The 71,896-nt window shown below is 41.2% G+C and overlaps 1 protein-coding gene across 5 annotated transcripts; it reads left to right on the top strand.

Moving 5' to 3' along the window:
- The first annotated feature begins 12,432 nt into the window (after window positions 1-12,432).
- On the top strand, window positions 12,433-58,432 carry AXIN2 (axin 2). 5 transcript variants are annotated; one of them, XM_044003045.1, is made up of 12 exons: window positions 13,481-14,058; window positions 14,812-15,136; window positions 16,742-17,677; window positions 25,589-25,729; window positions 38,607-38,709; window positions 41,320-41,460; window positions 41,854-42,344; window positions 42,641-42,829; window positions 43,141-43,374; window positions 45,312-45,407; window positions 47,104-47,271; window positions 56,505-58,432. In XM_044003045.1, exons 3-12 carry the CDS (start codon window positions 16,851-16,853, stop codon window positions 56,629-56,631), a joined length of 2,517 nt encoding a protein of 838 aa, XP_043858980.1. In that variant the 5' UTR covers window positions 13,481-14,058; window positions 14,812-15,136; window positions 16,742-16,850; the 3' UTR covers window positions 56,632-58,432. The 5 variants fall into 5 exon arrangements, with proteins under 5 accessions (XP_043858982.1, XP_043858980.1, XP_043858981.1 ...); XM_044003049.1 differs by having other exon boundaries at window positions 13,483-14,058; window positions 42,644-42,829; XM_044003047.1 differs by lacking the exons at window positions 13,481-14,058; window positions 14,812-15,136 and adding an exon at window positions 12,433-12,525.
- Window positions 58,433-71,896: the final 13,464 nt, after the last annotated feature.

The raw sequence follows: 71,896 nt of genomic DNA, 5'->3' as shown, positions 1-71,896 counted from the left end.
TGCCATTTTTATTATATTATCACAGCTGTACAATTAATATCTCAAATATTTTCCCATTATTACTTTAAATATAATTTTCTAGTATTAATATGATTTCTATATGTCCTAGGAGGTCAGTTCCTACATATTTATTAATTATTTAATTTATTTTGGATGGAATTACTTTTATCACTTTTTGATGGATTTTAGTTGCCAATATAGAGAAAACTAACGATTTTTGTGGGTATACTTGAAGTTACTTAAACCAATTTTAGTTAAATTTTTAAAATTCTCTAAGTCATCATATCATCTGCAGAAAGAAATAATTTGGTTTATTCTTTGCTTATTCAGATTCCCTCAATTGTTTTATCCTTTCATATTAAAATAGCTAGTATTTCTAGGACTATATCAAATAATAGTTGTTACAATGACCTTCCTTGCTTTACCCTGATCATATTGGAAAAGTCTCTAGCATTTGTCTGTTATAGATAGTGCTAGCCTTTGGTATTAGGTAGATATTGTTCATCATATCAAAGATAGGTCTATTGATTCCTATACTTTATAATGCTTTATGATGTATGTTTTTGTTTTGTTTGTTTCTGTTTGTTGTTGTTTTTTGGTGAGGCAATTGGGGTTAAGTGACTTGCCCAGGGTCACACAGCTAGTAAGTGTTAAATGTCTGAGACCGGATTTGAACTCAGGTCCTCCTGAATCCAGGGCCAGTGCTCTATCCACTGTGCCACTTAGCTGCCCCATATATTATGTTTTATCAAAAGTATTTTCTGCCACTAGTGATGCAATCATGTCATTTTTATTATTTTTCTATTAAAATGGTCCATTTTGTTTATCGTTTTTCTAATATTGAAGCAACACTGAATTCCTGATATAAATCCAACTCTGTAAGAATGTCATCTTTTTAAATATATTGTTTTAACCTCTGGAGCAGCTAGGAGGTATAGTGGATAAAGCATTGGGCTTAGAGTCAGGAAGACCTGAATTCAAATTTAGTCTCAGACACTTAGTAGCTGTGTGACCCTGGGCAAGTTACTTAACCTCTGTTTGCTTCAATTTGCTCATCTGTAAAATGGTAATAATAATAGCACTTACCTCCCAGGGTTGTTGTGAGGATCAAATGAAATAATAATTGTAAAACTCTTAGCATAGTGCCTGTAGAAAGTGCTATATAAATGTTAGCTATTATTAACAGTTGGGCAGCTAGGCGATGTAGTGGATAGAGTTCCAGACCTGGAATCAGGGAGACTCATCTTCCTCAGTTCAAATATGGCCTCAGACACTAGCTGTGTAACCCCAGCCAAGTCAGTTTCCTCATCGTTAAAATGAGCTGGAGAAGGAAATAACAACAAATTATTAATAGTATTATTGTTACCTAATATTTTTTCAATATCCACTAGAGATCGTGTTCTATAATTTTCTTCTGTTGCTTTACTTCTGCCCAGTTTGAGTATAAGGATATGTCAAGGGCATCCTTGTTGAAAGAAAAGGAAGCATGCATGCTTTTGCCAATAACATTCAACAGCAAACTATATTAGTATAGTCATGCAATAGACTGAAATATACAAGTAATATAATATCCCACTGTGATTATTGTTGGCTGACTCTTTAAAAAAATCATTTGATTTGGTAAAGAAAAGTACCACCTTAAAGGTTAAAACTTCACTTTAATAAGATGTCTCCTGTACATAAGTTAAAAGTCACATAAGGAGGCAGCTAGGTGGCACAGTGGATAAAGCACTGGCCCTGAATTCAGGAGGACCTGAGTTCAAATCCAGCCTCAGACACTTGACACTTACTAGCTGTGTGACCCTGGGCAAGTCACTTAACCCTCATTATCCCACCAAAAAAAACAAAAGTCACATAAGACTGACTTTAAAATGTGGTGGTGGTGGTGTTGATGATGATAACTAGCATTTATATCATTTCTTTAAGGTTTACAAGGCAATTTACAATTATTATCTCATTTTTTCCTCACAACTACCCTGCAAGAAGGTAATATTATTATTCACCTTTTAAAGGTAAGGAAACTGAGGCAGACATTGGTTAAGTGAGTTGTCCAGGGTCACGCAGCTAGTAAATGTCTGAGCTGAATTTGAATTCAGGTTTTCCTGACTCCAGGCCCAATGCTGTACTACCTAGTTTTATAGCAATCGAGATCAGTTTGTTCAACTACGAACATTGTTAATACCAAGCAAGCTATAAACCATAGGACTACATGTTTAACAAATACATATCCCTTGTCTTGAAGGCTGTATAGCACAAAGTCCAAATTAAAGAGAGTTTCCTTATAGATGGTAAGGTCCTCCAGATGTTCTTCTTGGTGAATTATGTGGTGTTGATTGCATCAAGCTCCTGAAACTCCTAAATGATTTGTGTAGCCACTTAGAAGAGTCTGGCCTAAAAATCTACACAGGAGAAACCAAGTTGATGAAGAATGCTTATTATCTGGCCTCTTACATACAGCTAGATGGAAACTGGTATATCAGTAAATACATCTTTATGTAGGCTCTATGCATGGATTGGGCCCAGAACTGAAGAGAAGGAAGAAGAAAATGGAGAGTGGGTTAGATTGCCTTTGGGAAGTTGCACAATGATATGACTCCAAATTTCTTCCTGCAAGAGAGGCTCCTATATTTCACATCAATATTTTATGGTGCTGATATATGACTATGAGTCATGGAAAACCATAATTTCTGAAGAATTAAAATTATGGGTCACTCAAAGGGCAATAGAGAGACATGGTAGGCTTCAATGTATTCCTATCACAGAGCTATGCAGGACTGACCATGTAGGTCAAGCAAGGGATAATACAGTAATAAGCTAATGTGTTCCACTGGTATCTCCTAAAGGTAAAGAGATTTAATAAAGGCTTTAGCATTTTGGGGAGACCCCCTGTGGGTTACTTACAGGGGGAAATGCCTAGGAGTTTTACCAGGATGAGATAGCAAAGAGAGATTATCCACATGAATGAGATCACATATCAGCGGAAATATCAAAGTATAACCTTTTACTGATGACTCAAGTCATCATTATGAACATCATTTGTCGCACTGTGACATATGCAATACCATATGTCTTCAAGGGCTACTGAGGAAGTTGTAGAACTGTTTTCCCCAACACTAAATGAGCCTAGACCACTATGTATCTTGCACTTTAGTCTTAACATTTAGTAATTGTTCTATAGTCATATCACCCATTATTTCTTACAGTTAGTATGTCAGTACTTCATACGCTATCTGCTGTCTTTCTCCTCTTTTTAATTTGTGCTTTTTAATCTGCTCTCAGTTTGGAAGCTAGTTGGACAAGTTTGTTAGAGTTGCATGCAAAATGGAAATAGTCTCTGAATAAGGCCTGGTTGGAGAGGGAGAAGGAGGAGAAGGGAATGGAAACCTCTTCTACGAGGAAAATATATGATCTTCTGAAATTTAGTGAAAGAACTTTACAATGTCTATTCTGCCTGCTCGGAGGTCTTTTTCATTTTCTCATTAGGTTTCAGCTGTCTTCCAGTTGGGTAGGGTTACTGGTAACTTAATCTTAGTTGTGAGAAGTGTTAAATGTAGAAATATTTTACTCATCTATAATTATGATGAAGTTCATGTTATTTAAAGATTCCTCATTTTTGTTGTATAGTTGTGTCTGACTCGTCACAACCCATAGATACCTGGGGTTTTCTTGGCAAAGCTACTGGAGTGGTTTGCCATTTCCTTCTCCAGTAGCAAAGAGAGGCTAAATGACCTGCCCAAGGTCACATAGCTAGGAAGTGTCTGATGCTGGATTTGAACCTGGATTTTCCTGATGACAAGCCTAGAACTCTATCTCCTGTGCCACTTCACTGCCAAAAGAATCCTCATATATTACAAAAATGGCTTTTTTTCTCACTACTTTAAGTAATCATGAAATTTTCCAGCAAAAATTTGCAATTATTTTCTTCTTCTTCTTCTTCTTCTTCTTCTTCTTCTTCTTCTTCTTCTTCTTCTTCTTCTTCTTCTTCTTCCTCCTCCTCCTCCTCCTCCTCCTCCTCCTCCTCCTCCTGCTCTTCCCTCTCTTCTTTTGGTTTCCTCTGTAATACTATATATTTTATTTTATTAATTTAAAGCATTATTTAAAGAAGGGGTCCATGGGCTTCACCAGAATGCAAAAGGGTCCATCACACACACACACACACACACACACACACACACACACACACACACACGCACGCACGCACAGATGCACAGACTCACAAAAATTATGAACCTTTGTCCTGGAACATTTCTTGAAAAATACTGAGGTTAAGTAACTTGCCCAGAGTCACGGAGCTAGTAAGCATCAAAGAAAGAATTTGAATTCAGGCCTTTTTATATCCAGACCAGGTCTTCTCAGGTCTTCTTGGTCAAATGCCAAGATAAATTCAACTTGTTTTTGAGGCTCTAAGTATATTTCCAGTTTTAAGATAGAAGATAACATTTTATTATGAAAAAAGAAAATTATTGCCATGTGGTATAGAACAAAGCTCCTTAAACTGTGGGTTACCCCTCTATGTGGGGTAGAGAACCAATGTGGGGATCTCAAAAAATTTGGCAACTATAAAAAGTTATGTATATCTATTTTTTATACCTATATGTCCAGGGTTAAGTAAAAATTTCTCAAGTGAAAAAGTTTAAGAAGCCCTGGTCTAGAAGGCTGCAAATGTCCTAGATACAAGATCAAAGGGTAGAATGGTGGCAAGGAAAGCATGTGGGTTCTGGGAAGAAAGAGGTGTGCCTTCTTAATCCTGATGAGATACTTCAGCAATTCATTTCCTTTTTCTAGACCTCAATTTCATTAACTATAAAATGGGGGATTTGGAGCAAAAGCTGTCTCCCGCCTTGGACATTCTGTGATTCTATGTGGAAGTGAATTTGAGTGCATTTGATCAGATTATAACATAGGCTGCAAAGGGTATCTTTATATGAGAGATAGGATGGCATGTATTCAAAAGAATGATGGCTTTCTTGTCATATGGATCTGAGATCAAATCCTTCCTCTGACATTTACTACTGTTGTGACCCAAGTGCAAGTCACTTAATCTCCCTAGGCTTTGTTTTTGTTTTCTTTTTAAAAGAGTTTTATTGACATGCTATTGTTTTTACATTACAAACATTTACAGATTATCCCCACTGCAGATCTTTCTGGTAACAAAATGAAACAATTAAGCAAAACTAACAAATGAGCTCATCTGAAAGTACATGCAACATTCTACATCTGTAGCACCTCCCCCTGTCTATTTTTAAAGTGTTTTTTAAAAATAAGAGAAATGTATTTTCTTTCCCTCCCAGACTCCTACTCCACTAGAGAGACAGAGACAGAGACAGAGACAGATACAGAGACAGAGAAAAGAAAAACAAGTCCTTTGTAACAAATATGCATAATCAAGCCAAAACAAATTCTCATTGACTGTGTATATTATATATATATACACACTTATATACATGTAAATACATGTGTAAATGCATACATATTTACATATATTTGCACCCATATATATGGGTGTGTATTTGCATGTGTACATGCATGCATATGTATGTGCGTGTATATATAATACTTGAAATCACTTGTTAGGAAGTGAATAGAATGTTTCATCCAGTCCTCTAGAATGATAGGGAATCAGTGTATTGATCATAGTTCTTATTGCTTTCAAAGTTGTTTGCTTTACAGTATTTTTGTTATAGCATACATTGTTCTCCTGGTCCTGATAATTTTGTTCTATATCAGTTTGTAAGAGTCTTTACATTTTTGTTTGATTTTATAATGTGATACAATTTAATATAATAGTGATGTTAAATTGTTCTGGTTCTGCATACTTTATTCTGCATCAGTTCAACCTTGATTTTCTCATATAAACAAAGAGAGTTGGACTAACTGGCCTTTGAATATCCTTCCATATCTAGATCAATGATCTTGGTTTTTAGAAGGTTATTTCAGATGGTGTAGAGCACATACCAGAAAGACAGTTTGGGATCCTGCTGAGGCACTTTCTCCTTTTATACAACATGCCCACTGACTTCTCGTGTGTCTTACTTGCTTTAAATTCCTTCACTTTCTGTCTTAAATGAAAGAAATCTATCTGAATTTATCAATACAGCAGAGTGAGAAATTAGTTAGCCAGTGGATGAACAGAAAAGCATATCTCAATTCCAGAAAGTCTTCAAATTTCTGAAACCCATTTAGATGATGAAATAAAGTACAAGAAGAATCAGAAAATTCTGAGTGACAGTTCAGAAAATGTATCAATTTATTCAACAAGCATTTATTGACACTCACTGTGAGCTAGTTACTGAGCACACGCGCACGTGCACACACACACACACACACACACAAACATACACATGGTCCCTGCACTGGAGGAGTTTGAAATCTAGAGGAGGGGATAAAATACTACTGGAAAAATAATGTGTGATAAGCACCACAATAGAGGAACAAAGTGGAGTCAGGTGAGGGAGGACTACTGAGGGTGAAAGACCATTCCATGGAGTTGGTCCTTGAAGAACAGATTTCAACTGGAAGAGATAGGAAGGAAGGGTGTTCTACTTGTAGGGAACACAAATACAGAAAAGCAGGGTGTGCAAAGAGGAGGAGAGGGAAATAAAGCTGAAAAGGTGGGTTAAAGTCTGATTTTAGAGAGCTTTATATGCCAGAACAAGGAATTCAGATTGAATTCAGTATGATATTGATGGATTTTGAACTGGGGAGTGACATAATTAGGAACACATTAGGAAAATGAAAGTAATAGACTAAGTTCCAAATGGCAAAAGATCTACTTAGGGTTTGGGAGGTACTCCCCCGCTTTTTTTCTCAGTCTTTTTTCTGAATATGAGTTCTTTCTGGATCTGTTTGATATAGAGAACATTGAATCCAAAAGACATAATAATTTTCTTTTTCCTATAATGATGATTTTGTTCTCAGGTTTTCATCTGCTTCTCGTAAACTGACAAAAACTAAAAGATGCCGATTCCTTGAACTCCAGCAGCCTGTATTTTCAATTGTAATAAAAGTTTAAAGTCCTAAAAAGTAAATTTAGTTAGTATATTTGTAATTATTGTTTTCACAAATGGTAATTTTAAATTTAATAAAACAAATGTAGTCATTTTATGAGCAAACCAAGTTACATGTAATGCAATTTTATGTCCCTAAAGAAGCTACTAGAAAAGGCATAGGAAAATTTAATATTACATATATTTCAATTTTATCCAACATTTCTGTTTTGCTTCTCCTTCAAACCCCCAAACCACCACCATTTTCCTTCAGGGTTTCAAAATTTCAGGGAAGTTTTGAACGCCCTACTTCCAACTATCATTTTGAAGGTGTAGGAAAAGAGAGGGGGGAAAACCCCCCAAGAATCTAATGAAAAAGGAGAGGAGGGAGATAGAGGAAAGGTAAGAGGAGAATTCTGGAGTAAGTAAACAGAAAAACTCCATTAACCATCTTTCCTCCAAAGTACCAATTAGACCCACCCATCTTTCAAATGAATGGAACCTATAGGGGGACATGCAGAAAGAAATGACATGAGGGATGAAGATCACCTGACAGCTACAAAATAAACTATGGATTAATAGATAATATAAAACATTGAGGGAGTAGTCAACTAAAAGGTTAAGGCACCTAATATTATATACTAAGCCCACCTTTTAGTTAGCAGTATTCCCTTAAATAGGCATTTACTTTAAAATATCTAATTTTTATTTCTAACTTTTGTTTTGACATTACTTCACTTAATAATATACCCCTTTCTCCTCTTCTTTACCCCTTGTAACAAAGAGGGGAAAAAAGGAATTAAGCAAAACTAACCAACCTATTGACTGTGTGTGTGTCATAGGCTACATCCAATCTTCTGCTTCTGCAATGAAGGGAATGGGACTTATATTTACAAAGTGGAGCAGCTAGGTGGTGCAGTGGATGGAGCATGGGCCCTGGAGTCAGGAGGACCTGAGTTCAGATCCAGCCTCAGACACTTGACACTTACTAGCTGTGTGACCCTGGGCAAGTCACTTAACCCCAATTGCCTCACCCCCCCAAAAAAAATTACAAGATGACTAAGATAGGCAATTGGCTAAAGGGGAAACATATTGGAGGTCTGGCATGGTGGTACTGGCTTGTAGTCCCTGATGCTGGGGAAGCTGAGGTTAGTGAATGGCTTGAGTTAAGGACTTCTGACCTTCAGCAGGGTGATTGGGTGATTGGCTGTCTGAACTAAGTGTGGCAATATTGTGGTGAATCCCTAGGAGAAAAGGACCAACGGGTAACCTGAGGAGGGTTGGACTGTTGCAGGTTGGAAAAAATGGAGCAGGTTAAAGTTTCTTTGTAAAAGTACTGGGATTGGGGCAGCTAGGTGGCACAGGGGATAGAGCACCGGCCCTGGAGTCAGGAGTACCTGAGTTCAAATCCGGCCTTAGACACCTAAATACTTACTAGCTGTGTGACCCTGGGCAAGTCACTTAACCCCGATTGCCTCACTAAAAAAAAAAAAAAGTACTGGGATTGAGCCACTGAGTGGCCATTGTACCACCAGTCTGGAAGAGATAGGGAGGACTTGCATCATAAAAACAAAACAAGAAAAACATTGGACTGAGGATTGGACAAAAAATGGGTTCTAGTTTCTGTCCTACCTCTTTTGAGTGATGTGACCTTGAGCAAGTTCTTTCTTTTCTCTGGGTCTCAGTTTCTTAATTTGTAATAACAATAATTGACCTTTAATTCTTTATGATTTACAAAGAGTTTCAGATACATTATCTAATCTTTTCCTAGCAACTGCCTTGTGAGGTAGGTACTACAGATATATATCTATAAAAAGAGGGATTTAGTCAAGATGATTTCCAAGATCCTTTTCATCTCTAAATCCTCTGAGCTGGCTTTGGATAGGGCTAAAGTAAGTTATCTTACCATCTTCTATTTTGCAGGGCCCTCCAGAGCTAGACTGGCTTGCCCAAATTATCTCTGGTGGGGAAATGGGAATGGCAAGAGAGTCGAAATGCCTTGGCCTCCCTCAGCCTCCCTTTCTGTGATGGCCTGGTTGTTCTTCTTCTTGACTGACATTTAAAAAGTCTTCAATTTCTTGTAAAAACTTCCTTCAAGGTAACTATTATCTTTTCTAATAGGGTTAGAATATGCCCTCTCTTCACCAGGAGGTACTGTCCATTTCCCCAATCCAAATAACACATATCTCCCAAACTTTATCCCCAAAGAGAGAGAAATCCTCTAGATTAAAAATAACAACAAAAATAATGGGCTTTTAAAAAAATGGAATTTACAACCCTAAAATTCTGAATATTTCTAAAGGATTCTTTCTCCCTTAGATTTCAATTTTGACTATGTACAGTTCTGGGGCAGGGGTGGGGGTGTGGAATGACCATTCTTTGTTTTACTGAACTTGTCTCTTGTTAGGTGGAGTGTGCTGTTCATTCTCTGTGGGGCTTTTTCCCCCCCTTTCTTTTTCTTTTTTAAAGAAAAAGAGAGAACAGTGAGCATGTGCAGTAATCCATCACCTTGCTTTTCAGTTTCCAGGCAACAGTACAGGATTACAATTGGTCACATGATATATCTGCTGCCAGGGAGAACAGTTGAAAAAATGGAAAACCATACTGTCTTTAAAAAAGAGGCTGGGTAACAGGTAGAGAGGGCTTTGGTTCTTCCTGTAGCAATCAATATGAGCAACAAGTGGTCAAATGACCCCATAAATCCAAGAGATTGTGTGAGTTTGGTACCAGCTTGTGGAGCTTGATGATAGAAGAGGCAATAAATAGTAAACATCATTGAACTACGTAGATCAGTAGCTGGACAAATATTTCCTGGAAACCCAATGCTCTGATGTGATATTACTAAGAGAGAAGACCAGGTATTCATTCCTTCTTTCTATTGCCACAAAATCATAAAGGGAATGAAAGGGAACCCTGTCTTTAGTGTCTAACAGTTTTCCAGAGGGGACCCAGGGGGTGGAATAAAAGACCTGTGGAAACTATGAGAAGAAAAGAGAGAAACCACCCTTTAAGACAAAGTGTCTGATTTCCATTTAAAAAACCTTCTCTTTGAACATGGCCTGTTTTGATTTTGATTGGATTTTTGTGTGTTGAAGCTCTTTATTTTGTGAGAAATGAAACAAATGGCAGTTACTTATATACCCTTTCATACCACACTCATTGTAAAAATATGAACAGGAAATAGCTCAATGACTTGAGACCTGAGAGATGACCACTTAAGTATATGTAGACACAAATGTCTTTTTCCCCAAATGAACTTTGATCTGTCTTTTGTTTTTATATCACATTCATTTCCAAATATATCCCTTTCTCCTCCTCTTCCCAGCAACCATCCCCTGTATCAAAGTTCTTGTGTTTTTTTTTAATATTTCGAGCAGAACCAACTGACACATTGACCACCTTTGACAGCCTATACAACATTCCACATTCATAATCATCCATCTCTCCAAGAAAATGGAGATACATTTTCCCATCTCCTTCTAGACCATCCAGCGGCTGGTCATTATAATTATACAGCATTTAGTTTGGTGTTAACTGTTTTTTTTTTTAATTTGCCTTGTTACAGATATTGTGTATATTGTTTACTAAATTTAGGTTACTTCACTGTCTTAGCTCATGTAAGTCTTCCCATGCTTCTCTGAATTCTTCATACTCATTCCTTATGGTGCAATAATATTTCATTTCATTCATGTACCACCATTTGTTTATCCATTCTCCAGTTGATGGGCATCTATTTTGTTCCCAGTTATTTACTACCATGTAAAAAAATGGTATCATTTTTTCCTTCACCACATAGTTCCAAAGTGTTTTTCAGAATGGTTGGACTAATTCACACTTCCATCAATGGTGCAACTGAAATCTATGCAAACATGTAGCTCTCTGTACTAATTCAGAATCTGGTCACAAACTAAGAGAGACAGACCCTTGTATTATTCTCCTGAATTTCTTAAGAGCTAGAGTGTTGAATTCTGACCTCACCCTACTGGGTTCCTCTTCCCATTTCCTCCTTTCCTCACAAATACATTTGTTGTCTTCTCCATCAGGGACCCTCCAGGGCAAAAATCACTCATAAATTCCTTCCTTTCTCTTCTAGATGAAGCCACAAAACAGATTTCATACACAAAATCCTATATCAAATTCATTTCAACAGACATTCATTAAAAACCTACTCTGTGCCAAGCACTGTATAGAGACAATGAAAATAGTCCTTCCCCTCAAGAAGCTTACATTCTGTGTGTGTGGTGTAGTAGTAGTGGTAGTGGTGGTGGTGGTAGTAGTAGTAGTAAAGATCTGCTTGTGGATAACTTGTAGTTCTATGTAGAGGGAAGTCAGTCTGCCAGTTTATCAAGGAGATCAAGGGTATTGGATGTGTTTTGGGGGTGGAGGTGACTTTGTGGTTTCTATTTTGACAACAGTGCTTCTGGGGGCCCTCAATCCCTTTTCTCCTAAAGACCAGTCAGCTTCTGGTTAGCCTCATCCTACTTTGGCTCGCTAAAATAACAAAAGAGCAGCCCAGCTCTATAGAGGCTAAGGGTACTACAGCATAGCCAGCTGGGCAGCATCAGACCTTGTTGTTTTCTTATACTTAGATGGGTAATGAGAGATCTATACTTCTTTTCTGTTCTTGGCAGGTCACTGAGAGACATTTTTTTTTTTTGCAGCTGAGAAAAAAATAGTTCTTCTGAAGGCCTAATAATAGGTTGCAGTAAGCACCTTTGCATTTAAAGGGATTCTCATAAATTAAGTTCAGCAAGAAAGGCGAGGTGAAAAAAGTGACTTGAAGAATTGGCGATTTCAAAGTGTTAAGCTGAAAGCAATTTTGATTATGTTGGGTAAAGCTGCCACACGGCAGGCTGGAGTTCTGGTGCACACTGTACTTTAATTAAAAAAGAAAGAAAACTTAATAATTAAGTCATCACGTTAAAAAAAAGAGTTTCATTGCACCAAAAGGGAAAATAGACACTTTTCCCATCTCTTAAAAATTTTTTTTTCCTTAATGTTTTTGGGTTTGTGGACTATTTTCTTCCCAGTGACAGGAGGTTATGACCATCGGTCTTTGGAGCTCTAGGACAGAGGGAGAACTTGAAGGGGGTGGGGCGGGAATTGAGAAGTTTTCAAGACATTAAAACCTCGTGTCTAGAGAAAAGATATTCCATGTCTTTAATATTTAACACATGGGAGGATGTGAACACCTTAGAACAGTTTGGTGGCTACCAGACAGACTGTGTGTGCACGTTTCGCTAATGAAAAGAGGCTTGGGACGAGAACAAGGGGTGAGGTTGCGGATTTTCATCTTAATTGGATTGGGAAATGCCTTCTAATTAGGTGTCAGGATTGCTTCCCCCTTCTCCCCTAGAGCACCTAGGCATCTACTCACACATCTTCTCCTTCAACACCCATAGAGCCAGCTCAATTGCATTACCAGGCTGCAGTCGTAGTTATGCATATAAAACTCATTCAAACTCACATGCATGCACACATCCACGCATGTGTGTGCTCAGGCTTAGGCTGGCTGAAATCTTACCAATACAACTCACAGGTATGAAACCACCTTCTCCAGTAAGCAGGCTAAAGCTCCCCAGGGAAACTTTAATTCAAAGAGAAGAGGAGAGGGAGGAGGTGGGGGGCGGAGGCGGGGGCAAGTGTTTGATGATAGGGGAAAAAATCGACTGCGGGGCTTGCAGTACTGGATACAGCCAGAATGCTACACATAAACTTGCATTCCAGTGCTGGGGGTGAGGGGGGGAGCTGCGGGGGGGCAGAACCCGTGGTTGGGGGTGGGGCGGAGGGCGGGAGGAACGGAGAAAAAAAAAGAAGCAGGGATTTGAAGAAGTCAAAAACTCAAGTTGTGAAAAGAGAGAGGTCAGCACAGGAAGGGTTAACGTGGGGAGTGGAACGTGCGGCGGCTGAGGGCAGCTACGGAGACCGGGGGTGGTGGACTCGGTGGGGGGGGGGGTTGGAGGTGGGGGGGGCCCTGTCCCTTTAAGGCTCCTCGGGCACTGTGGGGATTGCTGGGCTAATATGATTGGGGCGGCGGGATCACTTACTTCTGACGCTCCAAAGCCTGGGGGAGTTGGCTCGAGATTGCTTCTCTTTGATAAGGTCCTGGTAACTTAGTAACAACTCCGGGGATTAAAAAAAAATAATCCATAAAATGGATTTTAATATCTGTATTCTTAGTCTCCAAACTCCTTTGCAAGAAAGCCATGTTTGTTTATATTAACATGTATAGTAATGCATGTGTAATGTGTGATGGAAAACCCTCATCAAATAAATGTTTTGAGATGGGGGGGTAACCAAAAATTATAACACTCCCCCCCACCCGAGTTCTCTGCCTGGAATTCATGTCCTTGGCTGCAGTGAGGGGGCTGCGGCAGGAGGGGAGCAAAGGATTGGGGCAGCTCTTAGATCCCGAGGGGGTTAGAAGAGGGCTGAGGGTGGAGGGGGGGGTAGTCGGAAAGATTTATGTATGCATGCATGTATGTCTGTATGTATAAGTGTATGTATGTGTATGTATGTGTACATGGGGTTATGTTCCAGAGCTGTGGGTTAGTTGAAGGGGGGACAGGGGTGTTGCAGAAAGGCGCTTATCTCCCTTTCAGGACCGTGCTTCTCGGCTCCTGCCTTTGATGTGCACAGTTAAACCCACAGCTCAGTTTTTGTTGGAATAGCCCGGAGGACATTTGGTGCATGGAATGACTGCTGGAAACAAGACCTGTGTTGAAAGAAGGGGAGGGAGGGGGGTTCATGAGGGAGGGAAGGAAAGCTGGGATGGTGGTGGAAGAGGCATCGGATCTTTTGCATAAAAAGGGGTGGTGGAGCGATCCCATTCAACTCCCCCCCTCCCCGCCTTTTCGGTTAGATTAAAATTTTCATACATTACTGTTTAATTCCCATTCCCTTCCTTACCACCATCGCCGCCGCCACCACCACCACCACCACCACCCCGGAAAAAAAAAGCTGCCCATGTTTTCTGATGCCTTTGCAAAGCTGGGCAGGACTGGGGTGGTTGGGTGCGGAACCCGGGTCCCGGCCAGGGGGCCCAGTGCTGGAGCAGACGAGTGGATCCACGGTAAGTTGCAAAGAATGCAGTGATCCCGGCGCTGGCCCCTTTCTGGAACCCTTTGATGTGCTCTTGGCTGAGGCTTTGAAGTTTTTCAGGAAAGCTATTTCGGTGCTCGCTCCCAGGCAAGCGAGGAAGGGAGCCGCGGACTGCGTAGGGGAGGGGAAGATTGAGGGGCGGTGGGAGTAGATTCTCTAGGAGTCCTCCCCAAAACCCCCCTCCAGATCCCCCCCCCCCATTCATGATCCTAAAGCCGAAAGATCTATGGCAAATACTTATCCAAGTGGGGAAGACTGTGTGTGTGTGTGTGTGTGTGTGTGTGTGTGTGTGTGTGTGTGTGTGTGTGTGTGTGTGTGTGTGCGCGCGCGCGCGCGGGCGGGGGAGGTAGGGAGAGAGATCTTTTTGTGGTCTGATTATTATCATTATTATTTATGTGTGCGCGCTCCACCCCCACCCCCACCCCCCCGCGTCTGCGTGTGTGTTTGGTAGGTGAGATGAAAGGATGGCAGTTCTCGTACCCCTCCACCCCTCTCTTACCCCCACCCCTTTCCCCTCCTCCCTCTTCCCCCTCCTCCAGCTACTCCCTGTGAAGTCCTAAGGGGCCCAGAGAGCTTAGTTAGGGGGTCAGTTGTTGCTTAGGACGCGAAGGAAGCAAGTGGCTTAGGAGTTTAGTGAGGTTTTCTTCCCCTCACTCTCCTTTTCCGCCTTAGATGTCTAGCCTTTTTTTGTTTTGTTTTGTTTTGTTTTGTTTTGTTTTTACAGAGAGGGAAAAAGAGACTACCAGCCCCGTCGCCATTTCTGGAGTTTTATTATTTTTTTTCCTTTAATTTAATGTGTGTGGGGTGGTGTTTAAGGATTGGTCCTTTTGAAGATTCTTCTTCTCTTCGCGGTCCCGGTACCCTGGCGCCGGTTGGATTGTAAAGATTGCTGCTGCCTCTCCTCCTCGTGTCTTTGGTTCCGAGGGGAAGGGGTCCACTTGCTTTTTTTTTTTTTTTTTCTCGTCTGGGGAAAGAGTGAGAAGACTCTACCCGGGGAAACGCTCTTGGAGGAGATGAGAACCCGGCTTCGTTATGCCTTCGCCTTTCAGGTAGATCTGCTAGCCAACACTTGGATTTAACCTCATTTTCTTTTCCACTGCCCTTCTGCCAGCTGCTCTCCCCCGCCCCAGCTTCTTTCGCCTCTTTATTCTCTCCTTCCAACCCTCCGGTTGTTCCCGGGACCGCAGACCTCCAGATCAGATGGCTCAGGTTGCGGGACTTCATCATCCCAGGACCCCCTCCCTCCCCCGTCCCCGCACCTACTCTTTGGTTCTAAAGACCGCAGACCTCCTCAATGTGGGACTGAGGTCGTGGGGTTCCTAAGTGCCGGACCCCCTCCGCCCCCCCCATTACCCCCGCCCCCACGGTTCCCCGCCGTGCTTTGGTTCCCAGCACCGCAAATCTCCTTAGGAAGGCTGAGGCCGTGGGGCTCCAACATCCCAGACTCCACCCCCCACTCCACTCCCCCCCCCCAGTCGGGCTCTAGCGCCCGCGTCTGAGCGTCCTCCCCCTTGGAGGCTCTCATGTGTACTTGGTTGCTCTGTTGGAGGATTTTCATTATTTGATTTTCTGGCGGGGGAGGCAAACCGGGCTGATGCGGAGCTTTTGATTCTTTCTGCAAGGCTATAAAGAATGTCTCCACCTCCCCTCCCCTTCTTTGCCTCTGAATTCTTCATTCTTCTGTTCTGAGGGGGAAAGGTGTGTGTTTGGGGTGGGATAGTGGAAAGGGAGCTGAGCCACCGTGGCCCCAGAAAAAGTTTGGGGATTGGGAGATAGTGAGTTGGTCGGCTCTCTGGTGTGTGCTGGGGTGGGGGGAAGTGGGCGGGAGCGGAGTGCTCTGCAGGTAACTATCCCTTGAGGGCTTTAGGTATCAGAGGACCAGGGCAGGCGGGGGGGGGGGAGGCGGTTTTTTTTTTGGGGGGGGGGGTGATTTTAAAATCAAGGTTTCGAAGCAGCTAGAAAAAATGCATCTTTCTAGTTGGGGGGGGGGGGGTCCGCGGGCAGCATCCAGGATGTATGGTCTGCGCACGGCAGCTTCTGCACTGGACTGGGAGTGCTCCTTTCTGGGGATCATAATCTGAATTTTTAAGGAGTGAGAGAAGAGTGGAGAGGAAAGGAAAGGAAAGGGGGTGTGGTGGTGAGGGATGGGAACCATATGCCGGAGGAAGAGCACGTTTCGAATTCTGTGTAGCCAAAGCCAAGTTGGGATAATTGAGCGAAATTGGTTTCACCTGCTAGCGACCTGCGACTTCAACTTTGGGTCTCTCTGATGTTATCAGGACTGGGGAGGGGAGGAAGAGGAGAAGGAAGGAAGGACACCAGTGGTGGTGAAGGCTCGCTTTGGCGACCCGGCTCTTTGCTGCATGGGGCTCGCTGGATGGCGTGGGTTTATTGAAGGTTATTTCTTCAACCCTTTCTGTCTTTTTTTAACCTCCTAACTGGAAAAGTGTGCAGGGAGTTCAGGTTTCTCTTTTGAAACGGTGTATCTGATACTTTTGATTAGCACATTGGAGATAGCTGGGTTGCCTGATTTGAATGTAAGGAGTTGAAAAGCCTGTTTACTTTCTCGCTTTGATGTTGGGTGGATCTGGTTTTGATTAGATCAATACTCTTTTCTCTCTCTTCCACCATCCCTCCCCCTTTTCCTCTTGCAGAGAGAAGGTTCAGAGGAGCCTTTGCTGACTTGAGTGAGAAAGAGAGACCACGCTGATTGCTGAGGGGAACTGGCAGAAGAGAAGAAACTGTGAGAAACACTCCATCGCCATGAGTACTGCTGTGTTGGTGACTCATATCTCAGACCCCAGCAGTAGCTTCAGAGAGGACGCCCCTCGCCCCCCAGTGCCAGGAGAAGAAGGAGAGACGCCACCATGCCAGCAGTCTGTCCACCTCGGTCAGGGCAAGAGCCCAGTCATCAAGGCTATGCCTATCTCTTCCAACACTAGGAGGAATGAAGATGGCTTGGGGGAGCCTGAAGGCAGGGCATCCCCAGACTCCCCTCTGGCCAGGTGGACCAAGTCTTTACATTCCTTGTTGGGTGATCAGGATGGCGCCTATCTTTTTCGGACTTTCCTGGAGAGGGAGCAGTGTGTGGATACCTTAGACTTTTGGTTTGCCTGCAATGGATTCAGGCAGATGAACCTTAAGGATACCAAAACTTTAAGAGTAGCCAAAGCAATTTACAAAAGGTACATCGAAAATAACTGTATCGTCTCCAAGCAGCTGAAACCAGCCACCAAGACCTACATAAGAGATAGCATTAAGAAACAGCAGATAGATTCCATCATGTTTGATCAAGCTCAAACTGAGATCCAGACAGTGATGGAGGAAAATGCCTACCAGATGTTTTTGACTTCTGATATATACCTCGAATATGTAAGGAGTGGGGGAGAAAATCCAGCTTATATAAACAACAGTGGGCTTGGGAGTTTAAAGGTGGTCTGTGGGTATCTCCCCACCTTAAATGAAGAAGAGGAGTGGAGCTGTGAGGACTTTAAGGGCAAGGTTTTGCCTACAGTGGTTGGCTTGTCCAGCAAAACACTAAGGGCTACAGCAAATGTGAGGTCCACAGAAGCTGTTGAAAATGGATACAGGTAAGAACTTTGGGGGAAGAGTGGCTTTGTAAACATCTTATTTTTTAAAAGAGATTTACTGAAAACCCTTTCTGAAGTAGGATACATATTCTGGGTCTTAAACAACTTGTCACCAGCACCTGTAGAACCATAATGAAAAAACACTGTCACAAGGATTTGTTGATTCAGCAACCTGTTCTCTGATCTTGTTCTTCTTTGATTAAAAGAGGGTGATGAAGTTAGAAGCATGAAACCTACCAGCCTCAAAAACTCTTGAGGAATTGTCATGAATGTGGGTTAGCTCTTTCGCTGTGCTGGAATTTGGGAAGGACTTGAGTGAGAGTAAAATGTTTTTTTTTAAAGGCCTCTGAATCACCAAATCTACTAAACCACTATTTATGGAAGAGGTCATTCCACTGTTCATCTATATGGAGTTTAATTATGCAAAAAGGGAAGCAGCTGGTGATGGAGCAGGAAGTAACATGTACACTTAGATTACTTTGGTTAAGCCATATAATTTGGACTTTCATGTTAGGTTTAGAGCCAACAGACTGGCTTAATGTTAATAGATAACTGAGATTGTGGCTCACTTAGATCGAATTAGGTATTGGCTCACAATAAAATTCTGAATATAGAGATTCTTCTTACTGTTTTCCAGTGGGCCTTTGCTTTTGTTTTCTGATGGTACACAAGCTCAAGCTTTTGTGGGTTTTTAAAAAGTACTTGTGAATTTGAATATTATGGTTTAGTTCATGAAGACCTTAACCCAAATTGTGGGGGCCTCTGGAGTACTACTCATCATTGATTCTAAAGATAAATAGTCATTTAGAAAATTACCAGATCTTTTAATATACTTTATCTTTGGAACAGCTCCCATCCTACCTGTTCAAATGACAGTTCCCTCTGTGGTTTTTTCCCCCCTCTTATTCATCACCTTCGAAGTTGTCTTTGTGAAAGTTAATCTTATAATTTTAAAGTATTGTCTCCAGACTCAAAAGGGGAAAGGAAAAAGTTAATTTCTTTAGTAGTCCCTTATGTAGTCAACAAAATTGTGGACTTTTTTGACCTGCCAAGTCTGTGTTCTGAGCTACTGTTTCCTTTCTAGGTATTTAATTTTATACATTGTTGTGCTTTTAGTGGGATGTACTTGGGCCTTTGGGAACAAATATGAATGTAAACTAAATAATGGATGGAAAGATAAGGAAGATAGAGAGTGGAGCATTGTCTTAGTTGCTGTTCCTACAAACATCAGACAGTTACTTTGAGGGACTTCTTGTCTGTTACTTAGGTAGACTTGGGAGGGGGCGTGTCTCAAGAGGTGTTGTATATCAAAAATGGAAAATAAGGGATCCTCTTCAGGATCTTGCTTCAGGATCTTGCAAAATATTTTTCTGGATGGTTGACATTGCACAGGTGATTTAAGACCTCTGGGATACTGCCCATATGCTGGTTAAATCTGTCATTCTATGATTCCATATTCAATTAGGTAATCTTGTACTGTCTTTTAAGGGTTTGGTTTTCTGCCTCTGTCTCCCAGCCCACTTACCTTAAAGCGACCTTAACCGGTTTGAGGTTTTGGGTGTTATATCTTTGTAAATTAATTCCTAGGTGGTCTTGTCAGGTCCATTTGAGAGTAATTGTATACCTATGTATAGTCTTAGTATTTAAGCTCATTGAAGGCAGGTTGTAGCCAGGTAGAGCTAAGCCCATTGTGGGGATGCAATATGGCTGACTCCAGTTGGGTTGTTAGCAGGTTTGGTTGGAATTAATGCTGTGAAGTGTTGAGGGAACAGGAAGATCCTGGTCTGTTTATAATGCATCTAGGGTAGTTAGATATGGGAGTTAATGCATTCTCTTATCAAGTTTTTCCATGATACTGTTGATTTTTTTCTTGTCTACATTTATACCCCATTACAATCTTCCCCTTCTTGAGGAATGGTATTTGGAGAATTGAGGTATTTTATATATATTCATGCTACATTAGGCCACTTTTATTCACCCCTCAAATCCTTGTCATTGTCAGATTCTGATGACACAAACTTGAACTGTTCTTTCTTGTCTGAGGATCGTTTTTTGTTTTTGTTGTTTAGTTTTGTTTTTTGATGGAGACCAACACAAGAAGCTTCTCTCTCACTACAGATGAGTACCATCAATGCAGAGTTTAAGTGAAATTCCTAGGGCACATTGAGGTTAAGTGACTTGCTCAGTATGTGTCAGGCAGGACTTAACTCCCAGGCCAGCCCCTCTATTCCCTACACCACACTGACCTTCTGAAACATTAAATTATCTTGACATGTTTTCTTATGCCTGGGTTGTTGGGTGACAAACACATGTAGAATTTCCCTTTCTTTTGACTTAGGTAAATCTTTGGTTCATAGTAGAGTGATGGAGAGTCCTCTCCCCACCCCACCCCCATGTTTATAAAAGGTAATAACTGTTCCATGGCCTAGTCGAATGCTCATACGCAATATAGTCCACCTTACTACATATGCTTGGTTGTATAGCCCGTTAGATCTTTCCTTATGGACTTTCATAACTACTGGAATTGTAATTGGCATTTATGTTGGGTTTTAAGGTTAGAAAAAAGTGCTTTACATAAATCATCTCTTGAGTCTCACAGCCCTCCTTGTAAAGGTTAAGTGCTACAGGTAATATCTGTTTTTAATAAGAGCATAAACACTTGTGCATAAGTGAGAAACTGAGGCTGAAAAGCTAAATCTAGTAAATGTTTGAGATGGAATTTGAACCTGGGCCCTTTTAAACTGTTAATAACTCTCCTAGTTCCATTTACTTTAGTAATGGTTAGATGAACAAAAATGGTCCTCTTGGAAAAGAGTGTAGCGATAAATATGGTTGGATACTCTGTCTTTCTGGAGAATATACATAGTAAATAAGTTACAATGACTTTTGGTAGGACTGTTCTTTAAAAAAAAATAAAACAAATGGCCTTTTCTACTACCATATGTGCTAATGGAAGTTATATGGAATTAGGAGCTTAGGGTAATGCATTTATTTTGGGAAAGAGCATCCAGAGAGAGTTTAGTTTTGGGTACAGATTTTTATCTCTACCAAAGAGCACTCCATTGTATTCTTTCTTTAGAGTGCTGCTTTGGCAGTGTTTGTGTATTCCTCTCCAAGGTAGACTCATCTGCCTCCCATTAAATCCTCTGTTCTAACATCAGTGAGCTTGGCCTTCCTTTGAAATAAGTTGGGCCAAGCAGATGGCCCTCTACTGGCTCAAAGTGCTTCCTGTCCTTTGAAAGAACTCACTTGATGAGGCCCAACTTGTGTGAAGCTATTGGAACTAAGTTTGGCTTCAATTATCCTAGATGCCACAGTAAAGCTATGCTAGGACCAGCATTCCATGATTAAGTTAGAGAAGAGGTCCTCTGACGGCCTGGTAGCCTCTAAAATTTACTTGTTTGTGTATTTCTCAATAACCCTAATTGTCCCCTGATGTGTGAATTCAAGAATATATTGAATGCAAGTTAGTGTGGCCTCAAGAAAAGAGGGAGTGTGCCTGCTTTTATGCAGCAGTCTTGTTCCATTGTCAGAGTGGCTACTTGAGAGCCCTGAACTGACTGGGAAAGACTTATAAACAAATACTTTAAATTGCATTGGTTGTGATAGGGGATCCAGAAAGGCCAACTCTATTGTACTGTCTTTGTAAGGGGGCCTTTGCCATGCCCAGTGTATGGAAAGCAACATGCTGTGTGTCATCTTGTCAAGATAAGAGATAAGAATAGTCTGAAAAAACAATCAGACCTTCTTGAATCTCCGAAGCAACTGCCACCTGACAGCTGAAACCACTTTGCATATTAAGATTGGAGATTGAGTTGAGTATGCAATATGAAATTTGCATCTTGGGCTACCATTTTCCATTGGAATTTAAAATCCTTGCAGGCAACTTGATGCAAAACAGCACTGGAGAGAAACAATCAAGCCATCTGGGTACAATTACTGTAGCATGGTCAAGTTTTTTTTTTTCTTAAAGTAATTACAAGAAAACAGCCCTAATCAGTTTTCTTAAAGTATGCGGAGATTTCTGCAAAGTTCTGCGTTCTTAAAAACTGAGCTCACTTTTCTCTCCCCCCCCCACCATCTTGTTATGATTATAGAAAAATTCCAATACTTTTTTTTTATTCCAGTTAACTGAGTTAGGAGCAACATACTCCCATTTTTAATTCCTGCTCAAACAGTAGTCTAGTATTTTGGAAGTGAAAGGAGAAGGGGGTTTATTTTAAGAAGTCCATGTGTCATTTCTCAGTGCACAACTTTGAGTGATTTCAAACATAGATGAGTGAACATGTGATTTTAGTCAAATGGTCTTGTATGGAAAGGAGGGGGCGGAGTGTGGCTGCATCACAAAGAGGGATTTCTAGGGGAAGATCGATTAAAGGTAGTTTCTACCATTTGGTTTGAAGGTAACCAATCAAAAATGACTAATTGCTGATCTGTTAACATGAGAATGATAATAAAAGTATAGGGATATAAGAAGGTACTTAAGGGCCACTAAAGGTAGACTTTGGGTACCTGTTGTTCATCTTTTGACTTTTTAAAGGGAAGACCAAGTGCTAATGAGTTGAAACTCTAGTGTTTACAGGAGTATTCCCAAGGCCTCTCAGGATTATAGTACTATACTCAGAATAGAGATTCACTAAATTTTTATCACAAAGTACTAAAAAATGGAAAAAGAGATCATGGGGATTGTGTAGGACACCTGTGGAAACAGAGGCCAGACAAAGAGACTTCCTAGTTATCAACTGCTGAGACTATCAAACATCTGACATTTATTGTGATCTTAAGGTTTGCGAAGAAAATGCTGTGCATTGATTATCTCATTTGAGACAACATTGTGAAAGTAAATGCTAAGGGCATTTTTGTACCCATGTTTCAGGTCAGGAACACCGAAGCTAAAGTAATTTAAGAATTACTCAGGACATATGAAGCAGCTAGTAAACGTTTAGGGGTGGGATTGAACTTGGGTTTTCCTGAATCCAGGTCCAACACCCTTGTGATTGTTAGTCTAATGGAAGTTTGATTTTGATTTGAAGAAGAAAAAAAACCTAACAGATCTGGTTAGGATGGGTTTTAAAACATTTAACCCATCCCCCTGCTTCTGGGCAAGGATATGAAACCAACCTAGAGAATCGAATCTGTTTTAAAAGAATTGCAAGGAAGCTAAGTTTTCACCATTCTTCTCTCTCCTCTCCACCGGTCCCCCCCACCCCAACTTCCCCAGCTAGTCTGTTTTTCTACCCTAGCTTTTTTTGTAGAATTCCATCTCACCATTGCTCTTTTCCCTACCCCTCTTCATTTACACTTCTCTCTTGTTCTGCCCTCTCTAAAGATAGTAATGAATGATATAGTTCATGACTATCTTCAGTCCTCTGAGAGCTCCTCAGATACTTGAAAGTTTGCTCAAATCATCCCACTACCATCCTTTTTTTTTTCCAGGTTGAATCAGTACAGTTTCTTGAGTCTTGCCTACTGGATCTGGTTATCCAAGCCTGTAATAATTTCCAGTGTTTTCTACCAATCCCTCTTTCTCCATTTTCTGTGTCCTTTGATATTAGTGCAGCAATGGTGTAGTGGAAAACAATCCAGGATCTGGAGTCAGGAGAGACATGGGTCCAAACTACTACTGTAATGTTTACTGGTTGTTTGACCTTGGATAAGTCACATCTAGCATTTCCTTCTCTGTGAAATGAGGATGATAAATCTCACAATATCCACCCCACTAAGTTGATAAGAGGAAAGTGCTATGTGGACCTTCAAGCATTACATTACATTACATTAACAAGTAGTTGTTAGTGGAGCACAGAAATATAGGATATAGCTTTTTTGTGTAAAGGGGGTGAGGCTGGCTTTTATAATTTCTGTATGTTTACCATACATCTGTTTATGTTATAGTTTCAGTGTCCTCCTCTAGGCAATTGTGCACTCACTTAAAGATTCCAAGATCTCATTTTCAATTTCTCAGTCCTTTGGAGCATACGAAGAGCATGGAAAGCTAAATTTGGGATCATCTGGGAATTGGGAACCAACCTTAGATCTAGCCTCTGCTCTTTTGTTAGCCATGTGAACTTGGGCAAGTCACTTAAACCCGTTAAGTTTACAAATCCATAAAATGAGATTGGACTCAGATAATAGATTTAGAGTGGGTATATGGGGACTTCTCAACTCTCCAACCTTAGTGGAAGATCCTTGAAGGCAAGGATGCCTCTAATCTCATATCTTCATCATTTTTGTGTGTCCCATAGCATCCTATATGGTAGCACCATGCACAGAGATATTCAAATTATATTTGATTTGATTGTCTCTCTCAGTTGCCTTGTTTTCCAGCTGGAAACTACCAGGGGTTCTTAATCTTTTTTGTGTTATAGACCCCTTTGGCAATCTTGAAGACTTTGAACTCCTTGGAATGATCTTTTTTTTTAAATGTATAAAATAAAATTAATAGGATTACAAAGGAAACCAACTATATTGAATTTGTTATGAAAATATTTTTTAAAAATTCATGAATTCCAGGTTAAGAACCTCTGACATATACTGTAATTATTGCTGTCTGAGGTGGTATGTTCTTTACCAAGTAATAATACCACTTTTCATCCAAGGACCATGCTCTCTTTAGGATGCTTGCAGATTGATTTGAGCTCTCTTGGGCCTGTCATTAGTCTTCTACTTTTTCATTTCTGTCTATATTTATATCCTTTGTTCTCTCAGGAAAGCATGATAGGTCTAGCTGAGCTTAACTATCTCCTTTATTCTTTGTAAGCAGCCTCTCTCCTCTCCTTTACACCCTCCCCCAAAGGTCAAGCTTTAATGGGGGAGCTAACTTTAGTCATGCTGTCAGTGTTAGCACTGTCCTGCTGAAAGAGGTTCATCTCTACCTCCTTAAGCCCCTTACTGGTCACACCAGAGGAATGCAGCTCAGCAGGGGAGGAGCAGACACTTGTTATGTGAGGGAACTCTCTAAAGACTGAGCTCAAGAGGTTGAAAGTGGGGAGCCAGCCAATGGTCAGTGAAACAAAAGGCCTAGAGATGCAAGAAGGGCCAAGGACTTCTTTCCATTTAAACAGCTGTGCTGCTCACTTTAATCCAGCTGGCCCTAACCATTCTTGGCAGAAGCATGGTAGTTATTGTGTATAAATGTATGTGGGGTGGGGGGGGAAGGGGGTGTAAAGAGAGTGGAAGAGTGTTCAAAACACACCATTATAATTTTTCATGGATTGCCTTCCCAGCTAACTCATACCAATTCCTTTTTTTTTTTATACCAATTCTTAATGTTGAAACCAGACTCTCCAGTTTTCTAGACTTTACTCCCCAAGAAAGGGTCAGGATAGGGCCTGCAATTTGGACTGCTTGGGCTGTTTGGGGCACTGACCCCCAGCATTGAAATCCTACCCTATGCCATGAAAGTTGTGGGAGAAGTCAGTTTCTGCTAGTTGCACAGGGATGATTTGGTGATGGTTAACCTTTTCCCTCAGTGTCCCTCTCAGGTCATACACCTCCCTTCACTACTTGTGAAAAAAACTCTATTTCTCTCTTGAAAAATTAATTTAAAGTTTTCTTCCTAACATTCCTGGGAAACTACTCATTGATCAGCCTTACTTGAGGCAACTATGCAGGTCAATAGTAAGTGGGGCAGAGAGGGGTGAAGGGAGCTAGCCTCTTCTCTTAGTCTGGGAGCAATTCAGCTGCTATAGGGGTGGGGGGCATATCAGGTACTTTTGTGGGAAATTATTTTTGCCAAGATGAATTATTTAATGAGCATAAGAATTCAGGTATCCTGCGTAGGGGCTGGAGTGGTTATAGTGGGTTGGAACTGGGTAGATAACTACCCAATTCCCTCTATGTCCTTGGTCACTGATTTATCTGGTTCCTAGGGCAGATTACTGACTGTACTCCTATTGGACTTTTTCTTTTTAGATCCTTCAAGAGGAATGATCCAGTTAATCCATATCACGTAAGCTCTGGCCATGTCTTTGCTCCGGCAGCTAGCGCCAATGACAGTGAAATCTCAAGTGATGCGCTGACTGATGACTCCATGTCAATGACGGACAGTAGTGTGTAAGTATGTCATTGCCCTTGTGCTGCTGAGTGGGGTTGAGGATATGAATGCTGCTGAAGACATAAAGTTAGTCTACTTTTTGCTTTGAAGTTCCCATCTTGGGGTGATTTATTGTTTTGTTTTGGAGTGAAAGTCAGAGTACTTCCGAATTTAATGCTTTGAGAGGAGCTGGCAGTAAACAGGGTGGTGCCCCAGTAGTGAGAAACTAAAGTTGGATTACAGAATCCTCTGCCTGGAAGGGATAGATGCTGATCATGTCATTCTCCCCAGGCTTTGCATAAACTGTCTCTGAATGCTAGGGCTCCCACGTTATTCTTTTTATTCTCAACAGCTGGAAAGGGAATGGCATTAGTAGGATTCAGATTTAGGTCCTCTCTTGTTCAGTGTGGTGAAAAGAGTTTAGTACTGGGTTTTTGGTCAACCTGGGGTACTACAAGGTGTGTCTTTAAAATAGATTTTTAAAAAGAAATATCTCTACTCAAACATCCAGCTGGTGCCCCATTGTTTCAGACATACTCAGTGGTGATAGATCTTCCATTGAGGGTGGGTTTGATTTTTGGAAAAGCCAAAAATATTCCTGAGTCAATTCTGGGTAATAAAATGGGTAATTTGTTGTTGTTTAGTCATGTCTGACTCTTCATGACCCCATTTGGGGTTTTCTTGGCAAAGATACTGGAGTGGTTTGCCATTTCCTTCTGCAGCTCATTTGACAGTTGAGGAAACTGTGGCAAACTGGGTTAAGTGACTTGCCCAGGGTCACACAGCTAGTGAATGTCTGAGGCCAGATTTGAACTCAGGAAGAGGAGTCTTCCTATGACTGACACTCCAACCACTTTGACACTTAGCTGCCCAAGATGGGTAATAAAGCTGGTTAATACCATTTTGGATCCCCAGTGATTCATAGTCATCGGTCAATGCAATTTTTCTTGCATGTCTCAGTCAGTCTCTAGAGGCAGTTTTGAAAAATGTTTTGAGCAATGACTGCTCCATAGGGATACATTTGTACATTCCATAATTCTAACTTATCTGGCGAACCACATTCACTTGTTCAGTCACACCTCAGAGTTCATTTCACCCATCAGCTGATAGTATAATAGGAGGTGAATCATATCACTTCTGAGCCTGAGTTTCACTTTTCCGTAATAAGAGGGTATTTGGACCATGTTGATGTCCAAAGTTTTCTTCTAGTTCAATAATGGCTGTACCACTGACTCATTGCTTTTGTGTCTTCTCATTGCTATTGATAAAGGCCCCACAGACCTTTGGGAGGGTAAAAGGTGTCATGTAATGGGGAGGACGAATTATAAGTAATGTTAATAGAGGAAGATTATAAAGTAATAACTGTCATCAAGCACAACTGATTTCAACTTGTCTTCAGAGCATGAGGATCATTACTTTAAGAATGCTTGATGTCAAAAAATCTTTGCCTTTTTGAGGGCAAATGGGATTTCTGTTAGCAGCCAAGTATCATTCTGGGCAGATTATGGTGAAGAAAGGTGGATGATCAAAGGGGTTATGCAATTTGGGGCTAAAATTAGTGGCTTATTCATTCAGCACAATGCAGGGAGGAGATTGCAGTGTTAGATATGTGACTTTTCCAAATGACTGAAGCTTATCCATTAACATTAGTAAGATATTTCTGAAGTATTACATACTTCTCTGCCTTCTAAAACATAATTTAACATTTTCTTGATGGCTTAGGGAGGCCAAATGAGTTTATTCAGAGGTGTAGGATTGTTAACCCATATAATAAGTGACCCAAACTGGTATGCTTTGAGTTTTGGCTCTACTTAGAATTTTCCTGTCTCCTCCTCCTCAATTGCTTTCAGTAGTCAATTATCCCAGTATCACCAAATCTTAGAAGCTATTTAATTCAGGAATTTCCTCTGTGGTCATCCTGCTTTTGCTTGAAGAATTCAAGAGAGGGGAACTCCACTACCTTCCAAGTCAGCCCAGTTTATTAGGAAGTTTTTCCTCACATCAAGCTCAAATCTGCTTTTCTTCAACTTGTACCCATTACTCTTAGTACTGTCCCCTGGGGGCCTTACAGAAAGCCTAATCCTGCTTTCCTAAGATAGCTCTTAAAGACTGTGTCTTTATCCCTCTCCCTGCCCCGCCTCCCCAGTCTTTTCCAGGCCTAAACATAGTATCATAGATTTAGAGCTAGAAGAGACTTTAAAGCATAGCTAGTCCCCCTCACTTTATAAATTCCTAGTTCCTTCAACAGAGTGTAAGGTCATAAGGCCCTTAACCGTGTTGGTTCCCTTCTTCTGGACAGTCCAGTTAATCAGTGCCTTATTTATTTTTTTCCAAGCATTTATTACCTCACCTTCCCACAGTCTGCCACCTCTCATTGAACAATTAAAAACAGAACAAAAACAAAAACAAAGGCTTCACAATAAATATACATAATCATGCAAAACAAATTCTCATATTGGCCATGTCCAAAACTGCGTGTCTCATTCTGCATTTTAAGATCATCCCATCTCTGGCAGGAGTTGGGTGGCATGTTTTATCTGGCCTTGTGGTGTATCATTGCATTGATAAAAGTTCTAAAGTCTTTCAAAGCTGATTTTTCTCTATAACTTTGTTTTTTATTGTATAAATTATTCCCCCAGTTCTTCTCACAACAACTCTTCATTAGTTCATAGAGGTCTTCCCACTTTCCTTCAAAGCTGTTCATTTTGTCATTTCTTATGGCACAATAAATAATATTTCATGAAATAATGTACCATAATTTAATTAGCCATTCCCCAGTAGGTGGACACTCCCTGAGTTTCCCATTTTTTGCTACCACAAATGAGCAGATATAAGGTTTTTGGGTATACAAGACCTTTGTCAGCATAGTTCCTTGAGTGGTGGTATCTACAACTAACTGAGCATAATACTTCATAACTGGTTTGATCTCACTATATGGTGGGATTATTCCCTCCTTTCCCCCCATTTTTTAAAAAATTAAAAAGCATTTATTTTCTCCCATCCCAATCCCAATTTAAAAGAAAAAAAGAGAAAATGTTTGTAACAATTACGTATAGTCAAGCAAAACAAAAAATTCTCTTATTGTCCATGTCCGGAAATGCATAGCACTTAAGTGATGCGGTGATTATGATTAGTGGTCTGGAGTTAGGAAGACCTGAGTTCAAATTTGGCCTCAGATTTACTTTCTAGCTATATGACCTTGGGCAAGTCACTGACTCTGCCTCAGTTTCCTCAACTGGAAGATGGTGATAATTACAGCACCTACCTCACAGAGATGCTGTGAGGATCAAATGAAATAATATGAGATAATATTTGTAAAAAACACTTAGCAGAATGCCTGTTATGTAATAAGTACTACATAAATGGTATCTATTGGTGTGGTGGTGGTGGTGGTGGTAGTAGTAGTAGTAGTAGTAGTAAGAATAGTCTCATTGTGCATCTTGAATCCTGTATCTGACAGGATGTGGATAATACAGATCATTCATCATCAGTCCTATCAGAATCATGGTTGGTCCTTGCAATGATCAGAATTTGCGTCATTCCCTGTTGTCTTTACAATATTGTTATTGTAAAAATTGTTCTCCTGATTTCTGCTTCTTATATTCTCTGCCAGTATGTACAAAATTTCGTTAGCTTCTTGGAGGTCATCCCTTTCATCCTTTCTTATATCATAATAGTGTTCCATTACATTCATATACCATAATATGTTCAGCCATTCTCCAAATGATGGGCACCATCCCACTTAGTTTCAAGTTCTTTGCTGAATAAAGAGCTGATTTAGGGAGCGGCTCAGTGGCGAAGTGGATAAAGCACCAGCCCTGGATTCAGGAGTACCTGAGTTCAAATCCAGCCTCAGACACTTGACACTTACTAGCTGTGTGACCCTGGGAAAGTCACTTAACCCCCATTGCCCCGCAAAAAAAAAAAAAAAAAAAGAGCTGATTTAAATATTTTTTGTACACATGGGTCTTTTTTTTCTCTTTTGAATTCCCTTCATTTTGAAGCTATACTTTTCTTGAAGCAGAATTAGATGTTTTTGGTTGGGGAGAGGGCTGGTATATCTTACTGTAGGCTCATTGAGCTTGCAAACATATTGAGTTAGTATTTTTGTCAGTATCATACCTGTTCTCTCTTCTTCCTGTCTGCAGTTTGCTGCTTCTAATCTGCTTTGGGTTTAGAAATTTGATAAACATGTAAGAATTTTTTGTAAAGAGTAAGTAGTCATTGATGGTTCTCTTGTGGGTGAAAATAATGAACCTTAGTCCAGGGATTCTACGTATATTTAGGCGGCTTGGAGGCCTAATATTGTCACATTTCTCCCTTCTCTTGCCAGTCCATCTCTTTTCCCTCTAGTTTTCCTTTCCTTCATACTAAACTTTGACCCCATAAGCCTTACCATTGTAACTGAATCACTAAACCTCCAGTCCGCTACCATTCCAAACATGGGAATCCTCAAAGTTGGGTAACTTCCACCTTGCACATGCTCTGCTTTTGGATGGCAGTAGGAGAAATCAATTCATTAGCACCCAGAAATAAAGACACAATACGGACTTAGGCTGCTTTCATCACAATTGGGCCCTCATAGCTACTCACAAATCTTCCTTCTCTGTTGTTACTGACTCCTTACCTAATTTCCCCAGTTTCCAATCTTGTTCTCTCTCAAGCTTCCAACCTTATCCCACACCCACTCACATCCTTACAGAAGATTATTTAGATTGAGGCCATATGATGGGAATGATTTAATTTCCTCTTTTCCATTCCTTATCACTTGCCTTTATCTTATCACCTGCTCTCTTCTCCTTCCTTATGGTCAAAATCCAGGTCTTTGCTCCAGTAGTCATTGCCTTTTTCCTTATCCCTCCTATGGATCTTTAATCTCTATCTACTGATTTCATTTTGATTACAAACATGCTCAGGTTTGCTGATTAGAAGGGGGGAAAAAACTTTTCCCCTGTCCCTTCTATACCATTCAACTACCCTTCCATCTTTCTCTCTTCTTCATTAATAAACTTGTTTAAAAACTTTCTATGCAATTCTGTGGCTTTCTCATCCTTAACTCCTTATGCTGGGATGTATAGCCCCACCAACCTTCTCTAAGGTCACTGATGACCTTCTCTAAGGTCACTAATGACCTTCTAATCACCAAATCCCATGGCCTTTTTTTAGCCCTCACCCTACTTAACCTTCTGAATTATTTTGTACAGATCATGCCTTTCTTTTAGATTTCTTCCTTGACCTCAGAGACATCATATTCTCAAGGTTTTGTTCTCAACCCACTTTTTTTCTTTATCTTTTCCTTTGCCATTTCATTTATTCTCAAGACTTCAATAGCCTTTATCTGTAGCCATGGCCAAACCTCTTTCTCCTTCTGGAGAATACCTACAAGATCTCTTTACCTGCCTGTCCCAGGGATATTTCAAACTGGTCCAAAATTAAATTGATCTGTTCCTTAAGACAGGCTTCTCTGTTCCCTAGTCACTGACATTGACTATATTTGTATTTTCTTAGATTCTTATCAATCCTTCTCTTCTCATATCTAGGTGCTTGGCAAGTCCTGCTGATTCTACTTTCAAAATATCCCTTCTCTCCATCCCTTTCTTTTTCTTTCCTCTGCTGCTATACCAGTTACCCTTGTTACCATCTACTTGAGTGGAAAATAGACTTCCTAACTGATGAATCCTTCATACTCCTGTCACACCAATCCAATGCATGTATGACTCCTATTTGGTCTACCTTGGCTCTGTATTGCCTTTTGAGTAAAAGTTGGACTCCTTTGCATGGCATTCAAGGCTCTCTATAATCTGCTACCTTTCCTGTCATAATTCTCAGTCTGAAGACACCTTGTGCTGTTGGACTTTGGCACCTTTGCTCATAATGTTTCTTATGCTTGGAATTTCATCTTTACCCTTTCCTTTTTTACTTCCTACCTACCCTTTAACAAACAAATGCCACCATTTCTGTTAGTAAGGGATGTCCCAAGGGAGACAGTCTTTACTAACAGAAATGGTGGCATTTGGGTCATATAGCCCTTCTAGATAATAAAGTGCCATTAGGGCAGGGTCTTTATAATATCTCTATCTCTCTTGACATCTAAAAATGGGCTCTGTCAATGCTTATACTGTATTGTACTGGGTATAAGCCTAATGTATGTTGAATCATAATCACAAAATGTTAGAGCTGAAGGGAACCTTAGAAATTATCTCAATAACCCATCTCATTTTACAGATAAGGAATCTAAGGCTCAGAGAGGAGAAAGGGACTGAAGTCATATAGCTTGTTAGTAGCAAAGTCAAATATTAACCTGAATCTTCTGACCCCAGATCTGGTGTTCTTCCTACTTCTGCCTCTGTGAATTGAAATAAGTAAGATAGATTAGATCCCCTTTTTCCTTTGGAAAATGATTGGGGGTGGGGTTGAAGTAGCTTTGAGCTTTTATCCAGATTTAAAAATACACAATTGAGGGAAAAAACCCAAACTTTTTCAAAGCATCTTTTCTCTTAGGACCCCCACTGGTTATTTAGTGGTCAGGTCTCTTCCGTTTATTAATAGCTATTTAGGGAAAAAAAATGGACATAGTGTGTTTTCCTTTTACATCTCCCCTCCCCCTTTCCCAGAGGAAATGCTTGCCTGGCTTTATTTGGAGGTGGTTCTGCTTATGCTGTTTGATCTTAGGGCCTTCCCAGGGGAAAAAAACGTAACTTGCCCCTTTCCAGCTGTACCTCTCTAAGTCCTTTGTAGAATTGATACTCTGCATGTGGAAGCTGCTTGTGTGGGAATAGATGAAATCATCCTCGAGTATCCATTGTGCTTTGTGACTGGAGTTAAAATGTTGTTTCGTGTGTGCTATGTTGGTATAGTGGCATCTCTTAGTCTGAAGCAATGGCATGACCTAAATATGAGGAAAAACCCACCAGCCTGGTTAGTTGAGCCTCGCCTAAATGCAGAAACACCATTCAAAACTAAGGAAACGGTCAAAAAAAAAAAAAAAAGAAAGAAACATTTTTAAAGAGCCTATAGCAATATGAATAGATCACTTTTGACTTGTAATTCACAAACCATTGAACCCATTAGAAAGTCCTTGTGAGGTGGTCAGACTTTGGAACCATTGGGCAAGAGTTTGTGCTGATTAAATAACAAAACAGGTCCAAGGAAGCTTTTATTTCTGACTGGTTCTGTGTGTGTGTGTGTGTGTGTGTGTGTGTGTGTGTGTGTGTGTGTGTGTGTTCTCTTGCTGCAGAGAATTCAGGGGTCTAGTCCTTTCTATGCTAGTGTGTAGGGTGGGTCACTGGGGATTCCCAGGGCTGGGATTATACCCTCTCTTCATAGCCATTCGAATTATAGGCCTTATACAGATAAGAGCACCAAGTGAGAAATAAAATGTGTGGTGGATGAAAAGCTGAACTGAATTGCTTTCAGTCCATTGTTGGTCTAGGGGAGCTTAAAGGGGATAAGAGGGTAGCAGGCCTCTTTGAAATTTACTTGAACAAGTGAATGGGAGCTCCTAGTAAAGCAGTCATGAAAAGATCTCTGGCTGTTTTTTCCTGCTGTAACAATAGACAGTGCAGACTGTGAGGAGCTTGGGGAAGCTGGGTTGATTGGACTGCTGGGAGCCTCAAGCTTGGGGAAGAGAATTAGGGTAGGGCAAGGGGTGGGGGTGGGGTGGGCATCATATGTGGGCTTTAGTTGATTATAGAAGATTTGAGTTCATTAGACACATAGGAAAAGCTGTCTTCTCCATTCTTGGTAGAACTGATTCTGGGTTAATATCTTTTTGCAAGAGTCCCAGGTAGAGATGAGACTAGTTCTCTTTGCTCCAGATGCTGCATTTGTAGATTCTAGGGAGTGGCAAAGGGAGAGAAGCTGGAATTTATAGAGCCAGGATTTTAAAAAGAAATGTTTTCCTTCTCCCCCAAGGGCCATTGGAAGACCATTTTAATAGGAAATAAGCCGCCATCTTTAAAGTGGCTGGGAATGTGGGTCTCCATACTCTGTAGATCAGTGAACATGCTGTTTTATGAGCCTGTTACTAGGAGAGTTCCAGCCTCTGAAGAAATAGCTTTTTAAAAGGTTCACTGCCAGTAAGTAGAACTAGGAAAACAGTACATATAACAACTATGGCAATGTAAGTGGAAAGAAGAAGAACAAAAATCAAAACTGAATGCTTTGAAATTAGAATGACTGAGCTTGGCCCCCCAAAAGAAATAGGAGACTGCAGCTCCTCCCCCACCCCCTTCCTTGTAGAGGAGAGGGGGGACTATGGGTGTGGAGCCCCATATATAATGTTGAACTTGGTTGATATCTTAGTTTGATTTTTGTTGTTGTTGTTGTTGTTCTCTTTTATTCTTTGTTATAAGGATTAAAACTCTCTGGGAGGGGAAATGAGGAGGGAGACATTTGGAAATGAAGGTGATAGGAAAAAAAGATAATACAAATTTAAATTGAAAAAAAAAAGTTCACTGTCTAGAATCCCAGCAGGAGTCCTAAACTACAGTGCTAGGGCTTTGGGGCAGAAAGATTGTAGTGTCATTCCAGGGGGTCTGAGCTTAGCTGTGATAAAGTGTAAAGTCTGACAATATCAGAGGCAGCAGTCTCTTTTTCTTCCCAAGTATGGCATGGGCACTTAAAAGTTGGCAAAAGCCAAGGAAGCAAAGTAGACTGTGTTCAGCCTTCTCTCTTTCTCTTTCTTAGGTGATATTTGGATTTTATACTCTGGATCAGCTCACTTCTTTGAGGGGGTGGGATCTAGGTGTCAAATCATGAAAAAGCTGATTTCTATTCCTTGTAAGGGGGGTTGTCTTTTTATTATTATTTGCTTATATCTTATTTATGGATTGACTTTGGATACAAGGGAATGAAACTGAGCAAACTTCAAATATTACCTTATCTTACAAACCAGGCTTTTGATGTTGGCAAGATCACAAACTTGCTTCAGAATTGTTGCCAAATGAAGACGGGAGTGAAGGCGTGTGTGCAGGAGTCTGATATTTCAAAGCCACAGTCAAACCACATTCAGGTTTAGGTCAGGCACAGCTGAGTCAAAAGGCTAAGCTAATTGGCTCGACTTAAATGGCATCTGACCGAGTACACACTTCAAAACCAGTGTTCCATAGAAACAGATTGACCGGGCACGAGGCTAGTTAGTTAAAATGTTTATAATTAACTCTACTATTTAGTGCCTAAAATTTGGTTGTTCTTCAGCCCACAATCTTAACTGGCCAAGAAGACAGACCAGACATTTAGAACTGGAGAAAAAGCTGACAAGAATGTGGAGCTGTTTTGTAAGAAGATTCGCCTAGGGAATTTATAGTCACATCTCCTTGGAGACTATTCTAAAACCTATTTATTGAGTGCACAAGTTACAACCTCTATTTTCTCCCGTCACTGTCCAGCAGGAGTTACCTGAGGTTAAGCATCAAAACTGCAACAAATGCGATGATGTGGGGATTTTAAAAATCACTCATTCCCATTTCTCATAAATCTGGCAGTGACCTGATTTCTTCTCCTCCATCCTTCCCCCTTCACTGGCATTCCTTATTTCCTTGCCTTAATGTGGCCTAGAGAGAAGAAAATTACATCAGAGACCAGAATAACAAACCAGCATCACTAATTTGTGTGGTTCAGGGAGAAAGAGGGTTGGATTTGGGGTCAAAGGACATCCTGGCTCTGTCACTTCTCTGGACATAAGTTTACTCATCTATACAATGAGGTATTTGGTAATAATAGATAGCATTTATATGACACCTTAAGGTTTCTGCAGTGCCACACAAGAATTCTGAGTTAGGTTCTGTTATTATCTCCATTTACAGATGAAGAAACTGAGGCTGAGAAAGATGAAGTGACTTGCCCAGGGTCCCATATGTAGTATGTGTCAGGTTTAGGATTAGAACTAGGGTCTAGTGTCTGATGTAGGATTAGAATTCAAGTCATCCTTGGTTGAAATATAATATTCTATCCACTGTACAATCTAGCTGCCTCCATGATCCTGTGATTCTACAGTCCTTATTGAAAGTGGGGTGGAGGGCAGCTAGGTGGCGCAGTGGATAAAGCACCGGCCCTGGAGTCAGGAGGACCCGAGTTCAAATCTGGCCTCAGACACTTGACACTTACTAGCTGTGTGACCCTGGGCAAGTCACTTAACCCTCATTGCCCTGCAAAAAAAGAAAAAAAAAGAAAAAAGAAAAAGTGGGGCGGAGTGGAGGAATGGAGATTATAAGGCAAACAGAATTTGAGGATACTTGTCTTGCTCTTTAAAAGAGCTCCACCTAGCCAGACTTCAGAGTGATAGCTAGTATGGGGTTTTTCATGTAGAAAACACACATGCTCAGAAAGAAGCTTTTGAAACTAAAGACCAGTGAAGCGATCCATTTATCAAATGTTTTGGGTCTGCTTCATTATTTTTCATTATAGGGTCTATTTCCCGGCCCTCCTCTTTCTCCCAACAACTTCCAACTTGCAGGAGAGGATGTTGTACCACTGAGACAGGATTTCATGAGTGATATGTATACATTCCCTTTCTCCAGGAAGCTTGTTGCTCAGTTGTTGTTCAGTTCTATCACTCTCTGAGACCCCTTTTGGGGTTTTCTTGGCAAAGATCCTGGAGTGGTTTGTCATTTCCTTCTCCAGCTCATTTAACAGGTGAGGAAACTGGGGCAAAGAGGGTTAAGTGACTTGTCCAGGGTCACACAACTAGTAAGTGTCTGAGGCCAAATCTGAACTCAGGTCTTCCTGAACTCTATCCCCTGCACCACCTAGCTGCCCCAGGAAGCTCCTAGAACCATAGAATGTTACAGGAGTCTTTAGTTAACATCTAGTTCTACCCTCCTCATTTATAGATGAAGAATTTGAGAAGCAGAGAGAGGTTAAATGACTTGCGGGTAGGCATAGAAGTAGTAAATAGCAGAATCAGCATTTGAACCCAGGTTCTTTGACTTTAAATCTTTAAATTTGACTTTAAATACTATTATACTTGTGCGGGTCTCCTGATTTCACAGTGGGATAGAATGTTGGAACTGGTATCAGGAAGACATGAATTCAGATCTGGCCCTCAGACACTTACTAGCTGTGTGACCCTGGGCAAGTCACTTAACTCTCTTCGCCTCAGTTTGCTCACCTGTAAAATGATTTGGAGAAGAAAATGGCAAACTACTGCAGTATCTTTGCCAGAGAAACCCAAAAAGGGTTCAAAAAGAATAGGACACAACTGAAAGGACTGAATAACGAATGCTTCCCTCACCCAAAAGAGGAAAAGGGTATAATTAAGATGACACTACTAAACAGAAAAAATTCTTTCTAAAATAATAGTAATGAATTTTTCACAGGGAAGTCAAGCAAGGAAATCACTGGAAAAGTTGGTTCTAGAACTTTTCTTCTAAGATCAGGACAATGAATCCTGGCCAGTTCCCCTGCAGCAGTATGAATTATTTGGGGCATAGTGAGTACTTCTTAAAATGTTCTAAGTACAGAAGAGACATAGAACAAAGCTAGGAAGTCTCTGAGCTGATAGAGCAGCTTCTTGAATTGCATACTGGCAGCTGGGCCCATCATTTCTTCTACTTCCTGATCTCTCTTGGTAGTTTTAGTTACATGGTAAAGAGCAGGGAAGGTAGATCAGGGAATCCCTATATATTTTCTGGGTAATGCTCACCTCCACAGTGTTGTCTTTAAGAATTATTGTGGGGGGCAGCTAGGTGGCGCAGTGGATAAAGCACTGGCCCTGGATTCAGGAGGACCTGAGTTCAGATGCGGCCTCAGACACTTGACACTTACTAGCTGGGTGACCCTGGGCAAGTCACTTAACCCCCATTGCCCAACCAAAAAAAAAAAAAAAAGAGTAAGAATTATTGTGATTAGTAATGTGGTAGGTAGGTGGTCCAGTGCATAGAGTGCTAACTTGGTATCAGGAAAACATCAGCTTGAATCCTGCTTCTGACATTAGCAATGAGACCCTGGGCATATCATTTCACCCCTCTCAGTTTTCTCATCTCTGAAATGGAAATAATAACAACCCCTACCTCATAGGATTGTTGTGAGTATCAAATGAGACCACATATGTAAAGCGCTTTATTATTGAGCTATATGAGTGCTAGCTATTAATTTAAAAAAACAAACAAACAAAAAAAAAAAGGAAGTTAGGAGGCGAAGTGGATGGAGTACAGCTCCTGGAGTCAGGAAGATTCATCTTCCTGGATTCAAATACATCCTCAGACACTTCCTATCTGTGTGACCCTGGGCAAATCACTTAACCTTTTTGTTGCCTCAGTTTCCTCATCTGTCAAATGAGCTGAAGAAGGAAATGGCAAAGTACTCTAGTATCTTTGCCAAAAAAAACCCCCCAAAACAAATGAGGTCAGGAAGAGACACAACTGAACAACAAATTAAAAAAAAAAGGAACTGATTTACAAGAGGGGGGAATTCAGAAATGACAAGGAATTTTGATGATTAAACTCCTGATGTGTTCATTAAATTCAAAACGAGTCTGTTGGTACCATGGTATCTCCTTTCAAGAGAGTTTATCTCACAGTGCTATAGGAAAGAATTGGTGGTGATTGTTCACTATGGAATTGTGGGTAAAGGAAGTTATGAATCAATCCTATGAACTTTTTTTAAAAGTTAGGAAAAATTAATCATTTTCTGTCTGGGACATTTGACTGTAATCTGGGCCTAAAGTAGGGGTCAGATGAGTGAGTAGAGGTCAGGAAGTCTCTCCCTGTTTTAGGATTTAGTATCTCTCTGGTCAGTTCATTTTGGGGTTCTCCAAAGACGATGACTCTTAATTTTATTGTGGAATATGGCTCCATCAATTAGAAGCATTTTGGTGTGGTTGAGATAAGTGATTTTGGATACTGATTTGTTGAACTGCCTCAATTTAACCCTGAATGTTTGTGTTTAACTTTCCAGAGATGGAATCCCTCCTTACAGAATGGGGAGCAAGAAACAGCTACAGAGAGAAATGCATCGAAGTGTGAAGGCCAATGGCCAAGTTTCTCTACCTCATTTCCCGGTGAGTACTAGATTGGAGGAAAAAAACAAACAAACCCCAAAACAGCCATATCAGCCATGTGTTGGCCGAGCATTGTGTGAAAGGAGTGGGTGGAAAGGCATTCTCCTCTGAGATCTACCCATGCTGAGGATATGAGGAGTTAAATTGGTTACAGCCTGGGCCCCTTGTGTGTTTGTGTGTATGGTTTGGGGGGTGGGGTGGGGAGGGAAGATGGGAGAGGGAGAATGCATGTGGAAGGGTAGGGTTTTTTAAGTGGTAGTGAATGATGACCAGAGCTGTAGGGCCTGGGAAATGCTCCATCACCCAATGAACCATTAAGTGCCTGCAATGTGCCAGGCACTGTGCTAAACTCTGGAGATTAAAAAGACAAAAATCAGATAGTTCCAGGAGCTTACAGTGGGTGTTAGCTAAATCATACAGTCCTACCAGAACCTCCAGAATACCTTTTTACATGAGTCTCTCTCATTCTTTCACACAACCAGAGCAGGTTCTGCAAACAGAAACATTGGGAAGGTGATTGGTTGCAGGGTGAGGCTGGTGATGGACACGATCAGTACTCTCTTTAGTGTGTGGGTTTCCCAGCCTTTCAGTCCTGTATGCTCTTAGCTTTCAGTAAATCTTCCTGTATCCCTGGGCCAGTAAGAAAGGGAATAACTTCTGGACTTCTTGGTGCATATGCACATAAGGAATAAAATAGAGATTAATTTCAATAGCATAATAGAGTTACCAAATATTCTCCATATACCCTTGATAAACTTCTCATACCTTCTCCCCAGGAGGCATGAACTCCTGTTTTATAGTGAAGCTAGCTCATTTGTGGAATGAGGTCAGAAGACTCCTTATGTTTCCTGTGGAATAGATGCAGTGTTTGGGGAAACCTGACTTTGAATTCTTGGTGAGGACCCCCTGGCATCCCCAGGTGTGTCCTCATCAGAGCTCCTCACTTGGTTGGAGAGGGGGGTGGGGAAAAGTCATGGCTGCATAAAACTTCTGGGTTGTCTTCTTTATTTCCAAGGCTTATCTAGTCCCCCTTCTTACATTTTGCCTTTTGTTACCCTGAGACTTTAGGGTGGGCAAGGAAAGCATTTAATCAGAGAGGAAAGAAAGTTCTCAATTTATAGCCAATGTCTCTGTTTACAAATTCTTCCTGCTAGCTTCAGAGACTCCAGTTAGCTCAAGTTATGTTGCTTTTAGAAAATTAACACAGTGAATTGCTAATTCCACAGAGGCCTTGTGTGAGGTTGGACTGAACTGCTCTGTGAGAGCTGTTTACAAAGGCGCGTACAAACTTATCTTGTCTTAAAATGAACATACCAAGACTTTTTTTTTTAAGCCTAGTTGTGTACACCAGCATTTTCTCTTGATCTCCCCCTGCTTAAAAAAAAAAAGAAAAAAGAAAAAAAAGAAAACACCCTGAAAACTAAAGAAAGCCTTCCAGATGATATTCTAGCTTTGGAGGTGTGTGTGTGTGTGTGTGTGTGTGTATGTGTTTATATAAAGAAAAGTTCTATAGCCCAAGCTTGTAAATTAGATTATTTTGTCCTGGGGTGTGCAAATCGACTTTCTCCATAAGGCAGTGCTTTGATCAGGGGCTGAATAGAGGCAGCTTGTGTAAGAATGACAATTTCCAACAGAGTGGCCTTTTTCTCCCCTCACATCATTTCTCCAGCTAAGTGGTTGCCGTAGCGAGGCCTGTCTCATCTGGTGGGGAGAATGCTGGCCTTGGCAGCTTGGCTTTCCGCTTCAAAAGAGAGAGGGAGAAATTAGGGGGAGAGGGTAAAGGAGGGTGGGGGGCTAGGGGTGAGGGGGAGGAGAGATAATAGGAAGTGGCTAGAGAACTCTGTGGTAGTGGGTGTTCTCCGTGCTTGCTTCTTTTGGCAGGCATCCTCGTTGCCTTTTTATATTCTGTACTTGATTTGGAGATGTTCCCTTTTCCCTTGACAGACCAGCTTCAGGCAGCCAGACTCAGCAGTGTTCTGCTACCAGCCTGAAGCAGCTTTCTTCATTTTCTGTACAAAGAGATGGTAGGGGGGGTGGGGGGTAGAAAAAAAGAGAGAGATCTAGGACACTGTTGAGACAACACTACCTCAACACTACCGCCCAGTGTGCGGTCAGGAAATAAATTACCACTTCTTCTCTGATCTGGAGCAGTTTGACTCCTTTTTTCCCCCTTCCCAATCTTATTTTTTTTAATTTCCAACTCTTTCTGTTTAGACTCTACTTTTTATTCTTTGAGTTGGTTTCTCCCCTCCCCACCTCAGTGGTTTTTTTTTTTTTTTTGATGTTTGACAACAGTCTTTGAAGATTTTCTACTTCAGAGTGGCTACTGATGGGCTGGTTGTACTACAGAGAGAACAAGCAGGGCTTCTCAGAGTGCGACCAACTGCTCCTGCCGAAGGCAAACGCTGGTGGGGACGATGACTCTCCATGAGGCCACAGCACTGGCTCATAAAAATCCCAAGCAGCCTGTGCCTCATTGCGATCGTCTTTTCATCCAAACATGGAGATGCAACGAGCGTAGTGGGGCTGGGGTAGCTCTGGCGAAGCCGCTACCACCGTTTGCCCTGCCTGTTAAACATGGCTTGTCCCTTCCTTCCTGGTATTTTGTAGAGAACCCACCGCCTGCCTAAGGAGATGACACCCATAGAACCGGCCATTTTTGCCGCTGAGTTGATCTCTCGGCTGGAGAAGCTGAAGCAAGAGCAAGAAAGCTTGGACAATCTGGAGGAGAGGCTACAGCAGATCAAGGAGGTATGAGGCTTGGTTAGCTGGCTGGCTAGCTCTGCTGTGTGTGTGTGTGTGTGTGTGTGTGTGTGTGTCTCCAGGTGCTACCCAACTCCTTTTTTCTTTTCTCTCTTCCCTCCTACTCCTTGTCCCTCCCAAAGTCTTTCATGGGGCAAGGGGAATGATGGGAGATTGGGGATGGGAGATTGGGGATGGGAGGGTGGGTGTAGCCAAATCGGTTCTTCATAGGGCATGGGTTTTCTTTCCTAGGTGTGAAGGTCCTGTAGGGCTTATTCTCCTTGAGTTATATTAACTGCCCCAAGACTGTGGGTATTTAGAAAGGGTATTTAAATGGGTTTCTTTCATCTCCAATCTCCTTGGCTAAATGTATTCCTTTTTGCCTCTTATTGTAACTTCCAGGATGAAGACAAGGAGGGGTCAGAGTTACCTGTCGGCACTCGGGAGATCACTGCACAGCACCCACTTTCCCTCTTACCATCTGGCAGCTATGAAGAAGACCCTCAAGCTATCCTGGATGACCACCTATCAAGGGTGCTGAAGACGCCTGGCTGCCAGTCTCCAGGTGTGGGGCGGCACAGCCCCCGTTCTCATTCCCCTGACCATCATCACCACTATCACCCCCTGCTCCAGCCTGGCAGCAGGCTACCGCCCCCAGCAGTTGCCTCTAGTCTCTGTCCACTTGGCAAAGGCTTTGTTACAAAGCAGATGACTAAACATGTATACCACCACTACATCCACCACCACACCATCCCCAAAACCAAGGAGCAGATTGAAGTGGAGGCAGCCCAGAAGGTGCAATGTTTCTGCGTTGGGGGCACGGATTACTACTTGTGCTCGAAATGCAAGAGTCACTCCAAGGCACCAGAGCTGCTACCAGTGGAGCAGTTTAGGTAAGTGACAGTCATGCCTGGATTCTCCTTTTGGGAATGTCTTCGTGGCCAAAGCCCTAGTGAGATTCTGAAATTGACCAAAAATATCCCCTATGAGTTTTAGCTTCCCTTTTGTAATCTGACCTGTAGAGAAATTAGGCTGGGCCCAGATGCATGAGTATCAACCTCTTGACAATTCCCCCTACTCCACCTCTACCATCCCTATCTTCTTCTAGTTTCCTGTTGACAAATTCCAAGAGTCCCAGAAGTTAACTATCTCTCTGGGTGTGGGGTGTTTCTCCTTGCTTCTCTCCCAGCAGCCGAGGTAATACCCTCTCAAAGCGGAATGGGAAGGTGACAGAACCGTGTTTGGCCTTGTCAGCCAAGGAAGGAGTCCCTGTTGGGACTGGGCTACTGCAACTACCTGGGAATGAAGGAGACAGGTCACAGAATGTTTGGCAATGGATGTTGGAGAGCGAGAAACAGAACAAGCACAAGCCCCACAGGTAAACACCCAGCTGGGCATGATCCAGATAGTCATTACAGAGGAATGACAGGACTAGCTAATTTATACAGTAAGCTGAAAGCAAATGGAGTTGTTTCTTCCTGCCACTTACATTTTACAAATTGAACTGGACTGTGGCAGTTTCCCCATGCCACTCCCTTTTCCTTTCTCTCTTCCCCTTCCCTCCCCCTTCCCTTCTCTTCTCCATCCTTTCCCTCCCCCACAGGATAGAAATTTCTTTGAAAGTAATATTTTGTAGTATTTTTTAAAAGAATTCCTTTTTGCTTTTTTCTCTGCCTGTTTTCTTCTCAGTGCCCAGAACACAAAAAAAGCCTATCCTTTGGAGTCAACGCGGGGGGTTGTTGGTGATCGAGCCACCCGCTCCCATCTGTGGGGGGGGAGCATCGGGCACTCCCGCACCATGCCACATGCCCATCCCTTCACACAAGAATCTGGCATGGCCCCCCTGGGTCCCCCTAACACCCTTGCTCAGCTGGAGGAGGCTTGTCGGAGGTTAGCTGAAGTGTCTAAACCCCAAAAGCAACGGTAAGTGGAAAAAGACTCAATAGGTCGGCTTTGCTGCCAGATGGGATCCTTTGCCCAGTCAGTAATAGCAATTGCATTTGCACTTTAAGGTTTGCAGAACACTTTACCCACGTGATCTCAATTGATCTTCCCAACAACCCTGTTAGATAGTCTCTGTTATTCCCGTTTTACAGGTGAGGAAACTGAGGCTGGCAGATGTTAAGTGATTTGCCGGGCACAGAGCTAGTAAGTGCCCACAATGGGATTCAAACCCAGGTCGGCCCCCAGTCCAGGTCAAACTCTGTCTCCCAATCAAATGGTGTTCCATGACAGTCTAGAATTTATAGACTCATTTGATCCTCACAATCCTGTGAGGTGGTGAAACTAAGGCTGAGAAAAGTTAGGTGACTTGCCCAAGGTCACTTAGCTAGTAAAGGTCTGAGGCAGGATTTGAACTCATATCTTCCTGACTCCAAGACCCAAGTTCTAAACTGACCCTTTCCTATCCTCACTTTCTCCTCCACCACTCCATGACTGAATTTAGTTTCTGATTGTCAGGCATCTTTGTGGGCTCAGAGCCTTTTCCCAACCCCCAGGGAAAGAAAGCCATGGCTAATTGTCAACTCTAGCACTAACCAGTGTTTAGCCTGTTTCTTATAAGCACCTGGAAAACAGAATAGGTGAGTCGAAGCTTTCTTAAAGGTGGGAGATAAGGATCAGATGATTCCTAGGAAACTTCCCTACCCTAGGATTCTAAGGACAGGTTAAGTGAGATTGAGTGAATAGACATTCACCTGGCTAATAAGAGCGTTTTGTTCCTTGATAAAAATAGTTAGAATTTATTTGGCACTTTAAGGTTTGGAAGCATTTTATGAACATCTGATCCTCACAACAACAGTAGGGGGGAGGTAGTACTGTTTTCATAATCCTCATTTTATAGATGGGGAAACCAAAGATGAGTGAGGTTAAATAACTTGTCCAGGGTCATACAGCTAGCAGGTGTCTGAGGCAGGATTTGAACTTGCAACTTTCCTGACTCCAGATCCAGCACTCACTCATTTCACTGCGACATCTGCCTATCACACACTAACTGACTGGGAGGTCTGTCTTTTCTCCTCTTAGTGAAAGTGGTTTTTTTTCCCCCTCTCCCATAATTCCTAACACCAGGTAACACCAAGGCTTTAGGCTGGTTCCTAAAAGAATTTAGCTTCCTATCCTGGCATTTGTTTTTTGTTTTGTTTTGTTTTGTTTTTTTAAGTGAGGCAATTGGGGTTAAGTGACTTGCCCAGGGTCGCACAGCTAGTAAGTGTCAAGTGTCCGAGGCCGGATTTGAACTCAGGTACTCCTGACTCCAGGGCCGGTGCTCTATCCACTGCGCCATCTAGCTGCCCCCTATCCTGGCATTTGTGATCTCTGTGATCTTGAATAAATTTTTTAGCTTCTCTAGGCTTCTATTTCCCCATCTGTAAAAATGAAGGGGCAGGGGTTGGATTAGATGACCCTTTAAAAGTCTCTTTAGAGCTTTGGTCCCATAAGTAAGCTGGTTCTATTTGTGTCTGTGGTAGACAAAAGTACACCTGCAAACTCTTGTGCAATTTCTAATTTGGAGCGCATTTAGAGCAAGAAGGAAAGGGAAGGGAAACAAGCATTTATTAAGCATCTCCTATATTCCAGGACTTGTGCTAAGCATTCAATAAATACTGTCTTCTTTGATCCTGACAACAACCCTAGGAGGTAGGTCCTATGATTATGTCCATGTAATAGTTGAGGAAACTGAGGCATAGACTAAATGACTTGCTCAGGTAGTAAGCTAGTAAGTGTTTCAGGCTAAAATTGAACTCATATCTTCCTGACTCCAGGTTCATGGCTCTAGCTACTGTGCCACCTCGCTTACCCTACTTGTGATTCTGTGTGGCAAGAAAGGTAATGAAGTGTGCATCTCTGGTTGTATCTCCTAGGTGCTGTATATCAAATCAACAGAAGGATAGAAACCACACTACTATTGGCCACGTGGGAGGTTCCTCCTTCTGCAACCCCAGCCTAGCCCCAGAAGAGTGAGTGCATATAGCTAATGTTCTTCTCTCTCTCTCTCTCTCTCTCTCTCTCTCTCTCTCTCTCTCTCTCTCTCTCTCTCTCTCTCTCTCTCATTGATTTCTTGAAATGGTCATTCATACCTGAAGTTTAGCTTTTCACGTGCTTTTTTGGCCTACATTATATTGGAGGACATGCAAAACAGGCATAGTTAATCCCCAAGATGATCCAGAAATTCCGTCAGGCTTTATCTTCCTGATTGTTTGGCTTGTGCTTCCAAGATACAAATCAGTGTGTATGGCGGGGAGGGCAGGTAGGATTGGGTTGGAGCTAAGAGGTAGGTGGAAAGCAGGAGAGAATCATCCTTATGTAGAGAATTGCCCAAAAGATAAGTGTGTAAGGTAGATACTCAAGAAAGCTCTAAGAGTGCACATGTTGCCTCTTCTAGCACAAAAGGGTTAGCTAGTTAAGGGTGATGTGCATCCACCATACCTGGAAAAGGCAAGCTTACCTTTCCCCAAATCTCCCCTCTTCTTTTAAGTTTACTTTCTTCTAAAGTGGACAAAGAATATTGGATTAGTTTAATTAGAGGATTTTTTTAAAAAATAAGAACTCCTTAACAGTGATCTCAAGTCATCAAAATAATTAAAGTTTTCTTCCTTAACCTTTTCAGCAATGATAAATGTTTAAAGTCCTGACTAGGCCACCTGACTAGATCCTTTCATTTTTAATTGATTGACCTTAAGAGGAGCAGTTTTCTTAGCATTTTTTTTTCCCTTGAGGCCACTCCAAAAAACAGTCCATGGTAATATAGTCTTCCAAACTTGCTCTCATACTCTGATCTAACACTGAACGAGCATATATACCTCTTCAAATGTACCATTGGGCATGGCTGTGTGGCATACATTGTACTTACTGTGGTTTCTCAATTCTGTGGCCATATCTGCTCATCCTCGGAGAGAAGTCTCTGGCCATCTGGTTTATTTTAGCTCTCTCTCTCTCTCTCTCTCTCTCTCTCTCTCTCTCTCTCTCTCTCTCTCTCTCTCTCTCTCTCTCTCTCTCTCATCAGAGGAAATTGGAGGAGGAGTCATATGAAGTTTGAGGAATCCAAACCACCCCCCCCCAAAAAAAAACCAAAAGACCATTTCCTTTTGTATCCCAACCTTGCTTCCAAAAGATGATCCAACAGAAAACACTGACCATGTGCTATCTACCAAACAGATACAAAATGGCAGAAATATTAAATGCATGATGTAGTGACCCCAATAGAAGAAAAAATTCAAACTTAGAGAGTGACTAAATAATCCTAAAGCAGGGGTTCTTACCCTTATTTTTAAGAAAAAAATTTCATAACTGTATTCCAATATAATTGGTTTACTTTTAAATTTATCCTATACATTTACAAACATTCACCACACTATCAAAGGGGGCCCACAACACAAAAAAGGTCAAGAACCCCTCTCCCAAAGAAGATGGTAGATCAAAGAATGAATCACAGAAACAATAGCAATCATCGCTAAGGAAGTAACCCCTTGACCAGAGGGAGACATGGATTCAGTCCTGACCTGGGGCATTTCTGACACATCATGCTTCCAAGAGCCCCCTCAGAATCAGAAGCTCTAGCCTGTCCTGCTTCTGCCAAGGGTGCTTTCCCACCCTTCCCCTTTTCTTCTGCATTTGTTTATTTGCCCCAACCTGTTGCATCTCATTTTATTTCAGTCACAGAGAGCCAAAGAAACTGGCAAGTGTTCACTCCCTTCAGGCCAGTGAGCTGGTCGTCACTTATTTTTTCTGTGGAGAAGAAATTCCGTACAGGAGAATGTTGAAGGCACAGAGTCTGACACTTGGCCACTTTAAAGAGCAGCTCAGCAAAAAGGGAAATTATAGGTAAGAATCTTGTGGCTTCTTTCTTCTTCAGGGTTTGTTTGCTTAGAACTAAGAGCCAGTCGTGAGGAATCTTCCTCTGCTTGACTCTACCCACGAGAGGGGTGGGTAGGGGGAGGAAGGGAGGAGAGAAACTTTACAATGTTTTCTGACCATACTGGATTGCAAAATTTTGTGGAGGTGTTTAGGTTTTTCCTACTTTCTTCCTCTCCCTCTTTCCCCCCTACCTCTGGGAGGATTAACCCACTAGAAACAGGGAAGGGTGTTGGTAAGCTCTTGTGGTTAATGGGGCTATTTGAGCTTCATTTATTCTTTCTCCTATACAGGTAAGGATCCTAGGAGCTTATATTTAAGGCTGGGAAGGGTCTTAAGGATTATCTTGTCCAGTCTCCTCATTTTATTGATGAGAAAAACTGGGGCCTAGAAAAGTTAAGTGACTACTTACTCAAATTCAAGTAGGAAATGGCAGAGTCATAATTCAAACCTAGAATCCTTGACTCCAAATCTGGGGCTCTTTTTAGTTTATCATTCCCTTCTCAGGAAACTATAATATTCACTCCTGTTGTAAGACAATTGGGAGCTTGGGATGGGTCATTTCTAAGGAATTTGTACTCTTTGATAGAAGGAAAAATCTAGTAGGCTTGGGGGAAGAAGACTATTTATTGGTTACCCTTTCCAGAATGAAGAACGGAGGCCATTACTCAGGAAATGTATGGAATTATCATACCTTAGGCCAACCTTTTTTCCCTGATACTTCCAGCACTTTCATTTACTTGGAAGGTCAGGGTCACTTCAAGAAGGTGCTCTTGTGTATTTATAGGCAGGTGTGGGTTTTGGACCAGTCCACCTTTCCTGTTCCTATAGGCTCAAGCCCATGATTATTTTGACTTCATGCAGTAGACCTTGGTTGCCTTCTGTTAATGCAATGGAAGTGTTCACAGACCCCCACAAATGTGAATGAAAAATTTTCCCATAACTTCTAAAATAATACAAAGCCCATATAGGAATTCTGACTCTTCCTTCCCCCTTGACTGGTTTCCATTGTAAGGCATTCCTTTTAGTCTCAGTGTTGGCTCTTTCTTGACTAACAAGACCATTAGCTGGATCACAATTCATGTCTTGAAGAAGTCATCCTTGGCAAAGTGCTGGTTCTTTTCCAACTTCTAGCTTCATCAAGCATCTTGGCATAAGGGTTTTAGCTGTGCCTGCCCTGTGGTGAAAATGATATCTCCCCCAATCCCCTTATCCTCTGGGAGCAGGCTAGCTTTGGGTATAGGTCCCTTCTGGTCAAAGATGGACAGAGGCACTTAAACCATGGGAGGTTTCCAGACCAGGGCTTCCATTTTTATTAGCCATGTGCCAGACTTGAAGAGAAGCTATTGCTGTTTATTCTTTAAAATATTCCATAGAATAATTCCTAAGAGGGGGCAGCTAGGTGGCATAGTGGATAGAGCACCGGCCCTGGAGTCAGGAGTACCTGAGTTCAAGTCTGGCCTCAGACACTTAACACTTACTAGCTGTGTGACCCTGGGCAAGTCACTTAACCCCAATTGCCTCACTAAAAAAACCCCAAAAAACAAAAAAAGAATAATTCCTAAGAAACTCCAGAGAATTAAAAAAAATTGTTTCTTGTTGGAGGTAGGAGAAACTTGTAAGTTATTGTTAAGCAAGATGTTTCTAGGCTTAGATGTCTTCCCTTTTACATGTAGGTGGAGACAATACCAAACAGTTATAAAAGGGATTTTAAAATGTCTCCCCCCCCTTTTTTTTTTATCTTGAACAGACATGAGGTGAAACTAATTACACAAATGTGTGCACCTCCAGGGATTCATTTTGATCTTAAGCTTTGACTTTTGGCTGGACTTTGAGTGAAACTGCAGGTGAACTTCAGGGGGAAAGGGGCCATTGAGTTCCGAGGAGCAAGCAGGGACTGGAGGAAAGACTAACCCAGCAGCTTTGGTCACATCTGGCATTGATTTCTTTTTAAGGCACACTTAATAAGCATGTCTTTGAAGCCTTTGCCTTTCATTTAATGCACAAAGACTTGCACAAACGGTTGACTCTCAAATTCTTTATTGATTGGATCAGGCTGTAACCCAGGCCCTTCGAATCTGTCTTATCTCTGCTTTCCAGTTCCAAAGTCATTTATCCAGTTCCTTCTTTGGGTTGGGTCGTGGGAGTGGGGGTGGGTAGGGAATTGTGGACACCCCCCCCCTTCCAACACCTCACGCCAACCCTTTGAAAACACTATATTAAGTACTGAAAACCAGAAAACAACAAAATACCAAAAACTTACGAGGAGGAGGACTGAGGGGGGTGTGGAGTGAGGGGGAACCTGGGCCCTGTTGAGTAATCTCAACATGGCAGGAGTTCAAAAACGGAACAGTAACTCCAGACTTGCCAGATGATATTGGTGCCAGATGTCAGAAAAAAACAAAGTTTGCCACATAAAACATGTTTCGGTGGAAAAAGCCCGTTTCTGCAAGAAAATGAGGGCAGGCAACATGTTTGAAGTTGTTGGAGGGGGAGGATGTTGCTGCCTTTCTCTCCTCTCTAAGATGAGGTGGCAATTATGTAAAAGATCGTCGCATATTTTCTCAGAGATGCAGAGCTTCAGACCAGATTTGTAAACACTGAGATTTGGAGATGGGTGGAGGGCCACTGGTGAGAGAAGACTTACCCTTTTATTTAAAAGGGAGGAACAGGGACTTTATCACCCCCATTTGTATTATTATTTTTTTTTTTAAAAAAAAGCTTTATTTTGTTGTCTGTACTTGAGAAACATCAGACTTGAGCAGTTGCACATACACAGAAGTACAGAGGGGATTGTACATGAAACCACAAATCCCTATTACATACAGCTTGCCTTTTAAAAAAGAGACTATAATAAATTCAACACAGTTTCAAAGATGTCCTGTTTGTCACTGTTGTCTTCTGAACCTCCGTCTGTTCTCTGTACAGTTTTTAAAAATGGCACAGTGACCCTCTTTGCTTCATTTTTTGCATCCATATTGTTAGTCCTCCTCTTGCTCTCAAATCCAGCCCTTTTCCCCCAAATTGGAGGAAAAACCAACCCTATCTTTTAACAAATAAATACATTCAAACATAGCAAATCCACACATTGCCTATGTCTGAAACTATGTCTCTTAATCCATCCTTTGATGCCCCCACTTCTCAGTCAGGCACATCTTCCCCATTTGTTCACCATCTTTGGTCTTTTCTCTTGGGTTACCATTACCACAAGGACTCTTGAGTTCTCCCATGTGAAATGTTTTTATGGGGTAGTGCTCTGCTGATGTTCTAATTCAGCTGGAAATGCTAAAAACAAGTACCTTGACTAAATGCAGCTGTTTCTCTTTACTCAGCCTTATCTCCCTTGAAAGCATTTGGCTTGCCTTTATTAAAGGGGGGTGTGTGGAATCTTAACTGTAACTTGGGGAAAATTCATTCTTAAAAAAAAAAAAAACAAACCACAAACCCCAAGACAATGGATTATTGTGGGGGGAAACAGTTCTTTTCTCCCTCCCTCCCCTAGAGTATGGTGACCTTTAACCTGTCAGTGGTCTTTGTTGGTTGAAAATTACAGAGCACAAAGGGCAGCTTTTAATCTATATGAGGGTCTCCTTTGCCAGTGATCAGATGGCAAAGTGCACTCGCTTTTTGGTTTCCTTGGGAGAGTGGGGAGTGGGCAGCTGGAAGAAGAGTTGTTGCTGCAAATGTTAGCCCTTCTACCAGAGGCTAGTCATTTGCTCATATGCAGAATGGGATAAAAGGAGCCTTTAATCAAGGAGCTGAACAGCCTAATTCAGCATAATAGAAGGGTCCTTTCGAGTTTGATACTTGGGGAAGAGTGAGGCAGGGCTAGGGAAAAAGGAAGGTGGCTATATATGTAATGGCTCCATTGTCTGAGCTAACCTAAGTAAAGGGAATATGTTACTGCCTAACATCTGCTGTTTATCTGTGATTGGCGTACTTAGCAGATACCTTCATATGACCATTCGAGATGACATTCAAGGAGCGTAAATATAATTTTCCTACATGCAATCAGACTAATGATAGGAATCATATAATGTTCTTTCAGATATCTTAGAGATGATTCAGTCCAACCTTCTCATTTTATAGATGAGAAAATGGAAGTGGCCCTCGAGGAAGGATGTGCCAGAACCCCTTGTATTAGGTCTAGAGAGGTGATGTGGTACATTGGGAAGAGCACTGGATTGGAAGTTAGAGGATCTACGTTCAAATCCCAGCTCTGCTACATGGATGACATTGGACAAGTCACACATTGATTCAGAGGTTCCTCATCTGTAAAATAGGGGAGTGGAACTAGTTAATCTCTAAGGTCACTTCCAGTATAAAAGCAATGCTCCCATCATCTTGATTCAGACTTTTTATAGAATGGATAAAGATGCTTCTGATTATAGTCACTTTTAGAACATCCTCCTAGTTGGGGGGTTATTCCAAATGTAGTCCCCTTCAGGGTCTCCTCCTAGCTGGGGGAGAGTTATTGATCTTATCCTTTATAAAAAAATCTTTAAATTCTCTTTTAAAAAACTGTCGGGTAACTGGAATTATTTTTCCTGTAAAAAACCCCAAACAACTTTTTAAAGTAGATATTGCTGCTGTCCAACAATGAGTACATACATAGTTCTCAAGATGAGCTTTTTAAATACTGGAATTTCATTCCTTCTCTTGCTGTTTGTTCACGGTCTGCTTTGTAGGGCTATTGCTCTGTCTGTGGTTGCCATCATAAATTGGCTGTTGGTTTATACACAAGCACACACTAGCATATTCCCTTAAGACATCTTGTCTCAATGAGCCTAAATCTCATTATTCCTCTCCCCCCATCTCTGCTGTCAGTTTGATAGTTTAGTTGTTCATCAAACACCAAGTGCCTTCTATTTGTGCCAGCCTCTCTGCTACGTGCTGTTGTTGGTCACCCCTCAGTTTGTTCCTTGCCTTGTTATTATGTTCATTCTCATCATTCTTAGTTCTAGGATAATTCTAGGGCCATGTTTGAATATTTTATGATTTATCAGCTCAAGACTCCCATCCCAGTTTATTAGATATAATTTAATAAACCAAAGAAGTTGCTTTTATCTCTCTTTGGATCAACACCACATATCTCCCAGGATTAAGTTTGGCAGATGTGCAAAGGCTAGATTGGAGAGGTGAGAGACTTTGGCGGGGTGACCAGTCAGAAGGCTATTCCAATAGTCCAGCTGAGAGCAGATGAGGGCTTAGACTAGGGTGGTGGCTATGTAAGTGAAGAGAAGTTGTATGCTACATGCAGTGTGGGAAAAGAGATGGTAAGATTTCACAGGTTGTGGGGTCAGTAGAGTGAGGAGTTATATGTAACACCAAGGTTTCAAAAGTAATTAAAAGGATGGTGGTACAGTAGGGCAGCTAGATGGTGAAGTGGATAGAGTGTGGGTCCTGGAGTCAGGAAGACTCATCTTCCTGAATTCAGATCTAATCTCAGGCGCTCATTATCTGTGTGAGCCTGGACAAGTCACTTCACCCAGTCTGCCTCAGCAGTTTCCTTATCTGTAAAAATGAGCTAGAGAAGGAAATAGCTTATCACTCCAGTATCTTTGTCAGGAAAACCCAAAATGGGTTCACAAAGAGTTGGACACAACTGAAAAATGATTGAACAGTAATAGCCTAGGCAAAAATAGGAAAATTTAGAAGAGAGGTGGGTTTGGGGAGAAAGATTGTAAGTTTAGTTTTATGCACGCTGAGTTTGAGATGTCCATGGGCTATCTAGTTCCAAATGTCCAGTAGGCAGCTAGTGATATGGGACTGCAGCTCAGTCTCAGAAAGGGATCTAAGACTAGCAGTATAGATCTGGGAGTCATCAGCATAGAGATGATAATTAAACCCATGTGAAATGTTGAGGTCATTGAGAGAACTCTTTCATACCCTTCTCCACCCACTTCAACCCTACCCCTCCATTGGGAAACCCATTCAAGATCTTCCCATATCTTCCACATTGCCTTCTGGAATCTCCACCCTGCCCCGTAATTTAATTTCCTTTCAATTTTAGAACTTTCTGATTTCTTCCATCTTCTAGTACTTGCTGAGACCAGGCTTCTGGTTGCCGTTGTATCCTTGAGCATCCTTGTAACTTTTTTCATGCCCTCATATACTGCTTCCTTGTTTCCTCATCAAATTCCCCTCCAGTGGGAGTCAGGATACTCTATCTATCCCTCAGCATTGCTTTCCTACTTTAAGGTTCATTCTATCCAAATCTATCACTCAGCTTCCTCAGTGACTAACAGTCTCCCTCCTACCTCAGTAGCTGTCTTCACCATACATGTTAATCTCCCCTTAGACTGCAATCTTCCATTTTTTGAGTCTACTAAATGCTTTTGACCTATTCCATCACTTTGCTCACAAAGAGGGATGATTGTATCCTAGATCTTGCTCTTTCCATGATTAGGAACTCTTAAATTCCTTTACCTGATCATAATATCCTATCTTTCCTTATACCTTACTATTCCTGAAACCTATTCTTTGCCTTAACTGTGATCTCCATTTCCTCCAACTCTCACCTCTTTCCACACTATCATCCTTTTCTTCCCTTCCCAGTCCCCCTTTAGTGCAACAATTCAACTCTACCCTGCTCTCTCTTCTAATCCATTGCTTTTTTGTCCTATCACCATTGATAACCTGTCAAATGGGAACCCTGAATTACTCCTATAATCCTCCTCTTCTACTCATATTTCTGAATGGCTATGTTGGAAGTCATGTGAGTGTACTGGATCCACTACAAATTTAGTATCTAATCTGAACTAGACCTTCACTAAAGCAAGACAGGTCTTTTTACTCCTTTGTAATTGATTCTCACTACCCACAGTGTCTATTACTTATTATCTCTGCGCTCTCTCTCTCTCTCTCTCTCTCTCTCTCTCTCTCTCTCTCTCTCTCTCTCTCTCTCTCTCTCTCTCTGTCTGATTCTTTATCTCTGTCTCTCTCTCTGGTTCTTTGTCTCTGCCTTTCTGTCTCTGTTTCTTTCTCTGTCTCTCTCTCATAAAGATCATTTGCTATGAGCTTCCCTCTTTTACCCTTCTCATTTCATAACTTTTTGATACGCCATCTCTCATTTACCACAATCTGATAAAGAGGTGACTTTTCTCACCAAGCCTAGACATTGGGATCTATGTGGTGACAAGGAAGAGTCAGTGATGACACTGAGATGATACTAGAAGGATATGGTACTCTCAACGGTAAGAAGGAAGTATGGAAGTACTTTTTTTTGGAAGTATGGAAGTATTATGTGTACATGGAACCTATCACTTCCCTCTCCTTTCTAAAGTTTCCTGTCCTGCTGTCTACAAATATTTCCTATCCTTAAAAAAACCCTTAGCAGATCCTACCATCTCCACTAGCTATTGTCTTCTCTCCACCCTTTCTGAGCCAACCTCCTAAAAAAAGTCATCAGTGCTTGGTTGCAACTATGCCTTTGAAAATTACCGGTGATGTCTTAATTGTCAAATCTAATGGCCTTTTAAAAATCCCAATCCTTTGGGACCCCATGGCAGCATTTGACAATGCTGATCACTCTCTCCTACGACACACTCTTTCCTCTGGGTTTTTGTGACACAACTCTCTTCCTGTTTTTCTGCCTGTCTCTGACTGATCCTTCTCAATTTCCTTTGCTGGCTCTTTTATCTACAAAAGTACCCTGACTCTGGATATTTCCCAAGGCTCTATCCTCTCTGTGTTCTTACTTGGTGACATTATCAGTTCCCATGGGCTTAATTATCTATGCAAATAACTCCCAGATCTATAACACATATTCTTATTGTCTCATTTGAGTTCTTATTGGACCTACCTATTGGAAACTTTAAAGTGAACAGCCTGAAGGCATCTCAAACTCATCATATCCAAAGGAGACTTCATTATTTTTCCCTTCAAACCGTCCCTTCTTCCTGACTTCACCATTGAGGGCACTGCCATCCTTCCAATATAACCTTGGTGTCATCCTTAACCCTTCCCTGTCATTATGCCAACACATCCAATCAGTTACCAAATCTTGTCTTTGCTATCTCCATGACATTACTAGCCTATGGACCTATCTTTATGCTTATAAAGACCACCCTGTTTCAGCCTCTAACCTCTTGCCTGAACTGTTTGAAAAGTCTTCTAATTGGTCTCCCCAATTCTCTAGTTTTCCCCCACTCTATTCTATCCTTTACCCCAGCTGCCAAAATGATTGTCCTCAAAAGCAGATCTCACATGAAGCAAGCTACTCAGCCCATACTCAGTAAACTCTAGTGGCTCAATTACCTTTAGAATGCACTATAAATTCCCTTTCATTTAAAGTTCTTCACATTGTGCTCTCATCCTGCTTTTTGATTTATATGTTACTACTCTCATATACCCTATGGTCCAGTTCTTTCAGCCTTCTACCTGTCACTGCCTTTGTACTGATTGTCCCCCATGCCTGAAATGTATTCTTTTAGTATCTCAAGTTTCATTCAAAATTCAGCCCTCTGCATGAGGTCTTTCCAGGTCTACCCAGATGCTATTGTTTTCCTCCCCGGTGTTAGCAAGTAAGTTGTCTGTGCCTGTATATCTTCTTGTAATTTCTCCTATTAGAATGTAAGTTCCTTGAGGGCAAGGACTGTGACCTCTTTTTTTTTTCTTTTAATCTCCAGTACTTAGCATAGTTCATGCCACATTGTAAGTGATTAATAAATGCTTGCGTGCTTAAGGGATATTATAGAAAGAGCACCAGATTTGGAAGACCTGGGTTCAAATTTTGGCTCTGCCACTTTATTAGCTATGTAACCTTTGGTAAGTCACTTAAATCAAGGATTCTTAACCTGGCATTAAGATTTCAAGGTGTCTATGAAATTGGATGGGGAAAAATGACATCCTTATTTTCACTAACCTCTAACTGAAATTTAGCATTTCCTTCAGGTACGAATTTAAATAAAAGTAGTAGTCTTTAAATTTAAATATTTAAATAAAATATTTTAAATATTTAAAAATATTTAAATAGAAGCAGTAGTAGGGTTCACTATATTCTCAAAGGGGTCTATAAAGGTTGAAAATTCAAGTCCTGAAGTCTCTAGGACTTCAGTGTCCTCACAGATGAAATGAGGGAGTAGGTGGGGATTAGACATTCTCCAAAGATCTGTCCTGCTCTAAATCCTATAATGCCTTAAACCTCTGAAATGCCATTTCATTGAATGCTTTTGTTTTTGTTTTGTTTTTTTTCTTTTAAGGTATTATTTCAAAAAAGCAAGTGACGAGTTTGACTGTGGGGCTGTTTTTGAAGAGATTTGGGAAGATGACACAATACTCCCAATGTACGAAGGAAGGATTCTGGGGAAAGTAGAAAGAATTGATTGATTCTTATTTTGGCAGTGGTGGGTGGTAATGGAAACAACTTTTTGCATCTGTTTCTTAAGAACCGTTCAAACAAAACTAAAGATACCTGTCTTGGAAACAACGAACAACAACAAAAAGATATTTTGAAGGAAAATTGAATCAATGAAGAAGAAAGAAATCTAGGAAGATTTGGCAAATCAGCCCTCATTATTCACTGGGTACAGAAAGAAGAAAAAGCCCTGAACTATTTATTGAAAAGATGACCACTCTTGGCTGTTGAAGATGCAAACCATTGTTGAGAGACTTCCTTTCATATCGCTTCCTAGAGATCTGAAATCCATAAACTAAGAAAAACTGTACAGCTTCCCTGAACAGGACTCCTTACTGATATTTATTGATCCTGGTATTTCCTTTTACATCCAGTTAATGGATATGCTGCTTTTAACAGTGGAGAGGGGAAAAAGGAACTTTGTTCTTTAATTGTTCTATTCAAACTTAGGGGTTTAGCTAGGAGGGAGTTAACGATTTCTGTCACTTAAAAGGAATTATGCTTTGCCCAGTATTTCTCCAAGTGAAATTAAACTGTTTTAATGGTGCCCTGCTATGGTAGAATGGAGAGAGGGAGCTGGCCTCAAAGCCAGGAGTACCTGGGTTCAGGTCCTGACTATGACACATCCTGGCTGTGTGACCTCAGGCAAGTCACAACATCTCGGTGTCCCAGGCAACCCTCTAAGATTTTAAGCTGCAGAGAAGGTGTCGACCTGCTTTGGTATAGGAAGTTCCTCACCTGGAGTTTCCTATACTAATGAAACCCACAGGTTTAGCTCCTATTCCTTTCCCCCTACTATTAATACACATAACAATTGGTGAATTAAAAAAAATCTATGCTGCTTTAACTTGTGATAAAGATCTTAATGTTTAAATACAGTGCATTATCACTCTAACACAAGAACAGTATTTAATTGGAGAATTTGTGTAGCATGGGTCCTGGAAAGATCTTACAGCTGAGACCCCTAGTACGGTCAGTTCCTGACTGGCTAGTTGGAGGCTCTGAGTGATCTTCCCCATAAGATTCCATGCACTTCCTGCCACCCCACCCAGAGGATCCAATCATACGTAGGATAAAATAAACACATGCCATGTAGTTAGCTCATGTAGGAGGTGATTTTAGCATGCTCCTTATTAAAAGTGCAGTATCTTTGAGACCTTCGAGTTCAGGGGAAGATTCAGACTTTGTATCGAAGTCTTCACTCCTTCCTTTCCAGTCCCAGCCCTGAGCCTCACTCCTCCCAAATGGCCTGCCTCCCCTTCCCCCACTATCGGCCTCAGAGGAAACTGCGCCCAAATTTGGAAACAGTTCTTTCACACATCACACCCCTGCAGCCCCCAAATAAAAAGGGTGGATGCAAACCCAGAAGCAGCACCTCTTTCCCCAAGAGTCCTTCATTTTGATGTTTGTTTTTTTTTGTGTTAAGTTAATGTGTGCATTCTGTTTGTCATTACTACCTTGTACTGTAAGTCTGTATATATTGTATGGTGAAAGATTATTAATACACTATCTCTAGTGTTTGAAATGGAATCAGTACAGTACCTGTGCCTGCATGGTGGGTTATACCGTGTATCGCCCTATATTGAGGGCTCAACTTTCCCTTGTTTTTTGAAAGGGGTTTATGTATAAATATATTTTATGCCTTTTTATTACAAGTCTTATACTCATGACTTTTGCCATGGCGTTTTGTTCTACTTACACTGTAAATTATGCATTATAAAGAGTTTCATTTAAGGAAAATTACTTGGTACGATAATTATTGTAATTAAGAGATGTAGCCTTTATTAAAGTTTTATATTTTTCAAATTAGCCTTGTGTCTAAATTCTTGTGGGGGGGACACATCATAATTTTCAAAATGTTATTTTCCATATCGTGCTGTTTGACTACTATTATCTAGTGGTCTTATCAGGTTGAGTATATCTTATAGTTATACTAGATCTATGTGGCCAGCTTTACTCTGATGGATCTGTGATCTCATCAATGTGATACTTCCTCAAGCAATTCAGATTGTGCTCTCAAAAATTCTGACTGTTGTCCCATCTTAGAAGTCCTCTGTTGGTGGGGAGGTTGGGGTGCAACATTCTAAAGTCCTCCATGGCAAGAAGGGTGGGGTACAACATTGGGTGGCTTTCCTTTAGATAAAAATACCTAACATAGCACTATGGGCCAGGCATTGTGCTAAGCACTTTACAATTATTTCATTTCATCTACTATCCTGGGAGGTAGGTGCTAATATTTTCCCCATATTACAGATGAAACTGAGGGAAACAGGTTGTGACTTGCCTAAGGTCACACAGCTTATAAGTGTCTGAGGCTGGTTTTTAACTTGGCTCCTCCTGCCTCCAGGCCCAGTGCTTTATCCATTGAATGACCTCAGCTGCCTCATCTCTAACATTGCATAGATACCAGGTGAACACATAGGTTGACCCATTAATTAGCTCTCATCTTTGATGACATGACTGGCCTACTTTTTTTTTTCCAAGTCATACATTTTTCTGAAGGCGTATACAACTTTGTAGGTAATGTGGTGCAGGAATCTGGTTTTTGTTAAGACTCAACTCAGGTGCCTCCTTGAACCTTCCTATTACCATTTTGGTGACATCTAATTAAAATTTTTTGGACACAAGGTTATATGGCTACAAAGATAGGGTTTTGTTTCAGGCAGAGAAGTTCAGTCATTAAAAACAGTGGGCAATTTCCCAAGAGCAATCCATCCCACTTCCCTTATTGTTGACCTCTCTGCCACATTTGGCACCTGACTACCCTCTTCTCTCTGGGTTTTAATGATATGGTTGTCTTCTTGTTCTGTCTGATACTTCAGCCAACTTTGAAGGATCATCATCCTGGCCCTACGGCCTGTGCATGGGTGTTCTATTCCCTGCTTCTGTTTCCAAGTTTCTATTTCCTGCTTTGACTCTGTTGCTCTTCCGTCCATGTCTTCCCTATCCCTGTGGGCATCTCAAATTGGACACATCCAAAACAGAACCCATCTTTTCCTGCAAAGCCTCTCCTCTTTCTAAATTTCCTACCATTCTTCTAGTCACCCAATTTTGCAACCTCTGAATCATCCTTGACTTTTTCTCTCACCTTTTGCATCCAATCAGTCCCTTTTTCCACTGGCAATTATCCCAGTCCAGGCCTTGATTACATTTTGCCTGAACTATTGCAATGACTCTCTCTCTTTAATCCATCCTTACACGGGTACCGAATTGCTATTCCTAAAACACAAGTGTGAGTGCCATTCCTCTTCTCAAGAAACTTTAATGGCCCCCTCTTTTCTCTGACTTTTAAAGTCTTTGCAAGCTCAATCCACCTTTTCAGGCTTCTTTCACATGACTCCTCTTCCTGCACTCAACGTTCCAGCCAAACTGGCCTGCTTTCTTTTCACCATACATAGCATCACATTTTCCTTCACTCCATGTCTTTGCATAAGCTGATCCTCATGCCTGGTATGAACTATCTTACCGTGGTTCCATAAAATCCTTGACTTTTTTTCAAGCGGTCAGCTTCTGTGGCACCTTCAGGAAAGCTTGTAATGACATCTCTCTGTTGCCACTACCTTCTTGCCTCACTCCCAAATTACTCTGCCTATATTTTGCATTTAATTTTCTTTGTACATTTAGTTTTCTTCTCAATAAAATAGACCAGTAAAATAGAATAACCCTCTTAGGGACAGGTATAGGGTGAATGCTTAATAAATACTTATCCAATTCAATTTCCTCTTGATCAATTCTAGGCCCATTCAAATTGTCTAAAGTACCTGTATTGATCGACTAGCTCAGTGGTTTCTCCAACTACATATTAATCTCAGACTTTGTTGTTCAGTCATTTTACAGTTGTGTCTGACTCTTTTTGACTCCTTTTGGGGTTTTCTTGTGGTTTGCCATTTATTTCCTCAGCTTATTTTACAGATAAAGCAACTTAGGCAAAGAAGGGTAAGTGACTTGCCCAGGATCACACAGCTAGTGTCTGAGGCCATATCTGAACTCAGGTCTTCCTGACTCTAGACCCAGGGCTTTATCCTCTGCACTACCTAGCTACCCTAGTCTCTAAGTAGATAGCGTTTTTTCATTCATTTGACTTTTCCTGGGTAATTAGTCTGAAGTATGATTAATGTTCAATAGACTCTGCAATGTTCCTAGACTTAAATTACTCAGCATAATGTCAACCACAAGCATAAGTATCTTGAGAATTTTGCTGTGAGAAATCCCTCTTCCATTTGAACTGAATGCTGGATATTATGACAGCAGTAAGCACTTTCCCCCCCCCCCCAGGGCAATGAGGGTTAAGTGACTTGCCCAGGGTCATACAGCTAGTAAGTGTCAAGTGTCTGAGGCTGAATTTGAACTCAGATCCTCTTGAATCCAGGGCCCGTGCTTTATCCACTGTGCCACCTAGCTGCCTCCAGTAAGCACTTTAGAAAACATGTCTGTGTCTGTTTTATACATAGCTAGAAAACAGGATTGTTATAACAAAACAAAACACAGTTCTGTGGGATCATTATTTTGACATTTTCATAGGAGATATCTTGGATATTATTAGGTATTGTGCTCTACTAAATCAAATGCTCTTTATTATACTCAAATCATAAATAAAACAGAATCTTGCATCCTCTATATTTTTCAGTCGGTTGTAAGACTGCAATGACGTGGTCTTTCATAGGATATCTAGAAACCTACCTCTTCCCTTTTTTTATACTTTCATTAAGTCATTTTTTTCTCAGAGAAATCTTGTAGAGTTAGGGAAGTCATGCCAGTCAGTGGTTACTCTTGTTGCCTTTTTATTTAAAAAAAAAGGTACAAAATTTTTCCAAGCCTTTAGTATTGTGGAAATTTATTTTGATTTGGGAACCCTACCTTTAGGCTGAGATTAGAAAGCCTCAGGCCCTCAGGGTCTCTTCTGTGTGGGGGGTGCTGGTGCCTCTCCCCCTCTGCTTCAGCTGAGCCCAAAAGCCCCGTGGGCTGTACAAGATGCCAGGTCAGACAGTTGGGGAGAAAAAGCCCCCAGCTCCCTCCATCCTGAGTGGAGGTATCTGAGAGATCCTGAGTTTGTCCAGGCTGGGCTCTAGTGTAGCACATGAGGCTCAGTGCACACCCCCAGCCGCAGCCCTGACTGGCGGATTAGCTTGGTCTGTGGGGGCGTGGGAAGCCCTGAGATTTGAGTGGAGAAAAGATATATATATATATATAGATACATATAGATATAGATATAGATATATATAGAGAGAGAGACAGACAGAGAGAGAGACAGAGAGAGAGACAGAGAGAGACAGAGAGAGACAGAGACAGAGACAGAGAGAGAGACAGAGACAGAGAGAGAGAGACAGAGACAGAGACAGAGACAGAGATAGAGATATATACACACCTTGGGGTTAGACTCAGGGGGACGGACGAGAGAGGCTGAGAAGAGGTTTGGACAAGGAGGGGGGGTTGGAGACGAACAGTAATGCAGGACTAGGAGCAAGGAGGAAAGGCCTGCGGACAAGATTAGAGGGGTGGCAAAGGGCAGACTGACCAGGAGGCAGTGGAAAGCACAGAAGCAGTCAGCACAGGGTACAGGTTGGAGAAAGTGAAGATTAAGAGGAGTTAGAAGAAAGTAGCTGAACAGGGAAAGTGTAATGTGCCCTGAGGCAGGAGGTGGCTGAGGCCCTTATTGTATTAAAAAAAGTTCGAGGGGCAGCTAGATGGTGCAGTGGGTAAGGCACTGGCCCTGGATTCAGGAGTACCTGAGTTCAAATCCAGCCTCCGACACTTAACACTTACTAGCTGTGTGACCCTGGGCAGGTCACTTAACCCCAACTGCCTCACCAAAAACAAAAACAAAAACAAAAAGTTCGAGGCACAGAGGTGGGAAAGAGACGCAGTGGAAAGACGCACAGCAATGCAGTCAGGTTGTACATTTTATTTCCCTGTATTCTTTTTTAAATAGTATCTCATAAATGAACTCTGCTTTGATTATTTAGTTAAGAGGCTTCTTAATATTTTGCTTATCAATTTGGTAGTGGAGCAGTGTGGTGGAACTTGATAAACGGCCCACATTAAATTAATAGCAGTCAGATAGCAAGTTAGTCATTAGTCCCAGATTAAGTACCCCAGTCAGATTAGCCCCAAATTAGGTCTAGTAAATCAAAATATTTCTACAGTATCCTCCTCTTTTTCAGATTCCTTAAGACTCAATCTCAATACTCTTTCATTGTTCAATCATATCCAATTCTTTGTGACCCCATTTGGGGTTTTCTTGGCAAAGATACTGGAGTGGTTTGCAGTTTCCTCAGATGAGGGAACTGAGGCAAACTAGATTAAGTGATTTGCTCAGGGTCACACAGCTGGTAAGTGTCTGAGGCCAAATTTGAACTCAGGAATATGAGTCTTCCTGATTCCAGGAACAGTACCCTATCTGCTGTGCCACCTAGCTGTCTGCTCAATACCCTTCGGGTTGTGTTAGCTTCAATACAACCTTCCTTTTTATATACTTAACCTCATCCAGCTGTTCTTCCTTTCTTTTGAGTGGCATTTATACCTCACGCAGCACATCAGCAACTGTGATGTTAGATTCCAAATGGGCTTGTTCTTTCATTATTGATGCTTTATCATAGAGACCTTTACCAATCTTTTCTATTCCTCACCTGTTTGTCATTCTTCCAATTTCTTCCTTAGACTCCCTCAGGATTAGTTAGCTTAGTTGGGTCTTGCACGAAGCTCTTTTAAAAACTTTTTTCCCCCCACTGGCTCTCGTTTTATGAGGAGATTTTACTCATGATTATCCTCCATAAAATATCCCAAATGCATTTACATTTTAAACCTGTGTTGCCCTTGGCTACCATATTTCTGTGCTTGACAAGCTGGTCGAGTGTTTGCTGACAGAAGCAGTGTATAGATTCTTCTTGTCTCTTTTGTGTGGTGATTAGTTTCCATTGGTTAACTTCCTTAGGAAACGGTAATGATCTGTGGTAATAATGTCTTTTCATTTATCTATTTACCATTTTTTAGCAGCAGTGGATTGTTATAAATGGGACAGGTTTGGGTTTTCACTATCAGGGACTGTATTTTATTTATTCTTCTAATTTGGTATTAACTTCAAATTGTGTTCTAATAAATTGGTGTCCTCACAATAAGTCCACGGATAGCTTCTTTTGAACTGACTTGGCAATCAGTAACCAGTCATTTTCTACATGTTAACACTGTAAACAATAAAATTGGTGTGGGTTTTTAAAAATATTTATCATCTGTGGTGTAACTCTTTTCAAAGAAAGTATTTCTGATGTCTAGGTGATGAGGACTCTGTATGTTATGTAGGCCTTTGGCCTTTTTTGTTATTCCAGACTCCCTTTTTTTGGTACATTTTTCCCAATCCTACTCAATGCCCACCTCAATGCTCAATGCATTGAAATAACCCAATATTAATGTTGATTTAATTTGGAGGGTCTTTTGGAGTACTGTGTAACATATCTCTACCTTCTCATCCTCTGCAACAGATGTTGGCACATAAACTGCAATTATTTTCCTCATTGTAAATGCTCCTGATGAGCACTGCAATATGAGATGACCAGATGTCCCATGAAATGATGTTTATTGTTGCCCTTGGACACATGATAAAACCAACTCTGCCAGCTCCTTTATTTGCCAGGGGAATCTGTGAGCCATCCTTTCATTTAGCTGCAAATTCCCTTTGTCTTCTGGTTTTATTTACATGATGACCAGCATTAGTTCTCCACAATCAGTGATTTACTGTATTTTTTTTTAATCAAGGCATGCTATCATTTTAGAGCCAGAAGTGACCTTTTTAGATCCTCCTTTTACAAATGAGGAAACTAAGGCTGAGAAGTCGGCTGACTCGTCTAAGGTCATATAACTAGTTAATGGTAGTGCTGGGTCTAGCATCCAGGTCTCTTTAACTCCCAATCTCAAGCTCTTTTCACTTTTTTCTTTCTTTCTTTCTTTTTTATTTTTTTGGTCATAAATTGCCCCCACATAAGTCCTGGCTAGGTTCTGCCTTAGGCAAAATTGCAAAATAGGCCAAATGTGACCTTGATTCCTTCCCAATCGCTCTTTTCAGTTTGACTGGGCAAATATATCACACATGCACACAATTAACTGTAGAACCAGAGACATGCATGTTGTGTGAGGTTGGAGGGGGAGGTTGGACTTAGAGGATTAGAAAAGGCTTCCTGTATGAGGTGGCTTTTTAATTGGACCTTAAATGATGGTCAGAAAGTCAGTTGGTGAACATGAGAATAGGAATGGGAACTGGATCGGGGGTGGGGGAAAGAACCAGTATTCCAGGTAGGAGAAAGCATCAGCACAAGCATTGAGTCAAGGAAGCATGGAGAATGTCTGAGGGACAAGGTATCGTTTCACAGGTACCATGGAGGAATATGAGAGAAAGATGGAAAAGTAGGAAGGGTAGGGCTAGATTATAGAGGGGTTTGAGGGCCAGGCAAAGGAGTTTAAACTTTATTTGATCGTAGGGAGGCATTGGAGAATTATGACAGAAAAATGAAATGACTAGAACTCTGTATAAATGTATAAATATAAATATATATAAATAAATATAAAGGTAAAATGGGAAGGGGTGTTAGATCAGGCCTGTGTTCTAGAGGCAAGAAGATAAATGGGTTGAAAGGAAAAGATTGTGGAGATCAACAGTAGGACCAGGGATACCTAAGATGGGAAAAAAGAATGAGTCAAAGATAAAATTACTTATTGAAGACTGGTTTGGGCAAAGAAGCCTAGGCAGGCTGAGTTTGAGGTGAATGAGAAAATGCAAAAAGAGGAGACCAGGGCCAAGGATAGAATGTCTGGGAAGATCTACCTTAACAAAGATAACTAACATTTATTAAGCACTTGAACATTTACAATGATCAGAATCCCTTTATCAGATCAAAACTTCCTATCGGTCAACCTCTGATTATGCCCCACCTCTCCTAGATTTTTTTTCCTTCCTCGCCAGGCCCTCCAGTCCCTCAATCCCTCTATATTCTCCCAGGCCATCTCCCCCTGTTCTATCATTACTTTGTTCCCTTCCTAGTCTTGACCCTATAATCAGCCACTTAAGCAGTAGACTACTTTTCTTGAATCCCTTGTACCCCTGTCCTTTTTTGTTTGTTTGTTTGTTTTTGGTTGTTGTTGTTGTTGTTTTGGTGAGGCAATTGGGGTTAAGTGACTTGCCCAGGGTCACACAGCTAGTAAGTGTCTAGGGTCTGAGGTCAGATTTGAACTCAGGTCCTCCTGAATTCAGGGCCGGTGCTTTATCCACTGCGCCACCTAGCTGCCCCATACCCCTGTCCTTTTGATGTTCCTATCTTGCCAAACCCCAACCCTCGATGACTCCCACTATCTGCCTCTTTACCTCCTAACTCCTGCTGTTGAATGGAAATGGAGGAAATTATGTAATGCAACTAAATGGGTTCAATTCAAATTTATGTAATCTAATTACTGCCCGCACCTTAGCAAAACAATCCTTTTAGTCCCCCCCTCCCCAATCTATTTAACTCTCCACAGAAGCCACTCCAAACCTTCTCTTCTCTCCTTAAGCTAATCACACCATCCCCCTTTTTTTCCCTCTCAGTTGAAGCCTTTGAATCATATTTTTACTGAAAAAAGAGACTATTTGTGTAAGCTCTCATTTTCTCCTCCTTTATTCCAACCTCTGATGATGTGACTCTTTTTGTCAAGGATCCCAACCCTTTCTGTCTTCTTTCGTAGATTGCCTGCTCATCTTCAATCATGCCCATTGGTTCCTCCTGCTTACAAACATGCCTAAGCTCCTCCCAGAAAAAAAAAAATCACTAGGTCCTATTCTTTCCTCAAGTTATCATCTTATATTTCTCGTCCTTTGCACAAAAAACATCTAGGAAAAAAATAGCTACATTAGTTAACCCACTTCCTCTCCTCTCACTCTCTTCCTAACCCTTTGCATTCTGGCTTCTGACTTCATCAATCAACTGAAACCTCTTTCCCTCTAGAGTTATTAATGATCTCTTAATTGCCATATCTAATGGTTTCTTCTCAGTCCTCATTCTTCTTGACCCCCTCTGCAGTAGTTGGCACTGTGGATTACCCTTTCTTTCCATATACTCTCTCCTCTCTAGGTTTTCGTTACATTGCTCTTTCTTTGTTCTCTTACTACCTGTTTGACCACTCCTTTGAAGTCTCCTTTGTTGGTTTTTCATCTATCATACCCCCCTAAATGCAGATGTACTTCAGGACTCTGTTCTGGATCCTCTTGTAAATCTCGTATTTTATCACTTGGTGGCCTCATCAACTCTTCTGCATTTAATTATCATCTCTATGCATATCGTTCCCAGTTCTGGATATCAACCTCTCGTTTCTCTCCTGAACTCTAGACATGCATCTCCAACTGTCTATGGGATATTTCAAGCTTGATGTATAAAAATGAACTCATTATATTTCTTATGAAATTCCCTCTTTCTGAGCTAATTTTTTTTCAGTCAAGGGATTCACCATCCTTCTGGTTACCCAGATTCATGACCTTACGGTCATCGTTGATGCTTTTCTCTCTCTCTCTCTCTCGCCTCACATATCTGATTAGTTGCCATGTATTGTCATTTATGTCTTTCCAATATCTCTTGACCCCATCCTCTTCTTTACTCATATGGCCACAACCCTAGTTTGGGTCCTTACCATCTTTCATCTAGAGTATTGTAACAGCTAACACCCTGCTAACTGGTCTTTCTTCCTCCACTCTCACTTTTCCAATCAATCATTCACACAGTTGCTAAAGTGATTTCCCCAAAGTACATGTCTTATTGTGTCACTCCTCTACTCAATAAATTTGAATGGATCCTTATTGCCCCATTGTTGTTGTTCAATTGTGTTTGACTCTGTGACCCAGTTTGGGGTTTTCTTGGCAAAGATTCTAGAGTGGTTTGCTATTTTCTCCAACTCATTTTACAGATGAGGAAACTGAGGCAAACAGGGCTTAGTGATTTTCCCAGGGTCACATGACCAGTAAGTGTCTGAGGCCAGATTTGAACTCAGGAATATGACCTTCCTGACTTCAGGCTCATCACTCTACCCACTGTGCCACCTAGCTGCCCTTTTCTATTGCCTCTGGAATCACTTATAAACTCCTCGTTTTGGTTTTTAAAGCTCTCCACAGGGGCAGCTAGGTGGCGCAGTGGATAGAGCACCGGCCCTGGAGTCAGGAGTACCTGAGTTCAAGTCTGGCCTCAGACACCTAACAACTTACTAGCTGTGTGATCCTGGGCAAGTCACTTAACGCCAATTGCCTCACCAAAAAAAAAAAAAAAAAAAACCAAAACCAAAACAAAACTCTCCACAACCTGGCCTCTATCTCATTTCCAACTTATTATAAGTTACTCCCTTTCATGAACTCTTCAGACATGGTCCGGACAAATTGGCCATGTAGTTGGTCCTCATACACAGCACTCCAACTCCCATCTCTGTGCTATTAAACTAGTTCCCCCTCATGTCTAGAATCTCTAGACTAGAGACCCTTGTTTTCTTCAGAATTCTACTCACATAATACCTTCTCCACAAAGCCTTACTTAATCCCCCTATCTGCTAGTATCATTCAAAGATGTATCTGGTATTTATTTCATATATACTTGCTTATATACATATGCCATCCTCCTTGCTAAGGATAATTCTTCTGCCGAAGCCCTAGAATCTCACAACCTCCTCAACCTTCCTCCAGGAATCATCCTTTCAACCTCATGCTCTCTACTAGCATCTGTCTATGAACATGTTCAGGTTTTCCCACTTCTCAAAAAAGACTTACTTTGATCCTTTATCTCATCATGCAATTATATTACATATATTTTATATTTACTTATCTTAGACATGTATTGTCCTATCACTCCCTCCCTGGTGCCCCAGAGTGTAAGCTTCTTCAGGACAGGGACTGCTTCATTTTTGTCTCTGTATCACCAGCACAGTACCTGGTATACAGCAATTGACTAATGATCAATTGGGTATAGACAACTTTTTTTGTGTGTGTGTGAGAGGCAATTGGGGTTAAGTGACTTGCCCAGGGTCACACAGCTAGTAAGTGTTAAGTGTCTGAGGCCGGATTTGAACTCAGATCCTCCTGAATCCAGGGCCAGTGCTCTATTCACTGTGCCACCTAGCTGCCCCTCTATACAACTTTTTTCAAAGGGAAGTCAAAGGGAAGAGAAAGATTAGATCCTAACCAGATTCATTCATTCATTCTATAATAACATACTAAGGACCTACTATGTGCCAGGCATTGCATATATAAAGTTTGTCACTTCATCATTGCATCATCATATTTTTCTTAAACATGTGAAGATGGCTTTCTTTTGAACATTTCTTTTCTCTTATTGGTAAAAAAACAATGTCTTTGAAATTTTGCCAAAAGCTTGGAGCTATTTCTTTTTTGAAGAACTTAAATTTGGAGGGGGGGTTGGGGGACAGGGCAATGAGGGTTAAGTGACTTGCCCAGGGTCACAGAGCTAGTAAGTGTCAAGTGTCCCAAATTTGAACTCAGGTCCTCCTGAATCCAGGACCAGTGCTTTATCCACTGTGCCACCTAGCTGCCCTCAGAGCTATTTTTAAAAAAATGTGCAGATTTTATTATGTTGCCCCTTTAGGATCTGTAGAAATAAAGACAAATAACTTGGGAATGGCTATCACCAAGTATGTAAAAAAAAAAAACCAAACATGAAACAGTTTCTCTCTTCTGTGGTGGTGGTGGTAGTGGGGAGGTAGGGACTGACATGTTCACTATAGACTGAAGAATTAGAAATGAAAGAAAGCAACTCAAAGGGCAACTGAGAGGTACTTGGTGAACACAAGCAGGTTAAAATATATTACTGGTGTGGGTCTATCATGTATTGAAAGTAAATGATTTGATGGATAGTCTTTATGTTCCATTGGTATCCATATAATATCAAAAGTTCTTGGGGGGGGCAGCTAAGTGTCTCAGTGAATAAAGCAATGACCCTGGATTTAGGAGGACCTGAGTGCAAATCCAGCCTCAGACACTTGACACTTGCTGGCTGTGTGACCCTGGGCAAGTCACTTAACCCTCATTGCCCTGCCTCCCAAAAAATGTTCTGGAGCAAAACCCTCATTACTAGTGGGGTAGACACTCTATGAAGGACTTCTTCGAAGAGCTGCATAGGATGGGTTTTGGTCATCATTGGGTCCCATCTTGATACACCCCAAGTTCATCACAGTAAGTATCCCTAGCACCTCACACAGCGCCTGGCATGTTAGTAGATGCCTTATAAATATGTATTCGATTGAACTGAAAGCAGCAGAAACCCAGAAAGATGCCAACTTTTCTTCCTGACTGAGCCCAATGAAACCAAGGCATACTTTGTGAGGGTAGGGGGTCTGCTCAAGGGAAAACTGAATTTTAGTTAAAGCAAAGATGAGAAAAAAATTGTTGATAGAAAAGTTTGAGAATGTCTGAAGTTTTTGAAACTGGGCTAGAGTGGGAGAGGTATAGCTGATTAAAATAGGAGTGAAGGTTCAGGAGAATAAGGTATATTTATGTAAGTGGGAAAGAGGATAACTAGAATTGGGCAACCAGTATGATTGAAGTTACAATGTTGACAACAGCAATTTGTAGAATTGATAGGTCCCTAAGTTCAAAATGGAATACAGATTGCAGTTGTTTCAGAGTTTGTCTGCTCAAGTGCCCCCAGTTATCTTTGAACCAATTTAATAAAGGCTATGGGAGAGAAGAAGAGAGTATGAGGAGATCAGTTTAGAATCTTGCCTTGAGATATTCTTAGGCCTTGAAAAAGTTTTATTACAAGGAATCTTGGAGCAATGTTAGACAGCACAGCTTACCTTGTAAAATGCTTCACAAAAATGTTAATTTCCCTCTTTAATGAACACAAGCCAGTATTTTAAAGGATTAGAATGTCAGATGATAGAATTTGCACCTGGAAAGTGTCTTCGAAATTACGCAGTCCAATTGTTGTTCACTGCTTTTATGTCCTGGACCCCTTTAATAGGCTGTTGAAATCTATGAACCCCTTTGCAGAATAATGCTTTTAAATGCATGAAAGAAAATACATGATTTCAAGGAAAATACCTTATATTAAAATAAAGTTATCAAAATATTAAAGGAAGCAAGTACATATATCCCAGGTTAAGAACTCTTGGTCTAATCTAATAACTTTACTTTAAAAATAATTAAAGTGAGAAGGCCTAGAGAGGGGAAATGCTTTGCTTCCAAAGATTACACAACTAGTCAAAAGTAGAGTAAGGATTGGGACCCAAGGCTTCTGACTTAAAATCTAATGCTCTTTCAATGACATCATCAATTCATCATAATGTTTTTTTAAACATGTCAAGAGGTCTTTCTTTTGAAAATTTCATTTGTCTACTTGGTAAAAATGCTTTCTAAATTTTGCCAGAAGCTTGGAGCTATTTTTTTTTAAAGTACAGAGTTTATTTTGGTTCTCCTTTAGACTCCTTAGATAAAATGTCAAATAAATTGGAAATGGCTGTTACCATCTTTGCATTTATTCTGTACTGGAGATTTGGGCCTAGAACCTGGTTGGCAGAAAACTATTTGCTCATCAATTTTTTTTGGGGGGGGGCGGAGTTGAGACTTGATATCTCATCAGTGTAGGCAATCCCCTAGGAAAGAGACTCTCGCTACCAAATCACATCCAACTGTTTTGCAACTTCTAGTCTTAGAGAACTGCTTGGGGCATGGAGAGGTTAAGTCACTTGGCTCAGGGTCACAAAGCCTGTATGTGTCAGAAGTGGGATTTGAACCAGGCTGTTCTGACTCCAAGGCCAACTATCTATCTGCTGTGCCAGGCTGTCTATCCATTGGTTCTTAACTCAGTTATTAACACTTCTGCTTTCTTTCTCCAAACCTCCACGTTTAATTATACACAGGTACAAAAAAAATGAAGGTAAAGAAAAACTGATATAGAATACCCTTCCAGGGTGTCATTTTCTTCATATGTTTGGAGACCAAGAACCTTTGTCACTGGAGACGTTTCTTAATTACATTTCCTAGGAATCTCAATCCCACTTTAAAAGGATAGAAGGGTTGGATAAAATTCAGGCTTGCACCAGACAGAGAGAAAGAAGAAAAGGGAGCTGGCTGTGCAAAGGCCAGGATGTCAAAATGAGTGTTTGGGGCCAGAGGGTGGGGGGAAGGGAGTCTTGGAGCCTGGGAGAGTGTAAAGATTACACAGACATAATGGCAACCTCTAACCCCCCCCCCCATGCCAGCCAAGGCAGACCTTCAGGGAAAGA

Source organism: Dromiciops gliroides, chromosome 4, assembly GCF_019393635.1.
Source record: "Dromiciops gliroides isolate mDroGli1 chromosome 4, mDroGli1.pri, whole genome shotgun sequence".
NCBI lineage: Eukaryota > Metazoa > Chordata > Mammalia > Microbiotheria > Microbiotheriidae > Dromiciops > Dromiciops gliroides.
The sequence above is the reverse complement of the archived record's forward strand: the minus strand, read 5'-3'. Positions and strand labels throughout refer to the sequence as shown.

Bases quoted from the DNA above. Each gene is read 5' to 3' on its own strand.
- AXIN2 (XM_044003047.1), top strand. From the start codon at position 16,851: ATGAGTACTGCTGTGTTGGTGACTCATATCTCAGACCCCAGCAGTAGC. The intron at 45,408-47,103 runs GTGAGTGCATAT...ATTTTATTTCAG, and splicing joins CCCAGCCTAGCCCCAGAAGA to TCACAGAGAGCCAAAGAAAC. The intron at 47,272-56,504 runs GTAAGAATCTTG...TTTTCTTTTAAG, and splicing joins AGCAAAAAGGGAAATTATAG to GTATTATTTCAAAAAAGCAA.